Raw genomic sequence first — 72,089 nt, forward strand, 5'->3', positions numbered from 1 at the left:
GGGTTTGCATTCTGGTCCAGTGCAAAGAAACCCTAGAACTTGCTTCATGATTTCTGCGTGCCCCTCATTGCTCACACCATGCCACAGGCCTACCTTTAACTCCAAAACAGACAGGGCAGCATTTAATCACTTTGGCCATCTGACACATTCTACTTCTTTAGCTAACCAATGTGCTGGTATGTGGGTGTGCAGTGTCCCCTGTAGGTTCATGTGTTTGCATAGCTGGGTCCCAGTTAGGTGGCGCTGTCTTGGAAGTTGTAGAGCCTTCTGGAGACAGAGCCTCTTGGGACGAAGTGAGTTGCTGGAAGCTGGCCTTCAGATTTTAGAGGCCAGCCCAGCTTCCTGTCAGTGCTCTGTCTTTTGTTCCACCAAGATGTGAGGAGGTTTAGATTCCAAGCCACACACTCCTGCCACATGAAGCTGCCTGCTGCCGTGCCTTCTTCCTCGTAGTGCCCTGTGTCACTTCAAACTGCGAGCCAAAATAGAAGTTCTGCTCTTAAATTGCTTCTTAATTGGGTATCTTTTTGGTCACAACGACAGGGAAACTAACTAGTACGTACTAATTTTATATAGGTTGAGCCCATCACCATGAAGATCATCCTCAAATTGCCTCAGAACACAGAAACCCATTGCAAGCCTTTTTCTGTAGTAAATCAAAACCTTAGTTCTTCTTTCCCAGTATAGACTATCTGGTATTCTTAATCTCTTGGATATGCAAATTCAGACTGAGAGTCTTGTCTGTTAAATATTAATGAGACTCTGCCTTCTCTCAGGCAAAGCCCGTGTTCCTGATGCGTGAAGGGGAAGCGCAGCTCTCACAATGTGTTCTGTTCAAACCTTCTACAGCTTCCTTAGAAATAGATCATTTAGTCCCATGTGTTTCTTTTTTCTAATTTGATGACGAAAATAAGACATAAGTAAAATGAATATTTTTACAGTGAAGAATGATTCCTCAAGAGTAGCGAGAAATGAAAAGAATCTTGTGTTCTCTATAAGGAATTGTGGTAATAAAATAATCAGCATTATAATGTGGCAGCCATTAGGAGCAGAAAGAATGCTTGAGGTCTCTAAAAGGGCCAGGTGTGGTGGTACCTGCCAGCGCTCTTAGCACTCGTCAGGTAAAGGCAGGAGAATTACCATACACATGAGTCCAGCCTGGCCTACACAGCGAATTTTTGGCCAGCTAGAGCTACATAGTGAGACCCTGGCTCAGAAAGAAAAGAAAGAAGGGGAGGGAAGGGAAGGGAAGGGAAGCAAAGGGAAGGGAAGCGAAGGGAAGGGAAGAGAAACTTCAAACACGACTCTCCTCTGTCTCTGTAAGGCCTAATCTGATGGTTGTACATATGCATGTCATGGGGATGTTAATTATCATGTAGATAAGCTGGTTGTAAATGTCTAGGCACGGGCTGGATTTGCCTTTTATAAGCAGGATTTGCAGGTAATTACAGTGGCTGATCAAACATCTCCACAACAGAGCAGCTATGTTTTTACCCGGGGGCCAAGCTCTACTCCTCATTTCCTAAAACTGGTACTGGCCACTTTAGGACACAGAGTCAAACAATAATATTGTCTATAGTGACAACAATAACAGGCCATTGTGTGTGTCCCTTATAGTAATCATGAGTCCGAGTGTTCTTAGCCTATTGCCCACATCAGCTAATTGCAATCTGAGGAACAGTTTCAGGACTGAGGGGTGCCAGCCTGATCTGCTGCCATGTCACCTGGACTCAGGTCCCCCATCACTAAAGATGTGTATAGAGGAGATGAGGCATAGAAGGAAGTGATTGGAAATAACTAAAATGACCGTGAGTAATCCCTGCATCTCCCTCTTCCTCTTTCTCCCAGCCTTCCCTTTTATTACTGCAGCTGTATACACCCCATCGGTAAGTACAATAAAACTTTTGACACCCAAGCTAGAAGCTACAAAAAAAAAAAAAAAAAGGAATTTGAGAGTTGATACTTTGATTAAATAGCATGGCAGAGGTGCGTGGCAGAGTGTCTAAAAGAGGGCATTGCTTCTCCTGCTTGCTCCAGATGGCTTCTTATGAGAAAATAAATTTAGGCCCAGGAACAAGAAGAATTTATTAGAAAACACTTGGAAACACACAGCGATTACACTGGTGGAGAAGATACTTGTCTCCACACACGCAGATAATTCATATTCATCTGGTATTCAGGTGCATCTCCAAGTGGGCCTCCTGGAAGTATTTATATTTGCATAATAATGTTTACAGAAATGATTTCTACTCTATTCTGTGCTCTGTCGAAGAGGAGTGGGTGTCTGAAGGAGGCGAGACATTAAACACGAGGACAACAGGAAGAACGCAAGTGATGTAAAATATTGCACAACTTGCTGTGTAGGGCTCAGAAAAATACAGCGGGACTTGAAAATTTGTTAGCCTTTGTTCACCAATAAATCATAATCTGAACTCAGCCATTAATAAAGGAATGTCAACTCTGAGAAAACCATGCTGGCAAGGCATTCCAAATAACTCGCAACAGAGAAAGAGATGGGGAAAGACACTCAAAACATAACATCATGATTTCTGAATGAAAATAAAAATAAATAACTAAGTAAGACAGTAGTCTGGGAAGACAGCATGTGTGATAAGAGGCTGGTAGGGCATGCACTTGTAAGTCTGGCCCTGGGGATGTGGAGAGAGGCCAGTGTCTGAGGCTTGGCCGGCCTAGTACATGAGAGATCCTCAAAGAAGGGATAGGATGTTCCTGGAGGTTAGCACTCAAGATTGTCTGTCTTCTGCCTCCATTTCCTTATCATGATAGCTCCATAGAGTGAGGTCCAAGGGGGCAATGGGTCTGCAGGAGTTAGCTACACAGTCCCCCAGGCTCTACCTCTTCTGCCATCCAGACCTCAAGCCTGACCTTCTCAGGGGAAAAGTCCTTATTTCCAGTAAAGCAGACACACACAAAAAAATTGTATTAATAATTCTGTCAGTATAAGACGTATAAAATTAGTTATCATTAGCGATTCTCCTAAAAGGCCTCAGGAGAAAACTGGGGGGAAAAAAGTAATTATCACACAGAATGTAGTTGTTGCAGTCTCTGTTTCGGCAGGTCCTCACAAGGCCCAAGTTGGCATTCATGGCGACCTTGCTTCATGAAACATTCTCTCACTGTTTTCCAATGTCTTCTCCACAAGACATTGGAAGAGTGACGGAAGACTTATTCTCGCAGGATCTGAGTCCTCAGTGTTCCTGTCTTTGTGAGGTTGCTCCGATGTTCCATTGCCAGGGACTAACAGATGTAGGGTGTTAAAAGGCATGCCAACGAGCCTGCCAGGCTCTGCTCAGATCGGGTGGCAGCGACTTAATGTCCCTTTAGGAACCAATATCAATGACTCAAGGAAGGTCAGTGATCTTCTTTTGACCAGTCTAATGGCATGTGGAGCCTTAAATGACCATGGTGGACTGTCAGCTTTCCACTTTCAAAAACATTATTCTGTTCCCTGGAAAAAACACTCTTCTATCCAATGTTAGGATAATCATGCCCACTGAGCCCGACTTTGTAGAGGTGGAAAGCCAAAATAATACATCGTCGATGTGATGAACCTTTACTGCAAAGAGTTCTAAAGGAATGCTGTCACAAAGAAAGAAAACAAGGGTGGCAAGTTTGAAAGTAGAGACAGGAAGGGTCTGGTGGGTGTGGAATGACCTCCAAAAGCCAAAGACCTACTTCCTCCAACAAAGCCTCACTTCTGAATAGTGCATTCTGCTGCAAACCTCTAGATTCATTATTCCCCTGGTGAAATTATAGCACCCTTATGATGCTACAGTTTAGTTCCTTTACCGCTGCTACGTTAGCACCAAGCCTTCCCTTCATGAGCCTCTTGAATGGGTGGATATTGGAGAGCTTTAATATACCCACTGCGATAGGCTTGTCAACTTGACTGGGTTAAGAATCCCTTTTGGACATGGTTATGGGGGCATTTCTAGAGAGAGCTTTGACTGAGGAAGAGAAACCCACCCTGACTCTGAGCTGTGGTACCAGATCAGATAAAAATTGGCAGACAATAACCTGAGTACTGGCATCCATCTCTCTCTGCTTCTTGACTACAGATGTTGCCTCATGCTATGTCTTCTTCCTCACTCTGGGCTACATCTCCTCAGACCGTGAGCCAAAGCCACCTTTCATTTGATCTGTGGCTTTCATTGGATATTTTGCCACAGCAACAGCAAAAGGAACTAATGCAGTTATTATCCATCCATTAAATATTTGTAGATTGAGATACGAGGTCCCTGAGCCTGCCTCCTTGGATAAATCTTGGTGGGATTTCTGGAGGAACTGATGAACCAACAGCAACATGGCTGCAATCCATGATGTGGGAGGCACAGTATTATTAACCCCCAAAACCCCGGTTGCCTGGCATAAGGGAAAATAAAGTCTAGAACTGTTTGAGACTGCAGGAGCCATAAGGGCTACCAAGGGCTGTTAACCTCATCCAAGAACAGGGATATATTAGTAAGGCTGGCAATCAGAATATCCTGCAGGAGGGAGCACAACTCAAAGAAAAAGTTATGATTCCTGCTTGAGGAAGGACACCATGGACAACATAAAGAGCACTACTGACCAGGCCGTGAGTTTTGCAAGTTGTAGTCCATCTGTTTCAGCACTGTGTCGATGGACTGAGATACAAACCACTGTCTGTCTCTGAGAGGGCAGCCCTCAGATACTGACTGAATCAAGCCCTGCCAACAATAGGAGGAAAGGTGAGTGATTACAGCTAAAGTTTCTAAGCACTGGGCGCTCCAGCACTGTGCTAAGAGTCGGGTACTCTTCCCTCTTCAGAACCTCACAGTGTCTGTGAGAAACCATTGCATTTATATAGAAGAAGTAAGTGAAGCCTAAAGGTGATGGACGACCTGACCTCAGACACAAACAATGGGCCTGAATCTGCGGCCACTTGAAGTTTAAGCCCTTCATGCTTACACTCCAGCCACAGGACCAGGTCCCGGTCAAGGGTTGTTAACTGCAGATATCATTTGTTCTGACACTGTGACAGTTATATGGAAAAGTGAAGGCCAGTGCGGCAGATGTGTTGTGACCATGAGTGCATGGCAGGCTCAAGTTCATCATGACACCTGGGAAGAACAATGTAGGCGTGCGCTTGAACTCTCCACTAAAGAGACAGGTACAAGCTTCCAGATAAATCCAAAGCAAGATGAGCTTTGTCAGGAATCACTGCGGTGAGCCTCATCAGAGGCGTGCATCACTGGTGGGCACAGGTAAATAATGGTGAGCGCTGCTAGGCCAGCCAGAAGTCGGAAAATAAAACGTGGCTAGCATTCATATCAGGTTTTACACTGAATGCACATTGCATTAAGGCTACAGTTTTGGGGTAACTGTTGGCTAGGTCACAGCGCTGACAGAACACACTACAAACCTGTCTGAAGAGTTAGCTTACTGATCATTAAGCAAAATGAATTAGACCAACAAAGTATTCTGTCTGTGTGTGTATCTCTGTCTCTGTGTCTCTTTCTCTCTTTCATATGTGCATGCGTGCATGTATTTGTATGTGTGTGTGTTTGTATGTATGCACATGCATGGGTAGGTCAAGGTCAACTTTGGACATCATTCCAAGAATATTATCCAACTCCTTTTTTCTTTTTTTGCGACAGAAGCTCTTGCTGTCCTGGAATTCAGCAAGTAGCTAGACTAGCCGGCTAACAGCAACAAGGACAAAGTAAACACATCAATGCCTGCCTTTTTTCTTTTCTTTTTTTTTTTATTTAACATGATTCAGGTTAACATGTATTAGATGCAGTCCATGTGATTGCAATGCAAACATTTTGCTAACTGAGCTCTCTCTCCAGGCCCCGCTAAAACATTATTGAGCACAGAACACCTGGAAGGAAAAAGCACGCTTCCGGTTGTCACAGATCAGTAATAGCTATTAGGATCAGGATTGATCAAAAGACACACCTGTGCGCCCCTCTTGTTCATCAAAGGACTTGACGGGATCACCAAACTCCCACACCAGAGCTGGCCCGGACGAAGAACAGCTAACACAGCATATGTTGAGTTTGTTTTGGGCCCTAAAAAAAGGCAACAGAAACACACAAGCATGCTTCCTCTGCTTCCTGGAGACTGACCCAGAGCACTGAGTTTTCTTCTTCCCGCTGCCTTAGTGACCCTAATATCTGTGTCTCAGAGCTCATCAGTAGCAGCTTTACACTAAGAATGGCAAAAATATGCAAAACACAGCCCTCTGCATGGTAAGTTCTTAGTAGCTTTTCTGAAACATAAGTAAGTGGCATGAAATGGGGACCAAAAGGTGTGTAATAATGAATGTTATGGGCATTGTATGGAGGAGAAAGCACCAGGGGCTGCTGTCACTAGTGAGTATTTGACCAAAAGGTTGGCCCCTAAAGTGATCGTAAGCCCATCCAATGACTTTTTTAGTGCCTTGGAGTTGACAGTTTTAAAAACTGAAGGCAAGGCTATAAAGATGGCTCGACAGTTACGAGCACTTGCTTGCTCTTGCAGAGGACCCAGATTCAGCTCCTAACCCCCACATGCTGCCTCACAAGCATCTATAACTCCAGTTTCAGGGCATCCAATGTCCTCTATTACGGAGGGCACCAGGCATGAAGACGGCACACATTCGTGCATGAGAAACACTCACACACATAAAATAGAATCTAAAAAAAAAAAAAAAAAAAAGATAAAATAAACAAAGATGGAAGGTAACATTTGTCATGTCTGAGCATTAGCAAGTTGGAGCTGAGGTTCCAGAATACACAGAAACATGAAGGGCCTCATCTTGTCAATCAGATTAAAAGGCAGGAAAAATGAGGGCTTGGGCATTAAAACCTGAACAATTAATTCTCTCCCTTGACATAACTTGGACTTGTCTGGTGGCAGAATACCTAGCATTTCATGCATGTGGTTTCTCTAGCATTTTGCCAGCCCAAACTGACACAGCTCCTCCAGCTCTTAGTCTTTGGCAAACTTGAGAGTCTTTAACAGTAGCAAGACTTTGCATAGTGTTTGTTATGAAGCGAGAACGATTGCAAGAACCTTAATCCTCTTGAAGTAATCGCATGCGGTGGGTGTTATTACTCTCACTCCACTCACTGATAAGGAAACTGAATCAAAGAGAAGTAGTGACGGAGACTAAAAGTGTGTATTCCCACAAATGCATGTATTAGACTCCCCAGCAGCCAATCCTGTGTGTTATTTGGAGCTGGGATAACAGAGAATCAATCAAATCATAAGGTGGAGGCCCATATTAAAGGTACTAGTGCCTTTAATAAGAAGAGACATGAAATATGTAATATTCTTTACCTATCATCTATCTATAAATCTATCTACCTACCATCTTACCTGCCTATCTCTACCTATCTGTCTTTCTCTGCATCTTTCTCTCATTGAGAAGAGAGCTGTCTACCAAGTCAGGAAGACAACCCTTATCAGGAACAGAATGAATGAACACCTTCAGTTTGGGCTTTGAGCTTCTGTTCAAATTGTCTGGTACAAGATATGCTGATATAGAAGCCTTGCCTTGCCTAACACAATCAACTTGTCCATAGTGGCATACTCAGTAAACAGAAATAGTGATTTAATCAACAACACCCCTTACCTCCCATACAACACCACAGCTTTGTAACTACCTGGTCTTGCCAAGCAAAGGATGAGCCAGCACCTAGCTCTTCCAGGTGATGGGGAAGGAGATACTATGCAGAAATCATCCACAGATCACGGCTTCCCCATAGCACGGGTGATGAAGAAATCACCTTGGCCACCTAGATGCCCCACTAGACTTTCTAGAACCTTGTATAGAGGCTGTGACTAGAGGGAGAGTCTAATGACAGCAAAATGAAAAATGATGATGGAACAAGAAAGGCAGAGGCGAGGTGATAAGAATGGAAGAAAAGGAACATTCTAGAAAGGTTGGAAAGCAGAACAGTGTTTTTCCATAACCCAAGTTCATCCTGTTTCATTGAAGTGATATTCCCTGGCAACAAACTAGCTCAGTATCTCGGGCTATTTATGAAATGTTAATCCAGTGGATCAAAATTAATGTGACTTCAATGGGCAAGCTACCAGCGCAAGCTGGGAGATCTTTTGCTTGTTTAAATTAGTGTAATGAGATTTGAACATAATGAAATAGATTTCTCAAAGGCAACATGTGAGAGGTTTTTTTCCTTCTAAATACTCTTTATTCAATTATCAGATATTAACATTATAGCCACTTCCAGAAAGATGCTGATGAGAGTTAATTTCCATTGTCAACTTCACTGGGATGAGAAACTAGGTCTTTAGTGAGGCTCTCCTTTAGACCTATCCACGAGGCTGTTTCCAAAGAGGAGTAGCTGGAGGGGAAGGGCTTCCATAAATGTGGGTGGGATCACTCCATGGGCTGTGGTCTGGGACTGAATAAAAAGAGAAAAGGGAAAGGGCAGAGCTCAGCGCAGGTCCCCCTCTCTGCTTCCTGGCTGGCAGAGACAAAAGCAAGTGCCCTCATGCCATCACAGACAGGACTCACTCGGTCCCTCAACCAGAGTGGACTGCTTCTGCTGACAAGGCTCTCCTCTGTTAAGTTGCATCTGCCAGCCATTTCATCAAGCAATGGAAGAAGTAAAAATGTGTCCCGTAGATGCTAAAGGAACAGGTGCAAAAGTACGTCCCTGCTCTCAAGCTTCTCACACTCCGGGCAGGCTATGTGAATGGTGTGCAGGAAATCTCCACAGAGAAGCAGCCCAGATGTTCATGAAAGCTTCTGAGGGAAGCAGCCATCTCCAACCACCAAAAACAAAACAAAACAAAAAAAACAAACAACAACAACAACAACAAAAAAAAACCAGGAGCCCTCTCCTCAGAACCCTAAAACCTTCCCATCCTATTGCAATTACAACCAATCAGCACTGAGACAAAACCTGATTCATCTCTTAGGCTGCCTTTAGGCACAGAGGGCTGTCTGACCCTCATGTTTGTGAGCAGGTGTGGGAAGACAAGCATTTACAAATACAAAGCTGGTGGTGGGCATAGAAATGACAACACCAAGATCCTGCTAGCACTTAGTTCTCTGTCAGGACAGCAATCAACAATAGAAAATGCAGATGCATCTTCACACAAGGTGAAGGAAGGTCACCCCAACACCATCCCCACCCCTTCACTTCCCCATCTTCCTGCCCTCCCAATCCCCTACCTCCCCCCATCTCTCTGCCCTCAGTGGATAAGGAAGGAAGAAAGATGTTTCTGAGAGATGGGACAGCCTAACAAAGGTACCAAAGTCTGAGCGATCATTCTGGATTCACTCAATTGGAGGGCATGCTGAGGACCCTTGTCAATCTATCATTTTCCATTTATTCTCACTTAGCAATAGTTAGTGACAAGTCAGAGGTGAGGTTGGTGACCTTGTCCCATATGCCCTGCATGTGTACAAAGCCTCTTCTCCAATGAAATATCACAGTGGGCAGAGGCTGAGGAGACAGCTCAGGGTGTACAATGCACGTGGACCTCAATTTGTATCTCCAGAAGCCACATAAAATGACAGGTGTGGAGGTGTGTGTGTCTGTAGCCCCATGAACATGAAGTAGAGAAATCCAAATACCTGGCACTCACTGGCCAGCCAAAATACAACAGGCATGTTGCTCCATGAGAGACCCTGTCTCAAAAAATAAGATGGAGAAAGAATTAACAAAGACATCCAGATGTCAACATCAGGCCTTCATACATGCCTACAGGGGTAAGCACACCCAAATACATTGGTATGAGTACACCACACACACACACACACACACACACACACACACACACACACTGCTCACCGAAGATCATGTGTCTTACACTCATGACAGCCAGTGGCACCTCTCCCAGTCTGCCATTTCCTGTCTTCTGTCTAATCTGATTATTATTTTATCATTAGACTCTTTTTTACAATTTTTAGCACACAAAATGGGGTTTTTCAGGAGGTTTAGTCTAAAGACTTAAATTAACCATTGCTGCGCTAACCAGCAGTTAAATGCCCCTCCGGTCCCTCTCAGAGGCCATCACGTTGAGGACGAGCAGGTTTTGACACACTGCTGAAAGTGTTAATTTCACACATCTCATAGTATTTCCTCCCTTAGACTTTGGGGTCACACCTCATACTTGCTCCAGTCTCCAGGGCTGTGCTATGTAACCGGCCCACGCACACACCTGCCGCCATCACCCAAGGAGCCTAGCGTGCGAGAGATCCTGGGAAAGCAAGCGGCAAGTTTCCTGACAGATCAGAGTATTTTAGAAACAAAGAAGAATTTCTTTTCTTCCCTTCCCCTCCCCTCTCTCTGATCATGATAACCAGAAATAGGAAAGAACACCGAACCAAAAATAGTAATGCCATTTACTCCGACGGGGTAGGAAGCAAGATAGCTCCACTTGCGGGTTTAGGTTCTGGAGCAAGCAACACCACCATGACTCCTTTCCAGTCATTTGCCAAACTGAAAGGATGAGTAGCTATGAATGCATTTTTCTGAGCAAGGCCAGAATCAACGCAATCTTGAGTCCCATTGTACAGCTCCGAATTTCACCCGGAGAATAACTGAGTGGAGCAGTCCACCAGGAAGGCAGCAGACAGACATCACCGCGGGTTTTATATAAAGTCCTGTTGATAGTCAGGACTCTGAAGCCGTTTCCTAATTCTGCTGGATCAAACAAACACATTCTTAATGCAGCACCGCTCCGAGCACAGCCACATAGAAGATTCTAGCACCCAAATGATCTAGATGAGAGTTTGAGAGTTAGATGCCGTGTGGGAAGGTAGGAAATGTGCGTGCTTCCGAGTCCCAAAATATGGTTCCTATTCTCTGCGTTGGCTTCTGTGTGACTCTCACACCCACTGAAGCCTCAGGCATTAGCTCACAAATTCTTCACACAGTATCCCTGTCTGTAAAGAGAAGCGAGGACTCTCACGCCCAGGAACTTGAGGGGCATCTCGGAGCTACATCTCGTAACTGTACCATCTCTTTTTAAACACATTGCAAAAATCAAACAGAACTTGGTGTTTGGGTCCTCTTCCTGTGTTCTTCATGTTGAAACGGAAGTATTTCCTATTCGTTGTTGTCATATGCAATTTATTCTCTAGAACCCAACCCATGTTCCCATTCCGGGGTTTTTTGAGTAGCCAACGGGACATTCTATGTATCTCCAGGTTAGGGAAGTGGGTGTGTATGAACCCTAAGTTCAATTCAAGGTTGACCTGAGGCCTACACACACACACACACACACACACACACACACAGTGGCATATATGCAAACCTGCTCGCATACACACACTCTATACAAACATAACACTATACTCCCTCAGTAAAAACTGCACTGCACTTCGTGAATTTTGATTTTCCCCTTCCTTGAGCTAAAGATAGGTGTTTCAAGAAACTCTTGTCAAGTGTTGGGCAGAAGCAGTGAGTCACAGCTCCCCCTCAACCCATGGTGACAGCGGGGAAAAAGAGGCTAGCGAGCAAGGTCGCCTGTTGCTCTAAGCCATTCGGTGCGCACTAAATGCGGGCTCCATCACCAGAATTCTCAATGTACGGTGGATTGGCTGAGACACAGTCCCACCGTGCAGTGAGAAGCAACTGTGTCCTAATTTTAAAAGTTCTGGCCTAAGTAAGTACATGGGTAAGAAAATTGAAACCAAATGTATTTTTGATCTTTTCACCTCAAACAAACAAACAAAAAAAAATGGTTGGAAATAAATTTCCCTCTTGGGTCCTGTTACCCTTTTCAGTTCACTAACCTTTGCACATTTTCCATCAGAAAGAAAACCACTAACTGCCAGCCCTCATGTAAGCTCTGCTTTCTCTCTCTCCACTCCCCCCCCCCCCCCGCGCCGCTATGTGTGTGTGTGTGTGTGTGTGTGTGTGTGTGTGTGTGTGTAGGCCGGATGACAATCTCAAACATTGGTCCTCAGGTGCTGTCCGCTTCTTTTGAGGGGTGGGGACAGGTCTCTCACTGGCCTTAGACCTTACCAAAAGGCTGGCCGGCCAGTGAGATACCTCTAGGGGTCAGTCTGTCTTCACCTCCATAGTCCGGGGATTACAAGCCCACGACACAAGGCCAGCCTTTTAACAAGGACTCTAGGGATCCCAGTCAGCTGCTCCTGCTTGCGAGTCCAGTGCTTCACCCACTGAGTCGACTCTCCAGCTCACTTAAGATTCTTTCAACACTAAAAAAAGATACATGGCTAGTTTGCTGGCTGCTGTGCTGGTTAAACAAGCACAGCTTGCTCTCTGGAAGCCTAGTTCCCCCTCCCTGCTCTCGGAGCCCCAGTCGGCTGACCATGGACAGACACTTTTGATTGATTTTAGCTGTTTCCCTGGAGAGTCACACTCATATTTCAAAACAGCACTCTCGAACTTTCTGTGACTGGACACACAGCAACACAATCTAATGCCCACTGACATTTTTGTTCCACATTATGGGTGTCAGGCAGTGGCACTGCTTACTCCCGTCCATTACAGGTTGTGTCATGTGGCTTTGGTTTCGGCAAATGTGCCACAGTTTCTTTATCATTTATCTTGAGACCATTGTCTGAGCTGTTCAGGTTCTCCCCGTCATAAACACAGATGTTATGCCCATCCCAAGACTCTGGGTGGACAGGCAAGAGTTTCCTCAACATCCCTGGATGTCACATTAGAGATAGAGTCAAACCATTTTATTTTTGTGACTGTGTGTGTGTGTGAGCATATGTGTGTGTGCATATGGGTGCCACAGAGGTCAGAAAAGGGTGCTGGATCCCCTTGGGTTGGAGTTCCAGGCAGTTCTAGGCCGCCTGACATGGGTTCTGAACATCTAACTCTGGTCCTGTGAAACAGTTCTTAACTTTAAGCACTAAATGTTGTATATATCATCCTTCTCCTTTACAGTTCTTCTCTATTTATGTTCTTTAAAAAAAAATGTGTTCAGTGTTCTAAAATCCTGAAAATGTCCTTTCAAGTCTTTAATTTTTACCTCTCACATCCAAATCCATAACCCATCTGTTATGGTTCCATATAAAATGTCCCCCCACACGTGCATGTGTGAAAGCACAGCTGGAGTCAGTATTTGAGGAATTTCTGAAAACCTTGGGAGGTTGGGCCTAGCTACAGGAAGTAGGTCACCAGACACCAGCCCTTTGAGGCTTCTTTTTCCTGACCTCTTCCTGTCTGTCTCCTTGTACTTCCTGTCAGCAATGCAATTAAGTTTCAGAGCCCTGTGCTTCTGCCCAAACCAATGAAGTCAAGTGACCACAGAGAAAATCTTTTTAGACAGCGAGCCAAAATCAACCCTTTGCCTTTATGGTTGTATATGACAGGCATTTGGGTACAACTATGGAAATCCAATACAACATCCATGAATTACTTCAGACTGTTGTGTGCCTGTTTCAGACGCTAAGCTGAACTCTGTGTCCTTTGATTAACTGATAATGTTCTCTGGTCCCTGAGGGGCTCCACAGTGTACTATGTCAATTCCCTGGACAGGATTGATTCCATCTGTCTGAAAAGATCTTCCCTCCATTTCTATGAGCCCCCGTTCTCAGCAGGAAGAGAAAGGAACCTTTTCTCTGGAAGCTTTTCATAGCCACGATTGCATGTTTGCATGACTGACCGACAAGCGTTGGTGTCCTCCTGCACCTTCCTCCTGTTCTGTCCTGTCCCTAAGGATGATGTCATCTATTTATGGGACTTTTCACTGCTGACTCCTAAAGCTGATTCTCTACGGCATCTCCTTCAGCTCCCCACTTGAATCCCTCTTGGCATCCCAAAATGACTGTGTTTAAAACTGAGCCCTGGATTTTCTTTTGCTCATTTCCCTGCCTTCCCCGATTCAGTAAATGTCACCTCCTTCCTCCATGTCCTATGTTAGATGCTAAGGGGTCACCCTTGACACCTCGCTCCTGTCTTACCTGCTTGGCTCAGCAAGTGTCGCCATCCTAACTGTGAAGCATTTGTCACGTGTTGCCTGGTTACAGGACTGTCTCCTCTTCATTCCGCTCTGATTTCACTCCAGTTCCCTTCCAATCATCTTCCCAAACAGAGGCCAGACCAACCTTAGAAAACCATTAATGGATTAACATTTAATTTTCTGAATTAAAAAAAAAAATCTCAAACTCGTAACATTATCTGGAGAGTGCCCTGTCTTTAAATGACATCACCTCTCTTAGACAGTTCAGGCTTCTTTGGGGTCACCCTAGAACAGCGTTTCCTGAGTTGCCCCTTTGTCCCTCAGATATACGTTTCTGACCATTCCCTCCCATGTTACACCATCTTTGCATCATATACTGTCCTTCATATCATCCTTGGGATTTCTGAGTTAGAGGTTTGTTAATTAATCCACTATCTTCATCCTCACCAGACCCTGGGACCCTGGGGCAGGGAGCACACTTGTACCATTGCTCTTCTCTCCGCAGGACCCTGCGCCTCGCCTACGTTAGGAGCGTAGTTAGCCTATGTTCAATGTGGCAGGCTCATGGAGGAACTAAGGCCAGTCTGTCAGCAGCCTTAGGAGGTGGGACTCCGAACCTCCAACCCCAGTCCTGCTTCTCTGCAAATGATGCTGGAAGGATCACCCTGTGGCTGGTCTCGTGTTGGCTGATAAAATTGCCTCTGCCCTGGTCCTAAGCATCTCTGTCTGCTGCCCAGTCAGCCATTCCTCCCTCTCTCAGGAAGAGCCCCCTGTAAAGGGGAAACGGGGGAAGGGAGTAAACATTCCCGGCTCAGAAGTCTGCAGGGCTGTACGGGCTGCTTGGCACTGATTATTGCTGTTACTTTTCGAGGAGACGTAATTAGTAGATTAGCACTTAATTGTAGAGGAGAAAGTAGTGGCAGACCATTCACCTAAGTTTACTCCTTGGACACCATAAAGCAACAGACTCACTAACCTAGCATTGCTGTGGTGCTATCGCCCCCCGGTGGCTCTTAATGGCTCAGTCCCGAGCATCTCAGAAGATGCCGAAGTCCCTCAGCTTCCCCCAGCAGGCTGGGAGAATGTTACGGCTTTCACTCTCAGAGTAAAACCAGAAATGGAAGTGGGAGCATTTTCTAGGTCACCATAGCCAGCACCTTTTCCTTAAAGGAGATCCGAAGACATTCTTTTCCCTTCTCCGGCACTGTCCCAATAAATAATGGCTGAGAAGCCTTTCAGTCTTTAGAAAGAGCAGGAGCCTGTGTGTCCACGCTTAGACTTTCAGGCAGCAAAAAATTATCCACAGGATCACAGGCCACTGCCAATCCTGAGGCGAGAAGTCACGCGCAATCATTGGTTCATGCCCTTCAGACATGTCACTGTTCAAGTGGTCTCATGCTTCTACGACAAGTTTCATTAAGTAGCCCAGTCTGACTTAGAATTCCTTATGTGCCCCAGGCTGGCTTAAACTCACATCTATTCTCCTGCCTCAGCCTCCAAGTGCTGAGACTGCAGGCATGAGCTAGCTACCACACACAACTAACCTGTCAGTTACTCAGAAGAACTTCTTGGGGGACACTGTTTGTTTTTGTTTGTTTGAGGCTGGTTTTTAAATCTTTGGAAACTTATCCAAAGATGTTATCCGGCTTTCTTTCTTCAACTGTGTTTCCACTCCTCCCCTGCTGATCTTGTGCTATCATTTCACTGTATTTTCCAGTTGCATGTCTTTGGGATGTGTGAAATTGTCCTTCAGTTCACAATACTGGCCCTTTCAGGTTTCAATCTTTTCCTTTATAGGTTTTATTTGGGATAATTTTCATTGTATGTCTTCTAGGTCACTCATCTTTTCTCCAGTAATGCTTAATAGGTTAGTAATCCCATTCAATGTATTTCTTGATAATCTCACACATGAAAATTTCAGGTTGAAAATGTCACTTGGGCCAGGCAGTTGTGGTGCAAGCCTTTAATCCCATTGCTTAGGAGGCAGAGGCAGGTGGATCTCTATGACTTTGAAGTCAGCCTGGTCTATGCACTGAGTTCTAGGACAGCCAAGGCTATACCAAAAACAAAACAAAAACAAAAGAACTTTGTCTCAAAAGAAAAAAGAAAGAAAGAAAGAAAGAAAGAAAGAAAGAAAGAAAGAAAGAAAGAAAGAAAGGGAAAGTATTTGGTCTTTTTAATGTCTCTCATGCTCCTATTTAACATGTTCATTCTCTTTAATTCTGTGAGTATATGTGATACAATAATAACAATACAAGGGTTCTATTAACTGTCAATTTGACACAGCCTAGAGCCACCTGAGAAGGAAGTTGAGAGAATAGTCAAATCTGATTGGCTTGTAGGTATGCCTGGGGGAGGGGGAGATTGATTATATATAATTGATTATTAATGGATGGAGGAGGGCCCAGCCTACATAGGAAGCACCATTCCCCAGGCAAGTGAAGAATGCCCAGGGCAAGCCAGAAATCAGTGTTCCCCCTTGACTTCTGCTTTAAGATCGTGCTTGAGTTCCAGCCCTGACTTCTCTCACTGACAGACGGTGAGAACATAGAAGTCCAAGCCAAATAAATCCTTCCTGAGTTGCTTTGGTCATGGTGCTTGTCACAGCAACAGAAAGGAAACTAGAACAACATGTTAGTGGCTTTGTCTGTAATTCAAATATCCTTGTTATTCCTGGAGAAGGTCTGACAGATGTTCTCTTCTCATTGTGGTTCTACTCTTTCCTGCTTCTTTGTTCTCCTGGCAAGGTGTCCGGTAGATGTCAGATATAATCAGTTTTCACTTTGGGGATCACAGGGTTGTTTTGTGTTTGGTGTTTCTGAACTGGGTTTTAGTTTGCCATTTCATTGCTTTGGCTCAGTTTCAGGTCTTGCTTCTTTCTCTCTTATTTGGCACTAGGTACTGAGCTCAGCGCATTTTGCATGCACACATGCACGCAAGGCAACCGCTCAACCACTACACAGCATGTCAAGGCTGGGCCTTTCTTTTACAGCATGTCAGATAAGCTCTCACAGTCCTGAGTGGAAAGCTAACTTTTCCCCACTGAGTCCGTCTTCCATTCTGACTGGTGTGAATAGACACCAGCGACTCTGTGCTCCCTTCTCTCTGCTTCCTTTTAGTAATTACCTCTTTGCTTTGGGTAACTTTCCTCTGTGCTAATGTAAATGGGTCTCCTGATCTCTACTTGAGCCTCTTTAACTCTTCACAATCCTCTCTCTGCCTAAACTGAGTTACTATGCTCTTAGGAATCTCTGGCCACCCTCTTCCTCCCTGGCCTCTCTTCTCTGCTGAATCCCTTGCCCATTCTTTGGTTCTGCTCAGGATTTCTCCCCCTGCACTATGTATGTCCTAGGTCTCTAGGAGGACATTTGGGTGTAAAGCTCACCCAATCTGTGTCCATTTCACAGGATCCCTGTCCTGTGCTGTGTGAAGTTCAAGGACTTAACAGCCAGCTTGTATATGTTGTCACTTGTTTCCAAGGACAGAAAATACCTCTCTGTGTGACTGAGCAAGGATAAGAAGGTGAACTCTCTGGACCATGATGTATCAGGAGAAAAGGTGCTAAAGGAAGTTATCAAGGTGTCTTGATATATGGTAATTGTGCAGTTGAGGCAATTTTCCTCTTACTCTTTGTTTTTTTGTTTCATTGCCTTTCCTTATTTTGTTGGTTGCTTTGTTTCATGTAAGTTGTATGCATGTGTTTACGTACTGTTTTTGAGACGGGGTCTCACTTAGCCCAGACTCATTATATAGCCCAGGCTGGCCTTGAATTATTGATTCTTCAATCTCTACCTCCCTGGTGCTAGAATTACAGTCATGGACTACCACCCCATGAATCCCATGAATTGTGTTTGTTGTTTGCTGGGTTGGATTCTGTAGACTATTATCCCTATGCTACGTAGCCCAGGCTGACCTCAGCTTTCCAGGGTGGGATAATAGGCTTTCACTCTCTATGTTTTACAAATCAGATTGAGAGGAAGAGGAAGGGAAGAACCATGGGCTTCTTTTATTTTTTTTTTCTCTTCCCTGTGTTACAAGAAGAATTTTTTTTTTACATTTTTTTTCTTGATGGAGTGAGAAATAAAAGTATCTTAAAATTGTTGCTGAATTTCATTCAACCAAAGCTAATAGCAAAAGAGACTAGCAATCTGAATGCTTCCCTGCTGCATTGGACGTACTATCTATCTCTCCACCTATCTGCTCAGAACAATAGAAAGCACAATTTCCCCACATTGTTCTGAGCCCTTTGCAATTAAGATCCTCCCTGCTAGGCGAAGATCTTTGCTAATATCACGGCAAATAACTGTCACTCTTGCCCTTTTAGCACTTATCTGGTAAATTTTCTGTCTAATTGCAAGTCCACTGGGATTAACTCTGGAGGGGACAAGAATAAACTCAGCAGGAAAGTTTTAGGCCTGCCTACTCCAGATATTTCTTCAATTACTCCTCTCAAGTCTTTGGGGGTTCTGTGTTGCAGGACATCAGTGGGGGCTGATGGCTCCAAAACCTGCCAGAGAAAGGGATGTTCCCCACCACAGTGCTTTCTGGGAAGGAACAGCCTCTGAACACAGTCTCATTCGCAGCAGCAGCTCTTGCTTGTATTCAGCATCCTCCTCTATTCAGTGCTAAATAAGCTAGATTCCAGGATTCACAGTCAAGGTAGACTTAAGGCCACTGGGATCTATCACCGCTGGGTTTGTAGTATGGTCTATCTCAGAGCTTTATTGACTGGGTGCTAACACTTGAACCTGTGGTGACAGGCAGCTAACTGCATGCCAGACCTCACCACCTGCAGCCACTTGGGCCGTGTGCAAAACCAACCCGGGGTCTTAGATTAGCAGAATCCGCTTCCAGACTAGCACTGACTTGTGGTTTTGGTTTTGAGACAAGGAATGACGGACATTTTTCTCATTCTTGGTACCCGCCCCCATGTCTGCAGGTCCCCACTACTCTGTTAGTGGTGGTCACTAGAGGAATCCTGCTTGGTAAGCAGAGCTGCAGCTTAGCTGGTGGTGGGTGGGGAAGACCCTTGTTTGGCACATAGAGCCAAGCTCTGGCGTCACACACAACTATATAAACAACATCCCCTGCTGCTGCTGATGATGATGCACAGTTGGAAAGGTTGTACTAAGTGGCTGTGGACCAGAGTGTGGCACAAAAGACTATTAAGCAGATGCTCAATAAATATTTGAGGAATAAAATCCAGGACAGCCATTTCTGTGATCAGTGATGGTGTTGTCACCTGGTGTGTGGATACAGCCTGATCAGCAACAGGAGGCTGAAAAACTGAATTATTTTTCTCCAGTGGAAGCGGATCAGGGCGCACCTATAATAACCACGTGCCCTTGCCTGTTTGGGAAAGGTGCCTCAATGCTCACCCTCATAAACAACCTTAGTATTTTAATACCTAAGTCTCTCTCTCTCCTTATATATCTACCTGTTAGCTAGCTATTCTATCATATCTATCTAACCACTTATTTGCCATCTAATTATTATCTGCCTGCCTGTCCTTCTATCTATCCCTACAGCTATTTGTCCATAAACTTTTCTAACTCCTATAGTCATGTCTAATTTTGTATCAGTCTATGATCTCTCTCTCTCTCCCTCTCTCTCTCTCTCTCTTTCTCACTGTGCCCCTCTCTTAATGCATGTCTCTGTATGTGTGTCTCACTGTCTCTCACTCCCCTCCTCTCTCCTCCACAGGAAATCACATTTGTCCCTGAGTTTCTCAGCCCTCAGTGAGAAAGAAATCAGTCAAAGCCCCCATGTGAGGCTCAGCTGGCTTTCTTGAAGATCCCTAATTTCCCTCCAGGCCATTTTGGCTCTCAGGCCTTTGCTGCAGCTGTTTTGTAGGAGAACAGAGAACAGGCAGCTCTCCCTAGCTGCTGAAACCATGCAGCTGGGAGGAAGAGAAAATGGGAAGGATCCTGTGAAGAGCAGTGGAGGATTCTGAAATTATAGGAAGCCATCCCTACTGGTGGAACTCCCCAGAAGGAAGAAAGGCAGGGCTAGAGTCCATGGAGATGAGAGGACACAATGCTGGCTCCATGTTTGGTCTTCTTAAAGCTTTTAGCTGACACAAGAAGCAGGCCAGAGAATGGCTGGGAGGCAGGTCTGAGAGGAGTTGAGGGATATGATCTAAATATAATGTGTCCATCTCTGAAATTACCAAGAACTGTATTTTAAAGTGGGACGGAATTAAGCCTCGTGGGTTTAAAAGAAACAACTAACTCTAACTACAAACCCAGTTTGTTTTACTTGCAAGAAACTGAACTTGATCCTTTATGGACATTCAGCCAGAATTTACTATTTTAGTGGTTTTTCCCAGGGTAGAAACAGAAGCCCTTGAGGTCTAAGCCCAGTGCCTAACTTTGCATAATTATAGTGAAGGAAGGTAATTTACAGGCATCCCTCCACCTTTAACGTAAGGAGTCAACAACACTAGGAAGCAGGTTCTGTTGCTCTAGTGTGTGGTGTATTTAACTGTGTGTGTGTGTGTGTGTGCTATTGTACATTTGCATGAGGGAGAGTGCAAGCACACTTGTGTCAATGTTGGATGCCTCTCTCAATGGCTCTCTACCATGATTTGTTTCTGACAAGACAGCTCAGTGACCCTGGAGCTCACCGATTGGCTATGAGTGCTTGGCCAGGGAGCTCCAGGGAACTGCCCATCTGACCACCCCCAAGCACTGGGGGTGCACGCTGCCATGCCACCATACTCAGCTTTTACCAGGGTTCGGGAGACCCAAACTCAAGTCCTTGTGCTTGCAAAGTGATTGCTTTACCAGCCTGCTACCTCTTATCTTAAAGAGTGACTGAAATGAATTCGTTTCCCATGGTCAAGGGTTAAAGCAGATCTCTCTTTCTGAAGGCCGAGTTCTTTTCTCCCTGAGATGTGCCAGACATCCGTTTGTATCAGAACATGTGTTAGAAATGCCAGTTCTGGTGCTATGGGTGTATCTGAAGGGTTGGTGACACCTGGGTATAATTGCCAGCAGAGAGGAATTACAAGCACAGGCTTAACGTGTCCATTGGTGATGCCGAGAAGCCCATGATTTCAGGACAGGTGTACTAGGTCTAGCTTCCAGAAACAGAGCTCCAAGAACTGGTGACTCCCCAGCCTCAGGGCCAGCCCCATCATCTGAAGAGGGAGGGGCTGATCCCCAAGGTGAGATGAGTCCCCAGAGGCTAGTCTACAAGCCAGAGCAGGGCTGAGACCAGAATCTGACCAGCTGGTCCACCATTCTTTCAGCCACATTCCAGCACAGGAAAGGGAAAGAAAAAAAAAAAAGCAATCAAGAGAACGTTCTTCTTTCATTTCCCCCCAGTTCCTTAAGCAGCCGAACTCCCCTGGAGCATTAAACAATATGTGGAAGGCCAGCATGGAAAAATCACACCACTAATCCAAAAAATCTCAGCACTTTGTGCCCACGTACTGCCAAAATTGGAAGAAAAAAAAAAAAAAAAGAAAGAAAGAAAGAAAGAAAAAGAAAAGAAAGAAAGAAACCCAGTCACTTAAATATTACTTTTCTTTCATTGTGAGGGTATCAGTATGTGAAATTGCCATGAGGAACCTGAAGGAGTTGGTACTGGTTTCTGAAAGGCAAGCTCAACTTCCTAGATGCCTTTTAGCAAACACGGTGCCTCACCCACACACACCCCCATCAAGCTCTCTGCATATTTCAGTGTCTAAGTGGGGTTCACGCCAGTCACAAGGGCCAATATCAATGGAAGTCTGATATTTCCTGGGGCCTCTTTCAGCAACATTTCCTACTATGCTGTCGTTCTCTGATTGGTCTCTCAGGATTGGTGCTTTCTCTCTGCTTACCCCAGTTTGCACTGAATGGGCAAGCATCAAGATCCTTGGCCTAATGCTGGGGAGGCTCAGCAAACAACTGTTCCCCTGTTTATATATGGCCTTGTTTGTTTCTGGTTGCTCTGTGCTTGTCACACTGAGTCCCTTAAAGGGACAATGCAAACACGCCTGCATTATGCATTGAGGGTGACTCTATTTAAATCCTTGGCTGGGACTACTGTGAGGGCCAGCCTGGGTTTTGTGCTGTCATTTTGTGTGAGGTGCTCTGGTGCTAGTTTGCCTTGGTGGATAATGGCTTCGTGGACTGTTTTGAGAGAGGGTTAAGGAGACAGAGAGTTCACAGTGAATGGATGCAATAAGGGCTATTTCCCAGAACCTCAGCGATGAGGCTGAAATGATGCTAAGAGGGATCTGAAGATCCGGAACACGCAACTTTAACATAAGATCTTTGATGTTAAGGTGGCCCTTGAACTGCTACCCCTGTCGGACAGTCTGCTGCTTCCTTTGCTTGTGTTCCAGAAACTGCAGTGTGCCCCCACTCCAGCTCCGACACGAATCATCAAATCAACCCAGCAAGGTTTTCTTCAGGACTGTACAGTCCTCCTGTGGGGCAGGGCACTCCAGCAAACGGGAGGGGGATCGGCTGAATGGAGCCACATTCAGTGTCTTAGAGGCTGGGAGTTCTGCTGTTTCGTGAGTACCCGCTCACCTTCCTATGGCTACCCCTACCCTCAACACATAGGCACACACATGCCCACATGTCCATATATATATATAAGTATGAAAGTACAATAAAGTCAAGATCAAGCCAGGCACTGTGGTGTATGTCTATCAGCACAGCACAGAGGAAGTTGAGGCTGGAGAATGGCGAGTTACGCAGCAAGACCCTGTTTCAGGAAACCAAAATATAAACAAACAAATAAAAGCAGGAACCCAGAGTATCCTCTGCAAAGTCTGAATCCTAACTCTCTCAGGCTCTGCAGGCTGTATGTTCCCTGCCGCAGCTACTTAGTTCTGCTTGTAGCAACGCAACCCACCATGGATGAAATATAAACAAGCCAGATGGGCCAGATTCTGGTAAAAACTTATTAGAGACACTAGATTTTGAATTTTGCATCATTTTTAAATCGCTAAATCATGGTTGCCTTTTGGTCTCTTTCACCCATTTATAAACGTAGAATCTCATGAAGGCCAAAACTGGGTTTGGGCCTTCGCTTTCCAACCCTTACTGAACCAATAATAGATTGATGAAATAGAAATGACAGTCATCAGCTTTGTTTTTTGACCTCATCCCTAGCAAACACTCCCAGTGTTAGCTATTACTGCAAAAATGAGGTTTGGGGTGAAAGTCAGCGAGGTATATTTCTATGCATGAAAAGAATGCTTAAAAAGTGGCGCCCACTTTCTGCAAATGCCTAGAGTTGGAATTTAAACTGGAAGGCTTTCAACGCGGAGTGAGACTAACCTGGCCGTGTCCTGTGTGGCTGGAATGCTGTGCTGCAGGCTAAGGGCCCTTCCCTGGCAGGAAAACTTCCGAGTGAGTGGAGCACAAAAGCGCACACCTCTATTCCTAGCATTCCTTGGAGCCTGAGCAGGATAGGCCAGACTGAGAGAGAAAGAGAGAGAGAGAGAGAGAGAGAGAGAGAGAGAGAGAGAGAGAGAGAGAGATTGCGAGAGGGAGGAAAGAGTGAGGGTATTCTGTTTTTTCCATGCCAACTGACAGAGACCCCTTCCCTCCACCAGGAAGGAGAGACAAGGGAAAGAAGGTAGAGGACCATAGCAGATCCTACTTGTAATTTGGGTGTAGAGATCTTCCCAGACAGAAAATAACTTCATAAGATAAGGCCAGTGTTTCTCTTCCTCTAGTAGACTGGATGTTAATTATTCCCATCATTTTTCCTCTTTATTCCTTCTTCCCTTCCATTTATTCCCTTTCCTTGTTATTTTTTGATGTAATAAAAGATAGTCTATACCATTGCTACTCATCGTGTCGATTTTTATCATTGTTTTCAACATAATTCATTATAAGGTTATGAGATTTAATTTTGATGCTAACTGTGTTTAGCAGCTGGGACACAGCAGTGCTAGTGATGAGCTCTTAAGGCAGCAGGAGCTAGTCCAGCACGCTCATAGGTAAGGGGTGTTTTCCTAATTTTGGACCGCAGTCTCAGGATGCTGCAGAAAATGCCCACATGCCACATTTTGGTACCTCTCCATTCATTCCCCGAAATCTTCCGTCTGCACATCGACTCAGGGAAAATCATTTACCCTCCAGCTTTATCAACACCCACTGAATTTTCCTGAGAACATTTTGTAAGTGCCGTTTGTACTGAACTGTCCCAGGTGAGACTTTTCCAAAGTCACTTAGTTCGCCCGTGAGCCCATGCTTCCAGAGATGGTCCACAAACACCCACCACCAGCCATATTTCCACTCTTCATTCAGACGTCTTCAGTGTCTGCAGGTAATAACTGTAAGACTCAGGTTTGGTTCATCTTTCTCAATGTTAGTAAAACTTGGTAAACAGTGTCATCAAAACTTGAACAGCAAGAGGGCAACAGAGCAGAATGAATTTAAGTGCTGGAAAATAAACCCCAGAATGGTGATTCACACCTGAAATCCCAGAACGTGAGAGACTGAGGCAGGGGGATTTCTGTGAGTCAGAGACAGGCCTGGGTTCTATACAGAGGACCAGGCTACATAGGAAGACCCCGTCTCCAAAAGGCCAAAAATAAAAATAAATAAAAATTAAAAGATAATTACGCACTCTGTAAACCCAACACTTGTGAGGCAGAGGCACAAAGATCAAGAGTTCAAGGCTATCCTGAGCTATATAGTGAGGCTAAGCCAGCCTGAACTTCAATAAACGAATAAGTATTTGTTTAAAAGCGGCTACATGATGTAGCTACTCAGAAGCCACCTGGGTTGCATTTCACGGTTGGGAGAGACCCTGAGGGACTGAGCAGGCCCCCAGGGTCCTTGTCACAGCTTCCTCAGTAACTAGCTTCCTGGAGATCTTGAGGGTGTCACTTGGCTACTTCGAGTGTAAATTTACAGCCTTGAAAACCAAGGGTTATGACATCTCAAATATCTCCTCCTTCTCAGTCCTCGAAAAGGAAAACTGGTTGAAAACAGGATGAAAGAGTTGGGAAGTCCAGGATTAGAAATGCTGTGCTGTTCACGCAAGCCGTCCGCAGTTCCCAGCTCTGCCTTTCTTGACTCAGTCTGCACAGTGTGCCTGTACCACTCCCTACTCCAGCACAACCACCCCTAAAGCGAACTCTGCAAGGTAAAAATGATTTCAAGGCCCGCTGGCCGCCTCACAGTTATTTGTGGCGCTGTGTGGGGTTATTTCTGTGTGACCATCCTTTCTGAGGTCGCACACATTGTGGCCTTGCCTTCTGCTTGCTGCCTGCATTGCCTGCCACACTCTGCTGCTGCTGCTGATGTGAAGCCTGAACCAGGAAATCGGCGTGGGGGCGTGTCCCGCGGTCCAGCCAGAGGCTTCGACTCAGCCCTTCTTTCCCCTCTCCCCTGCAGAGACACGGATTCCAGTCCTAAAAGGGATTTGAATGGCTTCTCAGCTCTTCTAGCTTTCCCTTGCTGAAGTCCCATCCCTGCTCAGATCCCAGGTCTGCGTGACGCGGTTTATTGTGGCAACAGTTTCCAGCAACTGCCCAGATGCTTGCTGAACACCTCCTGCCCAGCCTGGAGGTGTGGGAGGAGGGAGCGTTGGGCCTGACTGGGGAACAAGGACTCCAGGAGAAGATAGGAGCTCCTGGGGTCACAGTCTAGAGAGGAGGAGCGATGGGCTGCGGACCTTCCCAGCAAGCAGAGGACCAGAGCCAGAGCAGATTACCCTCTCCCAGGAAGGGCTGGGAAGAGGGATCCAAGGTAACAGACAACCTCAGACCTTGTGGGAGCTCATGCCTGTAACCCCAGCACGCAATTTGAGGCCTGCTTGGACTACATAGTGAACACTGGGGCTGCTTGGCAAGACACTGTCAGAGAGAGCAGAAGGGAGGGAAGGAGGGAAGAAGGGAGAGAAGAAGGAAGGGAGAAAAGAGACAGAAACAGACAGACAGGCAGAGACAGACAGACATGCAGAAAGGCAGAGAGAATAGGGAGAGAAAGAGAGACAGGGATAGACAAAAAACAGACACGGAGAGGGGGGATTTTCCATACTTCCACACTTAGGAACCTTTGCACTGCCCTCTTAGAGTGTATGTGAGTGAAGATATAAACAAAGAGACAGAAAGTTTATTCTGTCACTGTTGGCTAATGTCTCTAAATCAAAAGACATTATCTATGTGTCTCTGTGCATCTATGTCCACAGACACGTGCATACGCAGGTTAACAGGACAGGTTGTGGTTTCTGCCATCATCCTGATTTCTCTGGGGAAGGTGGGAGTTCCTGAGAGCCGCCAGCTAGTGTCGACCCTGGAACTCTCTTCTCTGTATTTATTTACAGCACAGAGAGCCCTGTCCACTGTCTAGCTACATTATCTGAGCTGTACAGCTTGGGGGGGGGGGGGGCAGGGCTAAAAGGGTTTTTAAGCTTCTCCTTGCAATCTCTTCACTGTGCCTCAAGCTTGTATCATTTACCTGGAGGTATTAGGGGGAAATTCTCACAGTGTAATGGACGCAGAGTGGCTGAGCTGTTTATCACTGTTCCCCACTCCATAAGGACCATGGACCCCGCTAGGCTGGGCCACCTATACTCCATCAGCCAATTAAAAGACAAGAGTGAAAAGCAAAGGAGAATTTTTAAATATTTTTCAATGTGGCCACACTGGGACAAAAAAAAGAGGTTCAGTGACACCCCAAGTCCATTTTGGGGGTCCTGCCATGAGGTGTAGGTCTAAACAGAGGAAGGGTGTCTGAGTGGGTAGAGCTGTTTATACCATGGCTGAAGACCTGAGTTCAATGCTCTGACTCCCGGTGGTAGAAGGAGAGACCTGACTCCTGAGAACCGTTATCTTTTTATGTACACACATACACATTTGTGCGTGCGTATGTGCACACACATATATACAGATATAATTTGATTTTTTTAGGGCAGTCCTGACCCCGGAGTGGTCTTGCCCATCCCCCATCATGGTCTCAGCTCCAGAATCTCCACCAAAAGCGTCTCTTTCCATCTGGGTGAACGAGACAAAGCCTGTGCCTGCCTCTGACTGGCACCAGCTCAGCTGTTCTGTCTCCTAGCCTGAGACTCAGGGAGAAATTCTAACTTCTTGGGGGCCATTGTCTCAACAGTCTGATAGCCAGAGGGAAGGCCACAGGAGTCCCTTTAGAATCCCTTCTCTTATGTCAGGGAAGTTGTCATTGTCACCAGCAGAATGAACATCTCATCGACAGCAAGACCCCAGCTCTCTGGGGTAACCCACCATATACCTCACCATCAAAATCTCCCTTTTGTGACAGGGAGCCTGTAAGCCCCTTTCCCAGGCTGGCAGGAACGGCACGTGGCCACTCAGGGCAACCTTTCCCACGCGGCACTCTCAGGGCTGCTGTGTGAAAAGCGCACATTGTCTTCTCCACAGACACAGTGTGAGCATGGTCAGGGGTGGCAGCACCCAGCTCATGTATAGCATATCTGAGCTCCTGGAATGGATGTAAAAAGCAGCCCTGAGGAGCTCAGTGGGCAGAGTGCTGGCCTAGCATGCACAAAGCCCTGGCTTTCACCCCAACGACGAAGAACTCAGATCAGATGCGGGAGAGCGCACCTGTAATCCCAGTGCTCAGGAAGTGGGCTCAAGGGTCACGGATTCAAGGTTACACTTGGGTTCATAGTGAGTTCAAGGCAAGCCTGGGACACATGAGAGCCTATCTTTAGATAGACGGATAGCCAGCCAAGTGGGGTATAATACAGTGCTGAGACTCCAGACCTAGTCCCTGATGCTCTTGGAGAAGTCTGTGTCCCGATGCCACCCACACAAACGCAGAGTTCTGCTTTCTGTTCTCAAACAGCGACTGTCCGAGTTTATGGCAAGTTTATCAATCTTTTTATTCTAATTTTAATTTTTTTTTAGGCAGAACTTTACATAGCCAAGGATAATGTTGGGATCAGGGTCTTTTGCCTTTCCTGTCACTGCCTAACAGCTCTACTGGTGCATTGCCACCATCGTCTCCAGAAACGTCTCCTCATTACATCATACCCCTCTCTCTTCCCTTTGCTAATGTCATGTTCTCTGTACTACCCTTCCTTTCTCAGACTCTTGCTCCATCAGGCCAAATGACCTACAGTGCTTGCTTCTAGGCCTACCCAAACCTCCCTGCCTTTCTCACGCTGTTCTCTGGCCCTATGGAAGGTCATTCCTAGACCTGTTCCTCAGCAGGATGGATGAGCTTCCAATCCATCCATCAGTGCAGCGCTCCACCCCGGCTGAAGTGACCAACCCTTGCTACCAGCATCAGTCCACTTTGAAGACTCTTCTCTGCAGGTTCCCAAGCTCCACAGAAGCTCTCGGGCCATCCCTGGTTATTGTTGCTTTGAATTAACATGCAGGCATGCATTTGCTCTCTCTTTTTCCAAAAATACACTTATGTAATTTAGAATTACTATGCTAAGACTCCTTATCTTTCTAATTTCTTTCTCAGGCATGATTATACTTAAGAAAGTTTTCACTATTCCTATTTCTTTTATGTCCACTTCTACTTCTTCATTCATATGATTATCACCAAATATAGCTTTAGTACATAGACCGGGGGGTCAGGGCACAAGTCAGGTCCTTCCAAGTGTCAAACAGCCTGTTCAGAAGGACTCCTGTATTTGTCAAGCCACCACAGAGACTTGACAGGGGTCCTGAATGTCGGTCCAGTTTCCTTTCCTAGCACATGGACAAAAATAACTTTTGGGGGCCCGGGATGTTATTTAGCTCCCACTTCCAGGTCACAGGAACTTAAGGAGGAAGTTGAAGTAGAAACCGGGGAAAAGCACTGCTTGCTGGTTCATCCATAGGCCTCCCTAGCCTTCTTACACAGCCCAGGACCATCTGCCCAGGAGACGGTACTGCCCACAGCAGGCTGGGTCCTTCTACACCGATTGACAGTCAAGATAATGTACCCCCAGACGTCCTACAGGCCAGTCTTTTAACCTCTGCATTGCCAATTTCCTTGTCTATAAAGTAACAGAGATGGTAATATCTATCTCGGTCAAGCTCTTGTGAGGACTGAGTGAATTTAATCCATGTAGAGCACCCACACCTCAATTTTACCCAGAACAAGAGCAGAAAGGAAGTTATGATAATCTTATTTTTTTTTATCCTGACATAAAATCCTTAGCGTCCTTAGCTTAGCCATCCATGTTCATCCTTGAGCCGACTCTGACACCTTCCCCAGCTTCCTCCTTCTCCACAGCCTTGTTTCAAGCAAACCTTCCCAATGTTCGGCAAGTACTCTCTCTTCCACCCGCAAGGAATCATTGCACCTGCTGTCTTTCTCCTACCAGGATTTCCCTTCTCCATATACAGGTCCCACACAGCCATCTTTTAGACAGCTCCTAGTCACTCCTCTCTTGCTTCTTCTGGAGAGGCCCTGTTCCTGCCCAGCATGCTGGCAAAATTGATATACCTTCTCCTGTTGCACTGAAGGAAGTTGTTCAGATATTGTATCCATTCTACTTCCCATCATGCTGTACCTACAGACAGAAACAGTCTTTGTCATTCTATCGATAGCAAGCTGATTCAGACAAACCAGCCACTAATAAATCCTTCCCGAGTGACCCCATGCTTTCCCCTCCTGCTCCCCAGATTCCTTACTGTGTTCTTGTCTCCCAGCAGCATAATGAGATTAATGATGATGGCAAGGAGGAAGCTCAACACTAAAATTAGTGGAAAATAGACTCATTTGACTCCTGCATACATCTTCTCTTTCTGTGCATTTGACTTTGGAAATCTGAACTGGGAAGCGTATAATTATTAATTAAACGCCCAGTGACCATCAGAATATTAATGCCTCCAGTACTTTCCCAAATGTAGAGGACCTGAAGTTTAGGAGATGCCTTTTAAAAATACGAGATGAACATGCTTGCTTGTATGAAGCATCTACATTTCTTAGCATTTTTTAAGCTTTAAAATATATTCTAAATTAAAATTCTTGGGAGTTGTCTATAGACTTCCTGCTCACTTTTACCTTAGACTAAAGAGGTGTGAAAGCACTGCAGAAAACTAAGGCATCTTAATACAAAAAACATGGGCATTTTTTCTCAGTAGGAGAAATGTTCTTTTTCTGTCTGAGTAACTCAAAGTCCCTGGCCTAGGATTAAGAGAAAGAGCTGAGAATTTGGTGAGTGATCAAGAAGAATCCTTTGTAGGCTTTTCTCTAACAGCTGATAAAAGTCTTGCTTTTTGACTGCAAAAGGGGCTAATTTACGTCTTAAAATGTTGTGTATATGTGTGTGTGTATGTGTGCAAGCATGTCCGTGTGTGTGCACATGTGTGTGAGAGGGTGCATGCATGCATGCTTTTGTGGAAGCCAGAGGTTGGTGATGTATCTTCCTCTATTGCTCACTACAATGTTTGCATTGCATTTTATATATTGTGTGTACACACCAGCGGAGGGTCACCAAGCAACCTGTGGAAATCACTTCTTTCCTTCCGTCATGTGGATTCCAGGAATCGAACTTGGGTCATCGGACTTAGCAACAAGTGCTTTTTCCACTGAACCAGCTTATTGGCCTGTGCCTTATTTTTTAAGAGAGCATCTCTCACTCTCCCTGGCACTCATTCATTGGCTAGCTGGCTGACCAACAGCTGCTAAAATGCCCCTGTCCCTGTTTTCCATCACTGGGAATGCAGACACATCCCACCACACTCAGATGTATGTGTGTGTGTGTGTGTGTGTGTGTGTGTGTGTGTGCGAGCGCGCGCGTGCGTGTGTATTGGAGATCCAAACTCACATCCCCCTGTTTGCACAGAAAGAGCTTTACCTGCTGGGCCATTTCTCACCCTCTTAAATCTTGCTAAGTAGTCATTCCTGAGTGGTTTTTGAGGTGTTGCTATTGGTAATTAAATTACTAAAAGTAAATTAGCAAAAATTCTAGTTCTGAAGAACAAAGTCTTCCCATAGGTCCACAGGCAAATGTATTTATACATCCTTCTGCTTATGATGTGATTGAAGATTTCCGCTCAGGGAGCACCAGCAAGTAATTCCTGCCAAGATGTTTAGAAAATATATTTTCCCAAAAGAAGTTACAGAAGTACATACAGCACTTACACTACTTAAGCACACACACACACACACACACACACACTCCATTAAAACCAAGCAGACACCTGTCTTTAGTGAAGCCGGTATCTTCTATTTTTTTTTTTTAAATTGGTCCCTTTTTTTAGAATGCTCGTGACTCTCACAGCTGTCAGCTTAGGACTTACAAGTTTTTAATACTAAACTTGATTTTAAAAAAAAGTGTTATCTTCATAGACATTGAAATATACAAAACGTCAAAACACATTGAGCCTATACTTTGACAACTTCATCTTGAGGATAAGGGAGAACCTTCCACCCTCCTTCCATCAGCCCACCCAGCACCCTTTCTTATGCACTACAGATAGGCTAATACAATATATCATAGACATTGGTGTAAAAATATAAACCTTGCATGCACAGTCGACCTGAGCATTGTTGGCCACATCCCCAATGAGCACAGATTCAATCATTTGTCAATATTGCTGGTGTCTTTGACTTAGAGCTGTCTCAATCTAGATTGAAGATTGTGTGGAAGAAAGCCAACTCTCCCGGTCTAGTAACACTTGAGTTTCCACTCATTTCCTAATCGGTGTTTTGTCATCATCTTGGTGGCTGCTGTTGCTGTTGCTAAGCCTCTTAGAAGTGTTAAATGGCAAAATCATTCTGTACGTGTCATGTGGTGCATTGCTACTTTAAAAAAATGACTCTGCAAAATGCAAAGAGCCTGTAAAAATACTCCTCTTGCTACCACTGGCTTTAAATATCTGAAAACTAGGAGAAGAACCTACAATAGAACTTACACGTCTTTAATCTCAGCAGGAACAGTGAGCCCGCTGAAAGGAAAACATCACGGAGTGTCTTGAGCACATTCTAGAGAAGCCTCAACTGAGGAATGGCCCGGATCAGACTGGCTCTGGAGCATGTCTATGGAGAGATTTATTGATTGACAGTTGATGTAGATATAAGATGTCGCATTCCACTGTGGGAGGCACTATTCCTAGGCAAGCGTCCTGTACTGTATAGGAAAGCTAGCTAAACATGGGCCTTCAAGCAAGCCAGAAAGTGAGCCATGAGCAGCATTACCCCATGGTCTCTGCTTCAAGTTCCTGTCCTGAGTTCCTGCCCAGACTTCCCTCAGTGATAAACTTCAGCCTGGAAGTATAAACAAGATAAATCCTTTCCTCCCCTAAGTTGCGTTTGGTCTTTTCTGTTTTTGTCACAACAGAAAAGAAACTAGAGCAATCTTGCTTTTCTTTGCTAGACATGTCAAATACACGTATATGTGCATGTTATATATCATATGTGGTGTAAGTATGTTGTATGTAAATGTTCTTGTGCTGGTTAGCTTTATGTCAAGTTGATACAAGCCACAATCATCAAAGAAGAGGGAACCCCCAATTAAGAAAATGCCTCCATAAGATTGGGCTGCAGGCATGATTATAAAGCATTCTTTTGTCAGTGATTGATGGGGGAGAACCCAGTCCATTGTAGGTCAGGCTATCCCTGGGTTGGTGGTCCTGGGTTCTATAAGAAAGCAGGCCAAACAAGCCATGGAGAGCAAGCCAGTAAGCCGCACCCCAAAGTGGCCTCTGCATCAGCTCCTGCCTCCTGGTTCCTTTCCTGACTTCCTTTTATGAGGAACAGTGATGTGGACGTGTGAGCCAAATGGCCGGTGGTGTTTCATCACAGCAATGGTAACGCCAACCAAGACAGCTCTTCTCAGAAGTCTGTTTTCTCAGTGTTGATGATGATGCCTCTGACAATGGAGGGATGGAAGGAAAACCCACTACATTTTTATTCCTTTGCTATGAGACCATGAAAAGTTTCCCGGGGAGCAGTTTCTGTATCGGTGGCTTGCAGACTATATAAGCAACAGAGCAGGGACTTACAAATTGGTGCTGTCCTTAGGGAGAACCCACTGGAAAGAGGGAGAGTACTGAAAGTGGATTGCCTTTCAGCTGGGATATAGACAGCTGGTAACCGTAATAAAATAATTAAACCAATTAACATGTGTATATGAACAAGCATAATTCTCTCCTGGTTTAGACGTTCCAGGAATGGGCTAAATAAATTATGGTACAGTTACATGGTGAACTATATGATAAACTAACACCATTGTCCATTAGCAAATCCTCTTAGCCATGCAATAGAATGAGGTCAAATCAGGTAAAAGTCTCCAATATATTTCAGTAGGAAAAATGTGTTACATAAACACATGACTTCACAAAGAATCTGATCCATTTCATTTTTAATAACAGTTTAATTGTAGTATAATTCATACACTATACAGTTCACCCTCAACATACCCAGGTGGCAGCCATCTGTGTCATCTACTTTCAGGACATTCCTCCTCAAAGAAGTGGCTACCTATGAGCAGCCGGGCCTCTTCCCCTCACTGACCCCATCCCCTTGCACTACAGTGTCTCTGAACCGACTTACTACCCCTGAGTTCACCTGGCCTGAGAATGTACAGTCTTTGTGACTGGATCCTCTCATTTAAGAAAGTTTTTAAATGTCTATGTTATGGTATGTGTCCTATTTAATCTTTTACTGTTAAGTAATATTTTGCATTACGACAGGACATTTTCCTTTCCCTAGCCTTTGGTTGATAGACATTTTAATTGAGTTGCTTCCACTTCATGAACATTATGAAGAGTAATTATACTGCACTGTGTGCAAGTTTTCAGCTGAATACTATTTCCATTTTTCTAGGACAGAAGCCAGGGAGTAGAGTTTCCATGTCTTGAAGTTACTCCATGACTAACTTTCTGCAGGAACTCTTAAATTTTACTTTGTGGTTCCCCAATATCTGCATGACTCTGAACGCCTTTTCATTGGTTGTGGACAATTCTAATTTACTTTTGTAAAGAGCAGATACACTTAGGGGGTGATAATACCAACATCTTGATAATGTCTTCCCAGGAGGTGGTACTTAGCGTTTCCCACTGAGTCTCTGTGTCAGTCAGAGTTCTACCAGAGAAACAGACCTTGTAGGATGAATGAATGAATGAATGAATGAATGAATGAATGGGTAGAAGCGTGGGTTTATGGGTGGAAAGATGAATGTATGACAGAGGAATGCCTACATGAGACTGGTCAGTCGCACCCAAAACCTACAGGATGGGACAAAAAAGGGCAGACTAGAGGTGAAACTCCAGTCCATAGGCACAATTTCCTTTCCCTCAAAGAGACATGAGGTCACCTCCATCAGCCTTTTAACTGATTAGTAGAGACCCACCCAGATTGTCTAAAGAATCTCTTCTACTTTAAGTCAAATAATTGTAGACACAATTACATACACAAAATCCCTTCACCATAATGCTTAAGTTACAGTTTGACTGAAAAACTGGCTACTAAAGCCTACTCCAATTCATACAAATGACAATCACCATCCTCTTCTATATTAATTGATTATTTTAATGGGTTTCATTACATTTTAAACTACAAAGCCAGTATTTTAAAAAATACCCTGTTTTATGCAGTGCTATCTCTAGTTTCACACCGGATTAATGACTGTGAACTTGTGAATCTTGGTGTCCACAGTAAGGCTCCGAATGCTGGCTTGTACCTAGCAATCCTTCCATATGGGTTAGGCTAAGACTTGTATCAAGCTCTTAGCTGTGAGTCCACATAAAAATTACAAAAGCTGGGGATACAGCTCAGCGACAGTACATCTGCCTACAATCAACGTAGAAGGCTCCAAACTTGATCTCTAACCATGACAAAAAGCGTAAGAGAAAATTATGACATTCTATACTTCAAAAATGCCATCACACAGACTGAGCATTCCTGCCAAGAAAGAGACCAAACCGGACTGGAACTCAGCAGGACAAACAACGAATCCTGTTCTTCATGTTGGGCATCAGACACATGTGGTGGCAAGATGCGGACCTCAAGGTTTTGGTGAGCCCCGCCTCCCAACGGCCTTGTTGGCCGAAGCCTATACCGCCTCTGCAGCTGGCTCTCGCTGGCAGAAATGTCTTCAGCAGATGCTCCTTGTCCCTGTTTGCCATGACATTCCAGTGTCTCTGCTGCAGCTTACATTTCGCCCTTACAGCTTTTCACGGTGCCCTTTGAGGGGCACACTTGCAAGCATGGCAACCCTGTCATGCAATTTTCTGGCTCCCTAGAGTTTCCTTGGCAATCATGGTGGAAGCCTCCCTTACCCCATAACTTTTACATTCTCGATGCCTGAAAAAGCAGCATCGTGTGAATGATGCCAAGGACCGTTCCAAGGGGGAAGCAACCAGGTCTCCTTGAAAATTACTCTCATATGTCTGTGTACATACATGACCAAACAGAGAAAAATGCTTTCCAGGTAGCCCTGTATAGGCAGGGTCTCCAGAGCTTTCGTCAAAGCAAAGTCTTGCCAGTGAATTATAATGAGCCATTGATAGATGCCAGCAGGCCAATTCCTGATGTTTCTTTCAGGTGCTTTATCTGTCATCTCAAATCCAAGTACTTGGCTTCCTTTTGATGATAATTTCCTTAACGGCCATAAACATAGTCCCTTTCTGTCCATGTGGCAAGGTTTTTTTTTTGTTTTTTTTCTATTCCTTTTGCCCTGAGTTTTACTAAATTTGGCTTGAAGAAGCCAGCAATCTCCATGCCACAGTGTGAATGATTTATTCTCTTGAAAGTTCTCTAGTAGATTAGTTTGTCAAGTTGAAATTTAGCCTTACACAAACTCTCAGGGCATGGGTAGAATGTAGAGTCCTTTGCCAGAATTTACATTCATGGCCCCTTGTCCCCAGTAGAGTCCCCATTTCCATGTGAAACATCATGAGAACATTTTTACTATCAGCATTTTTATTGGTATTTTGGACTTCTGTGCTCTCTTCATAATTTCTCACTGAGCTCTGCTTACAGAATCCTAGGGTTTCTCTAGCCTGTATCTCCAAACTTTTCCAAGTTTCTCCCATGATTCAGTTCCATAAGGTTCTGACCAAGACAATCAGGAGTAGTCACAGTAATGGGCCTACTTCCTAGTAGCAACCATTTTCTGTTAGTAAGTTATTTGTTGCTATGACAAAGTGCTTAAGACAAACAACTGAAGTGGGAAGGATTTATTTTTGATAGAAGTTTCAGAGGCTTCCATCCATAGACAATTGTTCCTGTCAATGTGAGGCAAAGGATAATGGCAGAGAGCTTCATAGGGCAAAGAGGCTCATCTTATTGCAAATGGGAGGTATGGAAGAGCAGAGAACAAGGGTCTGGAGACAAGATACACCCCTCAATGACCTATTTCCTCTTATTATGTACCACAACCTAAGCCCATTCATCTATAATTCACCAAGTAGCCATCCCATTGATTAGATCATCATTCTCATGATATCATCAGACCATCACCTCTCAACAAGGCTACCAGCTGGGGACCAAGCCTTCACATGAATCTTCTGGGACATTTTATAGTCAAACCATAGCTCCCTCTGTGATTACCTCTTACAAGAACAACTGTGGTTGCATATGGGGTTCCCATGAACAATTTCAACAGCCTGATCATCTTTAGAGCTTCACTTAACCATATGCTGGCTCACTTTGCTGTATAACAAAGCATCCTTAAGCTGTAGCTATTAATCAGACCACTGCGCACACTAACTGGTAAATGCCCACAAAGTAGTCCCTGCTATTTTGTTTTTCTTTTCCTAAGAAATCTCAACTCTCACCAAGCTGTTCTATTTTCACAGGCTGATGTCAGAGTGACTTCTTCCAAAGAGATTTGCAGCCCCCAAACTGAAGCTGCATGGCCCAGGGACACTGTAGACAATGCCGAATGTCTGGACCAACAAATCCAGATGGGAAGCTTGCCTGGGACTATTCCAGAAAGTTCTCCAAATGGGAGAGTAAATTCAGGTAACCTCTGCCTCTGTTCTTGTAGAAATTCTCTAGACATCTGGTAGACCTCTAAATATATGATGTGTGTATCTGATGGCTCCTTGATCCTTTCCTTTGGGTCATAGTGTATTTTAAGTGACAAGATTCTTATCTCCATGACATTAGAATTTAGTGTTAGGCCTTTATCGTGTGAGTAAATAATGCTAGCCATTAATCTTGCAAATGAAGTAATTACAGCCATCTTAAAAAAAAAACAAAGCAAGATCCCTTGTTAAGAATTAAAAACACATTTTAGGAGTAGAAATCACAGGGCTTAAGGGATTGTAAATCCCACCATGTTGTCATCTTCTTAAGGGAAAGGTTTGCATTCGTAAAAATAAATAAAAGCTTCATTAAACTGTCCCCCTACCTCTCCCCATCCACAACATCAGCAGATACACAGTAAAAACATAAAAGGAGTAATTATGATCGAGTGTGCTATTTAAAAGCTATTTGTGTTCCTTCTGATGCAATGCTGTGGTTTCCCCTCCTTTGAGCTCTTCCTTGCTGTTGAGTGAGGACATCTTATTTATAGCTGGTTAGCTGTAGGAACGACACAGCACAAATCTGGAGGGAAAGAATATTGTTTTAGTTTAGAGAAAAGCTTATGGTCCACATCCCTGTTGTTTCTCCTCTCACTACAAGGTTGAATTATATACTAGCTGGGATAGGGAACAGAGTAATGGCTGAGTAGTGAGGAACACTTATTACTGGTACAGAGGACCTGGATCTGGTTCCCAGTGCCAAATCAGGTAGCTCACACCCACTTGTAACTCCAGTTCTAAGAGATCTGATAAAATAATGCTTGCATGTATATGCAATATATGTGTGGTTACTGGTACGTGTGTGTGTGTGTGTGTGTGTGTGTGTGTGTGTGTGTGTGTGTGTGCAGAGGCCTAAGGTTGACATCAGGTATCTTTTTCAGTTGATGCCTGCCTCATAGAGGCAGGGTGTCTTGGGAAAGCCAAAGCTTACTGTTCTAGCTAGCCAGCTGGCTCTGGGGAGTCCCTGTCTCTGCTTCCTGCATGCTGGGATTCCAGGTGGAATATCACACTCACCCAACTTGTATCCAGCTTCTTGAGATACGAAGTCCAGTCCTTACGCTTACACAGCAATTGCTACCCTGCCACGCCGTCTTCCCAGCCCATTTTCTCTTTTAAGACCCTGATATAGTCAGGCCAATAATTTCCTCCATTTTGGCTGTTTTTACACTCCCTGAATTTACAGTTGTAACTGAGCACCCGCTTTATATGATGGTTAATCTCAACTGTCAGGTTGATTGGATTAAGGAAAACCTAAAACAAGCCTGAGACAGACACATCTCAGCTGTGTCTATGAAGATGACTTCAGAGTGGGTAAACTGAGGAAAGAAGGCCCACAATGGATGTGGGTGGCACCGTCCCGTGAGCTGGGGCCCTAGACTGAGCAAAAGAGAGAAAGGGGAGGAAGCCACCCAAGCACAGGCCAAGCTTCTTGTTCAGTGCCACAGAGCAAGCTGCTCCCAGTGTCATGCCTGCATCTCCACTAAGACTGTACTTCTCCCAACTGCGAGCCAAAACAAGACCTTCCTTCCTCACTTAAGTTGCTTTTTGTCAGCTAGTTGGTCACAGCAACGAGAGAAGTCATGATAAAACAGAGACACAAGCTTATTTTTAACCCCTACCTCCAATATGCTCCAGCATTTCAAGAAAACAGAAAAACGAGTTGAAGTGATTGGCATTTCTTAAGAATCTCCGTCTAGGTTAGTTACTGTGCTTGTTAAGACAAATACTTTAGTAGACTCACAGACATTGGGTTAGGATGGTTACCTTCATTTCTTTATGTTATGAAATCCTTTTGGAAACACCTGGGAGAGAGATGGTTCAACTACTCATATATCAAATTTAGGTTAAAAAAAAAATAGTGAGCTTGATAACTTGGTGTTGAAATTGGATTCAGTCCTAGTAACCACTATAACTAGTCTCATCCTCTTGGGCAATTAACCTCTATCATATCAAAGCACTTATGGGTAAAGTGTGGATAATAACGCCTCTCTCACAGATTGGTACTTGAAGTGGGTGCTATACAGATTATAAAGCACTTAGCACAGTGCAGGTGAATAAACAATAAATAGCAGTTGTTACTTTGTTAACCCTTCCTGGTAGTTCCACTTTTTTTTTTTCATTTGTTTTGGTTTTGATGTGGGGTCTCAAATATCCAGAAGTAACATGAACCTCCTGATTGTCCTGCCTTCACCTCACAAGTTCTAGGATTATAGGCATGTTCCCCACTCTAGGCAAGTCAACCTTTCAACAATTATGACAACAATAAAATCACTCTGATTCCATGGAAGCATTTACCTCTAACCTTTACGGTGAATTGTCCTCTGTGTTACCACATTCTCAGTCTGCTTACATGTTTGAGCACTTCCTATAAGACTCAGTGCAGAATGCTTTGCAGTGAGAATGGTCTCTATTTCACACCCTATGAGGCTGAAGAGCAAGCACCAGAAAGTTCTGAGCTGGCTGGCCCTTTACTGAGACCATGTGATGGTCAGTCAGAGCACTCTCTCATGACAGGCAGATTAATGCTCTGAAGTGAAAAACAGCTGGCCAGCGTTTGCATCCATCTCTGCCTATGTTTTCAAACCACAAAAACTCATGAAAGTTGTTTTGGCAACCACAAAGGTTCGGAACATCTGCGGAGGCCTCCATCCACTGAACACAGTGGAATTTTGAAGAGTGCTCCCTTCAGCTGGCCCTGCACAGTGTCATTTCTGACTTGAATTGCAGAACCATCTTTGGGACAACAAGCCTTCACCCTTTGTTTTATGATCTGATGGTGCAGAGGTGGCCGTTTCTTTGCATGGATGATTTATAATGAGGAGGCCTCTCTCAAGAGTGCAGTTCATAAATCCTCTCTGTGACTGGCTCCAGGGCTCATCTTTAAAATCATTAATAAGATCTTAGCTGATAGTACCCTAGCTCCAGTTCTGGTTCTTTCCAAAAAGGCGTGCTCTCTCTCTGTGGACTTAGCAGATGGTGAAACCGTACACCAGGGTTGCAGACACTGACAGCCCTTGGCAACTTCATGCTGTTTACCTTTTGTATACAAAGCATAGAAACCAAACTTCTGCTCACAAGAGTCCCCAGAAGAATGTCTCAGTCTTAGCTGTTGTTGAGCTTTGTAATTAGTGGAGCAAATCAGTGACATCTGGCCTGAGTGTGGGAAGGTTGTTACAACAAAAAGGCCGAACGTAGCAGCATAGGGACAAGACGTGTTTCTCTTCACATAAGACACCCTACATAAAGAATAGATGTTGCTGGTGCGTTTCCTCTGTAAAGATAGCAAAAACTTGAACTTCAAAGAATTACAGAGCTTTATAATGGAAACCAGATACTGGAGTCAGAGATGGGCACTGCCAACCTGAGTTCAATCCTTGGAACACCCATGGTGGAAGGAGACCAACTCCCTCAAACACACTTACACACACACACACACACACACACACACACACACACAACTAATAAAAAGTGGTAAAACCATTTTAAAAGAAGGCAGATACCTAGGGAAAAGTGTTGATACAAGATTTGGTTCAGTGACTTGTGTAAGGCATCCATTTGACATTTTAAAATTATTTACTTTGCATGTGTGTGCACGTATGTGCTGTGTATGGTAAAGAGTGTGTGGGTGCCCATGCCTGAGAGCACAGAGGCTAGAAAGGAAGGTTCCAGTGTCCTGAGCTCTTGCTTGCCATCTTGTTCCCTGGAGACAGGGTTTCTTGCTGGACTGGAACTAGACTGATGACAAGTAAGTCCCAGTGATCCTTTTGTCTCTATCCCTCCTCCCCTACAAATAGGCAAATGACTATGCTGAACATTTTACATGGGTGCTAAGGGCTAGAACTTGGGTCCTGACATCTTCACAACAAGTTCTCTTACTCACAGAGCTCTCCCCAGACCCCATTGAGCATTTGAGTGATAAGCTCTTTATCCTTAAATTTCTCTCTCTTTATGCTTTTCCTTTTGGAAGACCCAGTGGCCAATGAACTAATCAATAAACCCCAACTCCTGGAGAGTCAGGAGCGACCAAAGTCATCAGACATCCTGGAAGAGCTAATTGTCCAAGGAATCATACAGAGCCGAAGCAAAGTGTTTAGAAATGGAGAATCGTATGACGTCACGGCAAGTGATCTTGTGATTAACATTTGCTTATACTTAAATTTAGCAATAAAATATGATGGAGCACAACTCATTATTTCCAGTATATAGGACCTACAGTATGAATGATAGCATTTATTTAAGCCAGATTTTTTTCCTCCATAAATTTCCTTATTTCTCTGCAAGCTGTGATTCTCAGTGGATTCAGAGTCACCCTGATCATTAATGATTAATGAAGCCAATAAAACATTCTTAAGGCTTTACTAAATTTGGACATAATAAGTCCTAGCAAATAACAAGCTTTCATGCTATCAGCAGTTTTATTACCCATTGCCTTTTAGCATATGAAACTTAACTGCAGTTTATCCAAAAAAAAAAAAAAATGCTCAAACTCCAGCAGACATGCCTGCATGGGCACAGGTGGAACCCTAAGGGAACAAGAAGGTTCTGGAAATTGCTGTGCTGTTACTTCTTTGTTGGTTCATCTCGATTCAAGGGGTGGGTGATGGTTTTTTAAAATTTATTTTTATTTATATATTCATATCCTGATCATAGTCCCCTCTCTCCTCTCCTCCCGGTCCCTCCCTCCCACACTCTTCACCCTATCTGCCCTCCCCTCGTCTTCAGAAAAAAGAAGCCCATCCCCCAACCCACCTCAGCACATCAAGTTGCATCAGGCCTGAGCACCCCTTTGTCCACTAAGGCCAGGCAAAGCCGCCTGACTAGGGCAGGCAAAGGAGTCCATGTCATAGACAGCACCTACTCAGCTTACTAGAGGACCCACATGAAGATCAAAATGCTTGTTGGTTACGTATGGTAGGGGGTCCAGGTCAAGTCAGTGCATGCTCTTTGGTTGGTGCTTACGTATCTGTAAGCTGCCATTGGTCTAGTTTAGTTGACTCTGTTGGTCTTGCAGTGCTCTTGTCCCCTCCAGGTCCTTCTAACCTTCCCTCCCACTGTTCCACAGGACTCCCCATGCTCCCGATGCTTGGCTGTGGGTCTCAGCAACTGATCTGATCAGCTGCTGGGAACGGGGTGGGGGTGGGGCTCTCAGAGAATGGTTAAGTTAGGCTCCTGCCTGTAGACATAGCAGAGGATTGTTAATAGCGGGCAGGGATTGGCTCTCTCCCATGGGGTGGGTGTCAGGTTGGGCCAGATATTGGTTGGTCTTCCCTGTCTTAGCTCTCCAGCTTGTCTCAGTGATGCTCTGTCTCTGGTTTCAGTTTTCTCTCTAGAACCAGGCCTCCCCTCCCCTCCCTTCCCCTCCTCACCTCTCCCCTTCCCAGATCTGATCCCTCACTTGTTTCCCTCCCCGCACCCGCACCCTCTCTGCTTCCTCTTTCACTTCCATTCTATTTCCCTATCTGAGTGAGACTCAAGGAGGGTCTCCCTTGGGCCCTTCTTGTCTTTGGGTCTGGGATTAGTAGTATGGTTATCCTGTAATACGTGGCTAATATCCACTTCTAAGTGAGTACATACCATGTGTGTCTTTCTAGGTCTGGGTTACCTCACTCAGGATGATCCTTTCTAATTCCATCCAGTTGCCTGCAGATTTCATGATTTCTCTGTTTTTAATAGCTGCAGTATTCCATTGTGTAAATGCACCATATTTTCTTTATCCATTCTTCAGTTTTGAGGGACATGTAGGTTGTTTCCTACAGTTTCTGGCTATGATGAATAAAGCTGCTATGAACATGGTTGAACAAATGTCCTTGTTGTATGATGGAGCATCTTTTGGATATATGCCCAGAAGTGGTGTAGCTGGGCCTTAAGGTAGCACTATTCCCAACTTTCTGAGAGACACTAGAATGAATTCCAAAGTGGTTGTGCAAGTTTGCACTCTCTCCAGCAATAGAGGGTTCCCTTTTCTCCACATCCTCATCAGCATGTGTTGTCACTTTTGAGTTTTTGATCTTAGCCATTCTGACAGGTGTAAGATGGAATCTCAGAGTTGTGATTTGCACTTCCCTGATGACTAATGACATTTAGCATTTCTTTAAGTGTTTCTCTGCCATTCGATATTCCTCTGTTGAGAATTCTCTGTTTAGTTCTGTACCCCATTTTTAGTTGGGTTACTTGATTTGTTGCTTTTTAACTTCTTGAGTTCTTTATAAATTTTGGATATTAGACCGTTGTCAATGTAGGGTTGGTGAAGATCTTTTCCCAGTATGTAGGCTGTCATTTTGTTCTATTGACAGTGTTCTTTGCCTTACAGAAGATTTTCAGTTTCATGATGTCCCATTTATTGATTGTTGATCTTAGAACCTGTGCTGGTGGTGTTCTCTTCAGGAAGTTGTCTCCTATGCCAATGATTTCAAGGGTGGCTCCCACTTTACCTTCTAATAGATTTAGTGTCTCTGGTTTTATGTTGAGCTCTTTGATCCACTTGGATTTGAGTTTTGTAAAGGGTCATAAATATGGACTTATTTGCATTTTCTACATGTAGACATCCAGTTGGACCATTTGTTGAAGATGTTTTCTTTCTTCCATTGTATGGTTTTGGCTTCTTTGTCAAAAATCAAGTGTCCATAGGTGTATGGGTTTATTTCTGGATCTTCAATTTGATTCCATTGGTCAATCATTCTATTTCCATACCAATACCATGGTGTTTTCATTACTATTACTCAATAGTACAGCTTGAAGTCAGGGATGGAGATAACCTCCAGAAGTTCTTTTATTGTATAGGGTTGTTTTAGCTATTCTGTTTTTGTTTGTTTGTTTGCTTGCTTGCTTTTCCATAGGAAGTTAAGAATTGTTCTTTCAATGTCTGTGAAGAATTTTGTTGGTATTTTGATGAGAATTGCACTGAATCTGTGGATTACTTTTGGTAAGACAACAATTTTTACTATGCTAATCCTACAGATCCATGAGGATGGAAGATCTTTCCATCTTCTGATATCTTCAGTTTTTTTTCTTCAGAGACTTGAAATCCTTGTCATACAGGTCTTTCACTTGCTTGGTTAGAGTTACACCAAGATACTTTACATTATTTGTGGCTCTTGTGAAGGGTGTTATTTCCCTAATTTCTTTCTCAGCCCATTTTTTTGTTTGTATACAGGAGGGCTACTGAGTTTTTTGAGCTAACTTTGTATCCAGCCACTTTGCTGAAGGCGTTTATCAGCTGTAGGAATTCTCCAGTAGAATTTTTGGGGTCAGTTAAGTATACTATCATATCATCTGCAAATAGCATTTTGGGTTTCACAGAACAATTGCTCGCTCAATTTGTAATCACCATGGTCCTGCCACTCAGAAACTGTGCGCACTCAGTGCAGCCATCTTGGATCCTCCATCTTGGATTCATCTTGTTTTCTTTGTCATTGTTTGACATTAATGTGAAAAATATTTTCCTTTGATTTTAACTGATTTGATGAAAGTCTCAAGCTCTAAATTCTTATTTAAGTGAATGTGTGTGTGTATAAATTCATGTAGGGGATGCAGAGTGTGTGTATGTGTGTGTGTGCACGTGTGTGCACATGCACGTGACATACATGTAGAGATCAGAGAAGAACCTCAGATGCCTGTCCTTGGATACTTTCCACCTTTTATTTGAGCTAGGGTCCCACAGTAGCCTGGAACTTTGCCACCTAGGCAGACCCACTAGTTTTCAAGGATCCACCTGTTTGCTACACCCATTCCATCACTGGTATTACAGGTATGTCCCACTGTGCCCAGCTTTTTATAGGGATTTGGAGGATCAAAAAAAAAAAATTCTTAGGTCTCCACACAGCCCTAAGATTTTTAGAAAGTTCTATATAAAACTTTGAAGAGAAGTAAATGTTTTGTTTGATTGTTCACATATCTGATATTTGTCCCCTAAAAGGGTTGTAACCCACAGGTTGAGAATTGCTGGGCTAGAAGAAAAGATGGAAAGAAGCCTGAGGAAAAATAAATGAAAAGGAAAAGAAACAGAAAGGTGGAATTAGATAGAGACCAGAAGCTCAACCCAAAATTGTACAGAAAACAGTGGCAGGAATTACATAAATCATCTGTAGGTCAGGTCACTAACTGCTTAAGCTAATGCCCTACTCTGTGTAGGGAAAACTCAAGGACTAAATCCCAGGTGACAGTCTCTTTATTAGAAAACAAAGTAGGGCCTGTAGAATGTAGGTGTAGAAGGGAAAAGAGACCACCAACATTAAGACAGCCAACAATAAGAAGTAGGAAAAGGAGAGGGTGATAAAAGGAATCCTGTAAAACCACTGATGGTTAGTCTTCATTGTCAACATGATGAGATCTAGAATCCCCTGAGAAGCTAAGCTTTGAGGATGTCTGGGAAAGAGCATCTTAATGAGGTTGTTAGAGGTGGGAAGAACTGTGGGTGGCACCATTCCCTGGGTTGGGATCCTAAACTATAAGAAAAAGAGGAAGTGAGCACTCTTTGCTTTTTGGCTATGGGTGGGATGTGACCAACTGCCTCCCATCCCTGCAGCTGGGACTAAAGGTGACTCCATCCCACACCCAAATACCTGTTTCCACAGAGAGATCCTTTATGAATCGGGGAAGAAAAGTTAAAGTGACTGCTTTCTGACTTTGGGCAGAAAAACAGCATCCAATGACCTTTACAGGTGTAATTCTTAAGAAGAGTGGAAAAAAAGAGATTTTATTAGAATGAGCTAAGATTTGGTGCTATGTTCTAGTTGTTTAGATGAGCCAAAAAAGACTTCTGATTGCTGGACTTGAATGCTTTGATAGCTGGACCTTGGTAGTCAGCCTCAGGAGGAGGAAGTGGCCAATAAGGGAATAGACCTCAGTGGCCAGCTTTAGGAATGTAATCTAATGGTTTTTAGCAAGGTAGAGGGAATTGGAGAGGAGAGCAAGGCCCGCCAGAGCCGTGTTTATCACACTCAAGCAGGCCAGAGTCCCTTCAGAGACTTTCTGGCTTGGTGGTCTGTATGTGGAATTGTGATATAAAACAAACTTCCTTCCTGAAGTTGCTTCCATCAGGGTATCTTTATGACAGCAATGGAAAAGCAAAATGTCATTTGATATTTCCACAATATTGCCACAATTCACTACGGTTTGAATGATGATAAATGTCTGATTGTATTTGAAAATACTAGAAAAACAGCTCTCATAAAGAAGAGGAAAGGCTATTTTTCCAGCTATAAGTGAGTCTCTGGGGAACAGAAAAAAAAAAAGATGTCAAAAGATGGGAGAGCAATTCAAGTGGAGGAGGACATATGGAAACAGTCTGTTGCTAAGTGATGCTTCCTTAAGGGAAATGCTGTAACTCCTTGATGCTAACACCAGTGGGAATAAAATTACAGCTTACCTTAGTGAGCCAGTTAGCAGAGGTGAATGAGTTCTGACTTGTATCTAACAAGGGAGTGCAGGATGATTAGCATAAGATATTGTGGAAGAAATCTATCTATTCATGAAATTGATGGGCTTGACTTTTTATATCATTAAGTGAACTAAAGTTAAATTCCGTTATAATATAGTATATGATAAAATTAGAATAGAGAACATGAGTAGGACAGCCTCAAAAGGATTTAATGGCACAGGCCACAAATATACCACAATTTTCATTTTCTCCCAATGGTATTAGACCTACATGTGACAGGCCAGAGAGGCAACGCACAGGCCTAGTTGCTTTATAACCCAATCAGAGTAGGTCACTTAGGAAGATTTTCAAACTCCCTAGACCCAGATCCCACCTTGGACTAGTGTCTGAGCATAGGGCTTGGATTTTATGCTTTCAAAATCTTCTAAAAGCCTTGGGAGTGAGGACGAAATGTGGGTACTGGAGTCAAAGATGAAGCCTTGTCCAGCTCACATGAGTGTGAGTGTGTAACACATCACATGCCTTAGATATTTGGGGAAAGTTAAGGACTGATATTTAAAAAAAAATCATGGTTAAAATTGAAGGCTGGATGGGGGTCATATAAAGTCTGAGAAGTTACACTGTTCATACTTTGAAGCAGTTAGTATTTTTAGAAAGTGTCAAAATTGACTAAAAATTGAACCAAGGAGCCAAGGGAAATACAGAGAAAATTATTTTAACATGGATACAAATGCCAGCAGCTATCACGATGCGATGGATGAATCCAGTCAAACGTTCAAGTAGTGTTTCCTCCCTGCTCTCAGAAGTTTCAGCTTAGTTTGTTTTCATTTTCTGAGGCAGGATCTTGCTGTACAGCCTAACTGCTTTCAAGCACATAATCTTTCTGGGTCAGCTGACCAAGTGCTAGGATTACAGGTGTGTGCCACCATGCCTAGATAGGGAAAAAATGAATAAATGTTATGGGCAGCTAGAATAAGTGTGAGAATACTTTAAATATAAGACTTATGGTATGGGGCACTGGCATTCACAAACATAGGGGAACTCTGTCCTCTCCCCGGCCATCTTCTCACCCTTCACCATAGTTTCTTTTCAAGTATAATTGAATAAGGATGCTGAACATGAGGCGCCTTCAAACATCTAATTAGGGAGCATCTTAAGAAACCAGTCTCTTCACATTTGTCCATGGAATACTGTGCCCTTCACAGCACTCTCTTCCATCTCTCCCCCTCCTCTTTTATCACTTATGTAGTTCTCACTGGATAAAGAGTTTGCAAGCATGTATGTACTTTTAACTGAAGTCCTTTGAGAAGGCCACACCTATTTAGGTTGAAGATTCTGCATTTTGACTGACCATGGTCATTGCAGAGAGTTGGAGCGCTGCAATGGAAAGCCTGTCTCTAGAGCTCTTCATAACCACTGGCCGCTGCTCCTCTGCCTCTGACCTGACACCCCTTCACTTTTAGGTAAAACCCTTGGAATGCATCACTAAGCTTCACATACCTAGCCTCCACCAGCCCAGAAGTTCAGAGTGATAGCAGATAGCATCTAAACTGACAGTACAGATTTCCCTGCTTTCCTGAGCAATGTGCTTGGTAAATGCATTGATTCATACCTAACTTTCTTCTGCTGCCATAAGAGTTGGTGTAAGCATTTCCATGAGAGAATGCATCGTCCAGAGAACCCTGAATCCATGTACCCAGGCCATGGTCATTCATATTTTGCTCAGAATAAATGAGCCCTCATTCCCATCAGAAAAAAAGCTGTGTTTCCTGATGACAGCAATACTAGGTTCTGTGCTGAAGAATTAAAGTTGTATGAAATAAATATTAAGAAGGAGCTGGGGAGATGCCTCCGCAGGGAAAGTGCTTGCTGTGAGAGCATGAAGAGCTGAGGTCAGATCCCTAACACTCAAGTCAAAAGTTATGGAGGCTTACGGCTGCGATCCAGTCCTTAGGAGACAGAAACAAGCAGACCTGGTAAGCTCCAGCTTCAGGGAGAGGGCCTGTGTGCCAGCTAGTTCCATGTCAACTTGACACAAGCTAATGTCATCTGAGGGGAGGAAACTTCAATAAAGAGAATGCTTCTGTAAAATCAGGCTGTAGGCAATCCTGTAGTGCATTTTCTCAACTAGTGACTGATGGAGATGAGCCCAGCTCATTGTGCCTGGGGACACCCCGTAATGGTGGTCCTGGGTTCTAAAAGAAAGCAAGCTGAACAACAAGAGGAGCAAGCCAAAAAATAGCCCTTTGGCTTGGCCTCTGCATCGAGAACTTTGAGGTTCCTGCCCTGCCTGAGTTCCTCTCCTGACTTCCTTCAGGACGAACAATGCTGTGGAGTGTAATCAAAATGAACCCTTTCCTCCCCAAGTAGTCTCTGGTTGTAACCTTTCCTCACAGCACTAACAGCCCTAACAAACACACCCTCTTTCAATAAAGACTGAGAGCAATGGAGGAAGATACTCAACATCAACCTCGGGCCTCCACATGTGCACATGTACATATACATACATACATACATACGTGCATTCCTGCACACACACATCCATATAGACATGGAGAGAGAACCATGAAGAAGCTGAATATCAGCTCAGAAAAGGAGTCTCACAAGTATTTTAAAGCATCATAATGAAACTTGAAGTGATCACACTGTAAGTGTGCATAGGTTTTATGTGACTGTGCTAATGTATGTGTGGTAGAGATCAACCTTTGTGTCTGGCTTTCATGCTTTCACACAGGTGTTATTGCCTTCAGGTGGCTTTGATCCCAAACTCACTTACTGCATCGCTTGGCATACCCTAGCTTCTTTATACAAACTCGGTGAATTATTTACTAATTCCTTCTGTCTGGTCAAAGTTTATTGTCATCTCTGTTTCTGACTGGGTCACCTTTGTTGTAGTTGAGAAATTCACACTGCAGCAGAATCTCTAATAGCATTTGCTGAGCCTCATGGAGAGGTAAAGAGGAGGCTGACTGAGTTAGGAATCAGTATGCGTCAGTGGACAGAATGACCTCCCTCACTGAGGTCTGGAGGCCAAACAACAGGAATGACCATACCTGCTGCAGGAAGCCTTGGCCTCTTCTGTGCATAAGGCTCCTTTAGAAAGCATAATGAAGGAGGGTTCATTTGTAGGCCACGAGCTCATTAGGAAAGCTTTAAGGAACATTCACGGATGTAAGGTAGGCCTGTACACATTAGCTTGGCCAAAACTGCAGTTCGGATCTTAGTGCCTAAAGGTTGTGCTCAGGGTTCTCACTCTTCAGATACTATTCCCGAAGAAAACAATTTAACTGACAGCTTTTCTAGACTTCAAGGAATTTGAGGCTCGGAATCTGGACATGTTTGTGCATCATCAGAGCCTCGTTATCACCTGTAAGCACCACTGTTTCATAGTTCTGCCTACTTGAACTCCATTTCTAAAGAATACAGATCTGTTTGTAGGGGTCTTTTTATTTGGCCTTCTTTGTCTGTTCTGAAGCAAGGTTTCATGTCACCCAGGCTGGCCCTGAACTCACTATGTAGCCAAGGATGATTTCAATGTTTCCACCTTCTGGGATCACATCCAGGCACCACCAGGCCAGCTTTATGAAGAACTGGAGATTAAAGTGAGTTCTTCCTTCAGTCTAGGCAAGCGCTCTACAACGTGAGCTACACCCAAAGCCAAATCGTTACAGTGGTGGTTTTAGCAGAAAATACCAAACTCAAGAGAGAACAGGGGCCTCGGAGACAAAGAGTTCACATCTTAAAGGGAGGCAGAAGGTGAATCACAGGCATTATTTGGGGATATTCATCGTCTTCTCCAATCAGAAAATCCAAACTGCTCTCAGAGCTCCTAATTGGCTCACATTTTCTGTCAAGATTCGGACTGCGTTGAGATGTCTGTCCCTCATTGGCTCTTGGGTTGCCTTTTATTTATTTACTTATTTATTTTTTTCTTTCTGTGAGTCAATATCCCTACAAAGTTTTTTTTTTTTTTTGTTAACATAAAAATATTTTTAGTCGAGCCTTCATAGCAAGTATGTCTCTCTCTCCAGCAAGTGGTTTTTGCCAGCAGGAAGCTTAAGAATCAGATGTCATAAGCATAATACAAAATGCGGGCTGAGACAACTTGCTTTAACAAATATCTCAGTTCCCATCTAGTGAAAAACTTCATACCACATAAAATCATCCAACGGTCATAAAGAGGCACAAGTTCAGTGAGGGTTCTCCTTTTCAGGAGCTCTCTGAGGCCAGAAGGATGGCCGAGAGCACTGGCTGGTCTTCCAGAAGTCCTGGGTTCAATTCTCAGCACCAGTGGTTAAGACACTTGTGACGCTAATTCCAGGACACCCGCCGCCCTCTTCTAGTCTCTTTGGGTGCTACGTGCACCTGGTACACAGACGTACACGAAGACAGAACACCCATTATAAAACAAAAAAGGCTGTAAAGACTTTCTGAGGATCCTAGATCGTAAAGATAGGAATGTAGTCATCCTCTGTCCCGCTGTGGCTGCGTCTTTAAGAGAACTGTCTCCCAAAAGAAGACGAGCTCTCCTCAGACACACAGAGGCTATTAGTAATACACCCTACTGCTCCAGCACTTCCTGTTCCAGTAATACACCCTACTGCTCCAGCACTTCCTGTTCCGGTTGGGCATCCTCCTTGTCTGCACACGTCGTCGCGATCATCTGCTGGTGATTGTGGTGTTCCGTGTTGCCCCTGGAAAGCAGGCACCGGTCTGACCTAAAAGTAGTGGCCTCTACTGAGCGGACATTGCAGGCTTTCTCCTCCCTTGGCAACAAACAAGAACAAAACCAGATCCCGTGCAGCAGGATTGTTCAGTCCGTGTTGCTGATGAGGACATCAAGCTGACAGAATGTACTAACCACTCAGGAAAAGTCACTTCTGGGCTCCAAAGGCAGGTCTGAGCCCCATCCTTGGACTTCCTCCAGTGTGTTAGGTGTCCTGTCTTTGTTTGCCTGATTTATTTTCCTTATTCTGAAGAGTCAGTCTTTAGGAATTATACTAATATTAATAGTTCTGTTGTCTTTAAGGAGAAATCTCCATAGAGATTACCCAGAACGAAATATTGGTTCATTTTATAGTGAAGACTTGGAGTTCACTAAAAGCATCCCTGGTCATAATACATCAACATGCACTCACCTAGAAAGATGGCCATGTTAAATGAAGGAAGCAAAGATGGGCAGTGTGCATGGCACAATCGTATTTAGATTTTACTTAGTATGACAGATGGCATCCATAGATCTGTAATGCATATGGACAGGCATGACAGAATATCCAGAAAGACACAATAAACTCTTTATAAGGTTCATGCTGAGGCGCTAGAGAGATAGCTTACCAGAAAAGCAATCCCTGGGGACCTGTGTTTGGCTCCGTAGCCCACATAAAAGCCAGATGTGGCCATCCATGTCTATATAACATCCCAGCTCTTGTCCAGTTAAACAGAAGGTGGAGACAAGCAATGCCCTCAATCTCTTGGGCCATCTACCATGCAAATGCAGTAGTCAACAAGGAACCCTGTCTCAAGCAAGGTGAAAGGCAAGGCTAGCCACCTGAGGTCATCCTCAGACCTTCATCTATACCTATACCATAGTATGTGCATGTCTGCACTCACATACATGAACACACACACAAGAGCGGGGTGGAGAAAGGGTGAGAGGGAGATAGAGCAGTTGAAAACTAGGTTTCTATGGAAGAATAGGGCTGGAGTGATATTGTTTTAATTTCCCACTGCAAATGCCTGCAATTGAACTGTGGTGCTTTGGAAACAAATGCATGTTAAAAACTCTGCAGCCCTTTACCATAATCTTAATTTTTGTAACTAGAAAGTCCTTATCACTTCCTTGAACTCCTGAAAGGGTAGTTGCTCGTGGAAAATGGAAAATTTTACTGTTGTCATGGAAATATTTGTCAAATATCAATAGCAAAGCCCAGCACAGAGCTGTTGCTCAATAACAACAAATGATCTCTCTTCATCATAAGATCAAAAAGTGATAAAAGTTGATCTCCAGCTACATGAAAGTCCTTGGTAACAGAGGACGTTATGAACTCAGTTGCTGTCACTGATGGTTATAGATCAACCAACCAATGTAAAAATCCGAATTTCTTACATTCAGGTAGACTTTCACACACACACACACACACACACACACACACCCCTCCATATTTTTGTTCACTTTTAACCTTAGGATCTTTCTCATGAGTCCTCCTCTATCTGGCTTCAGGGAACATGTTCTCAGCCTTTGTGTTACTAGCCTGGCGCTTTTAAGGCAGCAAATGCATTTTACCACTGACATGTCTGTGCTTGAGCCACCAAGGTGTCTCGGCAGGTGGAAGGAGAAAAGCAACTTTACACCATTATCCTCTGACCTCCAGCCACATGCGGTGACACATTCATGCCCTTGTATACACATACACACACACACACACACACACACAAACACACACACACCAGCACCACCACCACCACCAACAACAACAATGGAAATAATAATAACATAATTCTGCTCTAAACAGATTTCAGGTTTTTGTTGCATTCATCTTCCAGTGGAAAGTTTAGATTTTGAAATTTGCATTTCAGACTGTTTCTCGCTCCTGTTCATCTCCCAGGCTGTGGTAATAATCACTTCTCCATTAAAAAAACAAAATTATCTTCCTCCAGGTGGACACTACTGAAAAGCCACTGAGAAAGCCACCAGCCAGACTGAAAAAACTTAAGGTGAAAAGGGAGGTAAAGGATTTTACAATCCAAGACCTAGAAGAGAAGATGCAGGCGGCAGAGGAGCGCAGAAAGGTATGAGCTGTGCCTGCTGGTTCTGGAGAGCCGACTGCCTGCTCAAAGGAGCATTTGGCAGACTTTGCTATCAGCGGCCTAAGACAAAATGCATTCACCGACCCCGCTGCATCTCAATGACCTGAATGCTCTTGCGCTGTACACTTTGCATTTTTCAATCTCTCAGAAATTACTTTTTGTGTTGTACAGGAATGAAGCAGCACCATGAACTAGGTTAGAGATTGGTTGTTTCATCTAGATGGCCTAAATAAATACTATTCAGTATTTTGAAGTAATTTCCCATTGGGGTTAGAGGGAGGAGGACAACCAGGGCAGGGGTGGGCATTGAGAGAAGAGCAGATTCTTAAGGCCATCAGATCAGCTCCTGCACCTTTAAGCACCTGAGCTCACAACACGAAGCACACCATTCTTCAGGGATGCATCTTTAGTCCAACGTCCTCCCCACTTGGCGAGCAAGGACGAGACTATAAGGTCTGAGAGGGTAAGCCCTATGTTTGTCTTTCAACATGGATTCCCCCAACAAACGTCTGTCTCAGGACTGAGAAGTCAAATAGGGAACGAGAAAGGGATCACGACAAGCAATATGGATGAGAACTAGCACAAAATAAAGTCACCGGGGGTTCTTTTTTTCTTCCTCTAATGTCGCTTTTCAGATGAAAAAAGAAGAAATAAGAAAAAGGCAGCGGAGTGACCGACCTCTACCTGCTGCCAATCCCTCAGATGATGCTGAGCTGGGCGGGGTGGAGCTTCCATTTGCAAAAGGCCTTCCAGCTGTGAGCAGCCCTGCTCTGGAGAAGTCTTACCTGGCCCCGGAAGGAGAGCCACTCAAGAGGAAGAAGAGCGAAAGCCACATGGCCCAGATGAGCCAGAGCTACACCTGTGCAGGTTTGGGGCTTGTGGAGTCAGACGTGTATTACAACCAAGAGGACAACATATTCTAACACGACATTTTAAAAATAGATTTCACAAAATGGTCCATGATCTCCTGTAGCAACGTATGACTGTGTCTCTACCTGTAGAGGCTTCTGCCCTGGGTTTCGGAATGGTTGTGTGAGCCGCAGGGAATTAATTGTAGTTGAGTGAATTAGAGGATGGATTTACCAAGGAGGGGGTGGCGTAGCAAGGCTGGTGTTCCCCTTCAGAATGGCTGCAGCACTAGGTCTGAGACAGGAAGTCCTTGCCAGCTCACGTGAATATGTCTGTGCCAAAAGAAATTCTCCATGTTCGTCTCTTACCTTGGTCGAGCCCGCTGATGAGTCTGTCCCTCACTACAAGTTGCGTAGATGTACATTATGTATTTTAATGTTCTGTGTGTTTCTTGTGTTTCAATTCTCTGCTGTTAAAGAATAAAGCAGTATCTCGAAGCTGGTTTAATTATAGTTTTGTCTATATAATTTATGCGATCTGTATCTAGTGGGAAAGGTCATGTCAAGGATGAGGTGTGGAGACAATGCTCTGCAGAGGAGTGCTCATCCATCGTGTGAGCTGCCCTGGGTCACCCTGACCACAGAAAACAAGCAAAAACAAAACAACAGAATTGTGTCAAGTGCTGTGTGTTCTTTCTGTTGAAGAATAAGGGGGAAAGAAGGAGGAGCCAGGGGAACAGGGATGACCCTGTGGTTCCACTCTTCCCCACAGGCTCTCTGAGCTCAGAGCTTGCTACACTCATCCTGCTTAAATTTTTTCTCGGTAGTCCCCTCCCCTAACCACCTAGTGGAGAAACGGGTCCTCCAAATTTACATTCTGAAGTTCTCATGCATTTGTTTTCACACTTTGCTCCTGTTCCTCCCTTATCCATCACCATTCAACAGTTTTCTCAACCTCTACACTGTTTAAGACTTTCACTCCACCACGTCTGGCTCCTACACCTTAACCGTCACAATAAAAACACATACTGCTGTCTGTGAGTCAGTTGGCTACTGAGGCCCATGGCTAAGTGGAAGATCAATGGCTGGCTTCAACTCTTGGGCTGGGATTGTAACTCAGTCTGGAGACTGCCTCTCCTGTGTGCACAGACCCAGGGCCGTGTCCCCAGCACTACATAAACTGAGCATGGTAACACATGCCATAGTCTGAGCACCTGGGCAGTGGAAGGAAAAAGGGGGATCAGAAGTTTGTGGTCAACTTCGGCTACATAATAAACTCAAGGCCAACTCTGACTACATGAGAGTCTGTCAGACAAACAGACTCTGAATGGCTGGTAAGGAACTTAGATTTTACAGTTCACCCAAACTGTACTTCTAATAGTTTCTTAGAATCAGAGAATGTGTGTGCATGAGCACATACCTATGTGCACATGTACACACACACACACACACACACACACACACACAGTAGCTCGTTGATATTTGCATATGTCATGCCCTGTGCTCCTATTGGTGAGTGCCTTCCAGTTTCTCTCGTGTCAGCTCAGAGGTCACTTCTTTGGTCCCCACTCCCGTTCTGACCTTCTCTCTCTGTCTCTCACTTTTATGCTTATCACTCTGGGCAGAAATGCCTGACACATGTCTACCTTTGACAGTAGATTATTTCCAGCTCCTGTAGGGCAGAGCAGTGGTTGTTCTGTGACAGTGGTCCTGTCTTGTGTATCTTGGAGAGTCATTTGTACAGAGTGAGTAAGGTGTAAACAGAGTTTAGTGTCAGCACATCTTCTGGAAGCAGGAGTGGCCCATCCCACTGGGACCCGGCAGCTGGGAACAGTCCTGGTTTGACCTGGTGACTACTCAGCACCTCATGTTTGCCTTCCTTTTGGGATTTTTTTTTTTTTCTGAAGAGCACTTTGGCCTTCTGTTTGTTTGAGAACTTAGATGTCCTCAGGCCAGTGAGGTAGCAGACACGGAAGTCATTGTAGAATCAATGCCGTTCAGGTCAGTGTCTACTGTTAGTAAGACTTTGGAAAGGCAAAGTAGACTCTGTGTCTTTAGCTTGTCAGCCCATTGCATAGAATCTCCATTAGAGAGATGTACCAAAGGAAATGGTGTATTTAGAAATACAATGTAAACTAGAATGTCCCCAGTACAAAGCCACACGAGAGCAACACAATGTTTTATTACCATCCTGTCAATCACACAAAATGGTAGAGTAGCTGAAACAATTACACAAGGAGACAGAACAAACTGAGTATGGCTCTAGTGTCCATGAATAATGTCTAAATCACCAGAAAATGCATTCAGTCAATCACGTAGTACCTGAAAAGTATATTCAAAGATCCCTGAATAATAATAGTTTTTTCCTGAAATCTGGTTTACAATTCTTAAAGTGGCTTGAATGATATATTTGTTGAATTAAAGTATGACAGTGATTCTCCTGTACCTATAGATGATTCATCTAAGGACTCAACTAACTGAGGAGTTATTATTCAGAGGCTGAGGAGAAACTATTCAGAAAACAAATAGCATCTATGCTACGCACATGCAGACATTTTTCTTGCCATCATTCCCTAAACCATACAATAGAATAGAGGTTTATGTGTCATCTACATGAAGTTAGTGTAGTAAGTACTGTAGAGAATATTTAAAGCATGCAGGGCATGTTTACCAAGCACACGCCATCTTACACAAGAGAAAAACCATCTCAAGATTTCAAGACCCATGGGTGGCTCTGGAGACAGCATTCCCATGGATTGGAGGGGTGACAATGTAGTATAGACATGAGCATTATCATTGTCACCCTGGCTTGAAAAGCTCTTGACATGTGAAGCTTAACATGCAAGAGAGTAGCAGAAGTAAGACCTTTCTGGTCAAACCACTTCTTAGTGGGAACTTGGCGAGGCCTGTGGACTCTGCGTCTTGGTGAAGTGTCTTGAAGAACTGCTATGTTCTTAATGGTGTCATTCACATCAGCAGGGAGGGAAGAGAGGCGACTGGGACACCCTGCAGCAAAGTCTTTTTAATAAAGCTATCTGTAAATGTTTTAGTTAAGTATACTATTTGGGGTATAGATGCACCATTTTTAAGACTCTCAAGCTGACCATTATTTGACAAAAAAAAAAAAAAAAAACAGGTTTTTCTTCTTTTCCTTTTCACCTGTTCATTAAAGCTTGTGTTTAAATCAGTGACTCTTGAGGCATTCCCTGGGAACCCAGAGAAGTGGGTAAGCTGACTGTGGATCTTTGCTTCTTCCTCAGCTCCTCTAAGTCCAATCAGTTCCCTAGTCCCATCCCTTGCTCTGTAGAAGACCACCCGCTGGGACTTCCCTTTCCACTCTGTGTCCATCTCCAGTCCATCACAGTTTTCCTCCTCTTACTCAGTGCCTTATGCCAGCTCCAACCCCAGCAGCCAATGTAGAACCCACAGGGCGCTCTGGCCAGGGAAGCAGGTAGGCTGGCTGCAGATCGTGCCTCTCCCCCGGCTCCTCCATGTCTAATCCCCCAGTCTCACCCCCAGCTCTGTATCAGACCACCTGCTGAACCTAGCCTCTCTGTGCCCACTTCCAGGGGACTCAGCAGATCCTGAACACCCTGCTTTCCTCCCTCCTGGGGACCCTCCCAGTGCCCCCTCCTAGCTCATCTCCATTTTTGCCTGTGAGCTCCCAACCTAGAAAAACATCTTACCTGGAAGCTCCAGTGGCCACACCAATGACGATTCCAGAAGAATTTCCCACACAGCTACCACACTCTCTTAAAAACCAGAGAGGGTAACAGAAACCAAGAAACAAAATACCCACCCAACAAAGAAAAGACGAGATATCAGCACCTAGAAGTACAATCTCCCCAATCCCAGATGCCTAGATGCCAGTTTAAAAACCTAATACACAAGAGCCACAATAATATGTTTGCACTAGAGCCCAGCAACCTCACTACAGCTGGCCCTGAGTATTGCAGCATAGCTGGAGCACAAGACAAAGACCTTAAAATAGCTTGTATGAATATAAATCCTTAGAGAAGAAACTAATAAATCCCTTAAAGAAATCTATGAAAATAGAAACAACAGTAGGAGATGGATAAAACACTTCAAGATCTGAAAGTAAAAATACAGTCAATAAAGATAACCCAAACTGAGAGAAGTTTGCAAAGGAAAACTTTAGGAATTCAAATAAGAACCTCAGAGGCAAGCAGCAGAATACAAGAGATGAAAGAAAAGAATCTCAGGGACTGAAGACATGATTGAAGTAATACCTTGGTCTGAGAAAATGTTGAATCTTTAAAAATCTTCGCACAAAACATCAAGGACCTCTGGAACACTATGAAAGGAACAAATCTAAGAATAATAGAAATAGAAGAAAGAAAAGAAACCCAGGTCACTATCACACACAAAAATATTTTTTCCAACAATATCATAGAAGAAAATTTTCCTAACCTAAAGAAATGTCTATCAGATGCAAGAAGCATACAGAACACCATACACAAATACACTGGCCCAGAAAAGAAAGTCCCTTCAGCAAATAATAATTAAAACACTAAGTGTACAGAACAAAGAAAGAATATTATAAGCTGCAAGGGAAAAAAGACCAAGTAACATATAAAGGCAGATCTATTAGAATTATACCTGACTCTAAAGTCCAGAAGGGCCTGGACAGATGTTCTACAAAATCTAAGAGACCACAGATGCTAGCCGAAACTATACCCAGCAAAACTTTCAATCATGATAAATAGAGAAAGAAAAATATTCTATGATAAAACCAAATTTAAGCAGTATTTATTTGCAAATCCAGCCCTAAAAAAGGTACTAGAAGGAAAACCCCAAACTAAAGTGGTTAACCACACCCAAGAAAACACAAGAAATAAATAATCCCAGACCAGCAAATCAAGAGGGGACACACACACACACACACACACACACAGCCCAAAATAATGGCATTCAACAAACACTATTTATTGATATCTCTCAACATCAATGGTCTCAATGCCCCAATAGCAAAGTCAGACTAGCAGAACAGATGTGAAAACAGAATCCATCTGTCTGTTGAATTCAAGAAATACAGCTTAATATCAAAGATAGCATCCCTTCAAGTTAAAAAAATAAAAAGTGGAAAAAATATATTTCAAGCAAATGGACCTAAGAAGCAAGCTGGTGGAGCCATTTTAATGTCTGAAAAAAATAGACTCTAAACCAACACGGATTAGAAGAGATAGGGAAGGGCACTAAGTCCTTATTAAAGGCAAAATCCAACAAGAGCACATTATAATTATTAACGGTCATGTATCAAACACAAGGGTACTCAAAGCTCATAAAAGAAACACTAACAGCCTAAATCACATATAGGCCTTCAAACACTGATATTGGGTGACTTTAGTACCCCACTCTCACCAATAGACAGGTCATTGAGACAAAAACTAAGCAGAGACATGCTGGAGCTAAGTGACATTATAAACCGCATTGGTAATTAAGAGATATTTAGAAAACATTTCATTCAAACACAAAAGAATAGCCTTTCTTCTAGGTACCTCGTGGAACTTTCTCCAAAGTTGACCACATTCTTGGACACACAGCAAGTCTCAACAGATACAAGAAAATTGAAAGAACACCCTACATCCTATCTGACCACCAAGGATTAAAGTTGGATATCAACAACAGAAACAACAGAAAGCTTACAAACTCATGGAAACCAACAGCTCACTACTGAATGAAAAATGAGTCAAGACAAAAATTCAGAAAGTAAGAACTTCATAAAATTGAATGAAAATGAATACACAACAAATCCAAACTTATGGGACCCAGTGAAGATGATTCTAAGAGTCAAGTTCATAGCATTAAATGTCCACATTTTTTAAAAATGGAGAGATTTTATACTAGTAACTTAACAGCACAAGCTAAGAAAATTAAGGGTGTACAAGTGACCCTAAAACTCTCACCAGGAAACTCCAACTGATAAATACTTTCAGCAAAGTAGCTAAATGCAAAATTAACTCACAAGAATCATTAATTCTACTATGTACAAATGACAAATGGTTGGAGAAAGAAATCAGGGAAACAACACTTTCATAATAGTCTCAAATAATATAAAATAGCTTGGGGTGACTCTAACCAAGAAAGTTAAAGATTTATATGACAAAAACTTTAAGACTTTGAAGAAATAAATCAAAGAAGATATCAGAAGATAAAAAGATCTCCCATGCTCATGGATTGGTAGGATTAACACAGTAAAAATGGCCATCCTACCAAAAGCAACCTAAAGAGTCAATGCAATCCCCTATCAAAATTCCAACACAATTCTTCACAGATCTTGAAAGGACAATTTTCGGTGAAACACACACACACACACACACACACAGAAGAGCATAGCTAACACAATCCTGAACAATAAAAGAACCATGGAAGTTCTCTCCATCCACAGTTTCAGGTTATACTAAAGGTTTCAGGTTATCATAATTAAAACAGCATGGCATCGAAACAAAAACAGACACTTTGATCAATGGAAACAAACTGAAGATCCACACATCTTTGGACACCTAAATTTTTATAAAGAAGACACAAATACACATTAGAAAAAAAAGACAACATCTTCAACAGATGATGCTGATCAAACTGGATGTCTTCATGTAAGAAGAATGCACAAAGATCTACAATTATCACCCTGCACAAAAAACAACTCCAAATGGATCAAAAATCTCAACATAAAACCATATACACTGAACTTGACAGAAGAGAAAGTGAGGAATAACCTTGAACTCATTGGCACCAGAAGAGACTTTCTGAATAGAACATCATTCGCACAGTCACTAAGTGTAACAGTTAATGAGAACTCATGAAATGAAAAGCTACACAGGAAAGGACACTGTCCATAAGACAAGATGGCAACATACAGAATGAAAAAAAGTTTAGGGTTTTTTTGGGGGGGAGGGGAGTTGTTTTGTTTTGTTTTACCAACTACATATCTGATAGAGGACTGGTATCCAAAATATATAAAGATCTCAAGAAACTAGATACCATTAAAATAAATAACCTGACTTAAAAGTGGGATACAGATCTAGACAGAAAATTCTCAAGAGGGGAAACTCAAATGGCTGAGAAACACCTATGTTCAGTGCCCTTAGTCATCAGGGAAATACAAATCAACACTACTTTAGATTCATCTTACACCTATCAGAATGGCGAAGCTCAATAAAACAAGTGACATTTCATGCTGGTGAGGACGTGGAGTAAGGGGAATGTTCATCCAAACTGCTACCACCGCAATGGAAACCAATGTGGAGTCTCCTCGGGAAGATGGCAATCAATCTGCCTCAAGATCCAGCTATACCCCTCTTAGGCATATAGACCCAGAGGACACTCCAGCCTACCACGGAGATGTTTGCTCAACCATTTCATTGCTGCTCTATTCACAACAGCCAGAAGTTGGAAGCAACCTGGATGTACCTCAGCAGATGAATGGATAAAGAAAATGCAGTACACACAATGGGTTATTACTAGGGTGTTTAATAAAAATCAAATCATGAAATTCATAGGTACATGGATAGAACTAGAAAAAAAATCATTCTGAGTGAGGTATTCCAAACCCAGAGAGTGAAATATAGTATGTATTCACTTACATGTAGATATTAGCTGCTAAGTCAATGGTATCCAAGCTACAATGTATAGAACCACAGAGGTTAGGAAAGAGTAAGGGACTGGCAAAGACAGATCTTGTTAGGAAAGGGAAACAGAATACGTAGTTATGGATGGTGTGGGAGGTTAAAAAAAAGTAGCATCAAGTGGGGAGAGAGAAAAACAAGGGGATGAGGGAATACAGGGTGAAGAGCTAAAATTAAGGGGTATTTGAGGGATAAAATGGAAACCTAATAGAGTAGAAGCTTTCTAAAATATGTATATATGCAGGCTTTAAAACTGAAATTGCCAAATAATGGGGGAGACAGAACCCCAGTTGGGCATCTCTTTTCACCAAATGAAGCAACCAGTACTAGGACTGAGTTACATCTAATTGAGTTGTTGGCCAAATGGGTTCCATGGGAACCCCGAAACAACTCAGGCTGTTATCAAGACTGTAGTTTGTTTTTCACACACTGACAGCAAGGCCCCATTGCTGAAGACAACACCTACACAACTCACTGAACATGGAGAAGTCAAGCTGGTGCCTGCACAGAGCCTTCACCCAGGTGTTCTACTGTCTTCGATGCAGGAAGGTACTCTGTATGCTTTCGTACGAGAAATATCAACACCAAGCCAGCCACAAACCCTTAGATCCACAGTGGTGTCTTGCCCACAACATATGCTAGTGCAATGGTGCCACAAAACTTGTAGGAGTATCCGACCAATATCTGATTTGACTTAAGGCCCACTGCATGAAATGGAATCCGTACCCAACACTGCATGGGTGATGGAGAACCTAAAACTAAATAGCACAGAGACCTGAATGAAGTTTGAAGAAGAAGAAGAAGAAGAAGAAGAAGAAGAAGAAGAAGAAGAAGAAGAAGAAGAAGAAGCAGCAGCAGCAGCTGGGAGTTGTGGCACACACATTTAAAACCAGCACTCGAGAGGCAGAGGCAGGAATATCTCTGAGTTGGAGGCCTCCCTGGTCTACAGAGCAGAGAGAGCCAGGGCTGCACATTCTGCTATAATCATAGATCAGTGCCATGCTCAGCCATCATCAGAGAAGCTTCCTTCTACCGCAGATGGCAACAAACACAGAGACCCACAGCCAGACATTATGCAGAAAACAAGAGACATTGGAACACTCATCCCTTTTTAAAGGGATTTTTCTGTAAAATTCCTCCCCTCAGGGCTCAGGGAACCCTATGGAAGAGGAGGTGGAAAGATTATAAAAGCCAAAGAGGATAAAGAACACTAAGAAAGGGGGCTGGAGAGACGGCTCAGAGGTTAAGACCACTGGCTGCTCTTCCAGAGGTCATGAGTTCAATTCCCAGCAACCACATGGTAGCTCACAACCATCTATGGTGAGATCTGTAAACCTAATAAATAAATCTTAAAAAAAACAACACTAAGAAAATAAGTTTCTCTAATTCAACATGAGCAGAGCTCATGTGAACTCACAGAGACTCGGCAGCATGCACAGGGCCTGCACAGGTCTGCACTAGGGTGTCTTCATGTATGTTAGGCTTTCTAGTTTAGTGTGTTTATGAGATTCCTGAGTGTGGGAACAAGTGGGTCTCTGTTTCTTGTGCCTTCTCTTGGGCTCTTTTCCGTTTGTTTGTTTGTTTGTTTGTTTGTTTGTTTTGCCCAATTCTAATATACTCTTTGTTTTATCTTATTTTTAAAAATTGACTCTTCTTTCTGAGTTCTGGGATTAAGATGCATGCCACCATGCTCGGCTCTGTCTTGTTGGATGTCTTAGAGAGTTTGTTTGTGGTTTGGTTATGATATATCCTTTAGCAAATCCCTCCTTTAGTATCATCCATGAAATCTTGTATTCTCTCACATTACTTTCTTTGTACATGAGCTTGGATAAGTTGGCTCGGTATAAAACTGTGGCCTATAGTTCTTTTTTTCAGAAGTATATAGCTCTATTTCTCTCAGCTTCTATCATCAGATATGTGAATTCCCATGCCAGTCTGTGTCTTTTTCTTTAAGAAATAATGCCTGAAGATTTTCTGAATCTTCCGTATGCTGGAAGATTTTTTTTTTTTTTTTTTTTTTTTTTTTTTTTTTTTTTTTTTTTTTACTCATTTTCTTATTAGCATTCAAGAATTGTATTGAGATTTGCTGAGATCTTTTCTCACCAACATAGTATGGAATTCAGTATATGCTTTCAGCCAACAGGCCACCGTTTTAAAACTTAAATTGTACTATTTTTAAGTATTGTTTCTGACCTCCTGAAGTTTGATTGTTGGATTTTATTTTTAGCCTATTATCCAAGTTGTTGTTATAAAGAATAAAAATCCCAACTGTTTAATTTCACCAATAAAGACACAGGAGTCAGATGCTGGAATGAAAACCTCCTAGCTGAGAGAGGCAGAGAAAGCACCCAGATGATCTTCCTTCTCAGCTGACGTCCCAGAAGGGAAAAGTCTTTCTACTCAGCACATGTCCCAGAAGGAAAAAGACAAAAGCTTGCTAGCACACCTGACAGCCCAGGAGGAAAAAGACAAAAAGCAGCTTCTTCTCCAACCTGTCTTAAATACCCTTCTTTCAAAGTCCCTCCTTTCTACTTAATTCCTATCAGCTGGTTTCTTTCTCTGCCTTTTGACCTAGGATTAACCTCATTAGATACAGTGTACAAAAAACTCTTAGATTAAAGGTGTGTGCTTGGGGGGAAAAAAAGGTGTGTGCTTGGGTTTAGGCATTCCATAATCGCTTGTTTACAATAAACAGAAAGTTCTTGGATTAAGGGTGTGTGTTAGGGCTGAACTATACCAAACAAAAAACAGGTTTTTATAGTTTACAATCTGGGGTTCACAATGGGATCAAAGATCCTGCAACATACAATCTTTTGTCTTCATATGTTGTTATGCTGTCTTTTCCTCTAATCATTGTGGTTTTTCAATTGTATTTGTTTCATTTTATGTGTGTGAGTGTTTTGCATATATATATATACATATATGTGTGTGTGTGTGTGTGTGTGTGTGTGTGTGTGTGTGTGTGTATGCATTACACAAGTACCTGGTGCCACAGATATTGAAGAAGGCATCAGACCCTCTGGAATTGGAGTTAGGGCTGCATGTGGGTATTGGGAACTGAACCCCAGTCCTGTGCAAAAGCAACAAATGTTTTTATTTGTTTGTTTTTTGCAACATATGTTCTTAATCGTTGTGCCACATCTCCAGTTCCTGAAGTTACTGTTTTAAATCTCATCTTCCAGTCTTGAACTTTTTTTTCTGCTTTTTCTTCCAGGTTTGTCCTAAACTTGGTATGAACAGCTAACCCTCTTGTCTCCACCTTCCAAGTGTTGAAACTGCAGGCACATGCCATGGCTCCTGGCTCTTTGGAGCTGCATTGCTTTTTCAAATTCTTCTCCAGGTGGTAAAGACTCCTTACATTTGATCTTTCTTGCCACTAAACTGTTACTTTCTCTAGCGGTTTCATGGTGGGGGGGCATGTAATTATATTTGCAACAATGTATCCCTTTTGATGGACGAATCTTCTACAGTGTATCTTTTGTTGCTGGATGTTTGACTGGATCACCAGGTAAGGTCATTTAAGTGCCCTAAAATGAAGCTGTCTGAGGATTAAAGAGGCAAAAGATGCTCCCTTTGAAGTGGTTAACATGCAGAATTCAGTCTGCCCCCGCCCCTTTCTCTGGTGAGCCTGGAGGAAGATGCCCTGAGCCTGCTCTCCCTGTCCCTCAACAACCCGCATGCAGTGTGGTACACCTGGCTGGTCTCTTCAGCTTCTAACTGCCTTCACAGAAGCCCGGTAGCCAGTTATGCTTGTCAGAGTGGGCAGTAATTTCCCAGGAGCTCCTTTCTTTCAGTGATGCCCGTCACTGTTAGCCTTTTGGTGCTGTTAGCTCTAAGGTGTTATCACCTGGAAGAGCAGGTTGCTCTGGTCTCACTCCTGGGGTCCAGCTAACCCCAAGACTTTGATTTTATCCACATTCCTGTGGACCCCAAACATTGTTTTTCTAAGAAGAGCTAGAGTGTATTTGGAGATAGAAACAGCTGTGTTCCAATGGACAAAGGCTAGAAATGGCCCTGGGGGCTTAGAAGCATTTTTCTATTTGCTGTTTGATAACAGCATTGTATTTGAGTTTTGCATCTTCAGAGTTTATCAAAGTAAGTATATTACCTATTGTCCTTTTCTTCTTCTTCTTCCTCCCCTTCTTCCTTCTTTTTCTCCCTTCCTTTCTTTTCTGGTCTTTTTCATATTTGAGACAAGATCTTTCTAGAGACCCCAGACTGATCTTAAACTCTGAGATTTGTCTATGTCAGCCTCTTGACCACTGGAATTTCAGGTATGTGTGCTGGCATGTCCAGCCCTTCATGCTTCCACTCTCCCTCTGGCCTATTGATGAAATAAATGATACCAGCATCCCTGGAGGTACAGAACACCACCACCATTCCCGAAAGAAACCTTTAACTCCATCCCTCTCATTTGTATAAATTTCCGCTTTCTTCTCTTTTCCATAGACCATTGAAAACCCCAAGCTGTGTGGAAAGGATCACCTACAGCAAAATTTGCAAGTGACTCTTCTGATAAATCCCAGCCCATAGGGGCTCTGCTTCCTCTCCCCAGGTACTGTGAAAGTTACCGATGAATGACCCGGTGATTAGAAATGTTCTTTGCAGTTAGTTGCCGTGTGCTGTCTCCAGCAGGTGGTGCCAAAGCATAGTTAATAGAAGTCAGTTTTACGGCTCGGACAATACATTAAAAAAAATAAATTGGGTTTTGCAGCATTTTGCATCTTTCTTTTGCTTCTTGCTTGTGTGTGTGTGTGTGTGTGTATACACATGCATGCATGTTAGTGTGTGCATGTGTAAGTGCTTTGTGATGGTCCAAGGACAGTCTCAGACTTTCCCCTTCCATCTTGCTTGAGACTGGATCTCTTCCTCGCTGCCTCAGGCTAGCTAAGAGCTCAGAATGATTCCCTCTTTCTGTCTTCGGTATCACAGGCACACTGCAATTGCACGCCACTCTCTGTGTTTTACGTGAGTGCTGGGGATTTGAATTACGTCTGTTTACTTGCATGTCAAATTCTCTACCCACTGAGCCATTTCTCCAGCCAAGCATTTGGAGGCTTTTGATTTAACTGAGTAATAATCAAAGCTTTGGATAGTCCACCCTTAAATTACTTCAGGTCCTTGACCTGAAGAGTCACCGACATTTCTCTTGTCCCAGTACTTAAGTGACATCCTTGTCCCATGTCATCTCTTTGAATCTCCTGACATTCTCTCCTCCAGTCCACTCTTCAAAGGCTTCCCTGGATGGGCATTAAATGTGGTATCCCTGGACAAATACCACATTAAACTGATTATTGCTAAAGGCCCGTGGGTCCTGGCAGGGCCTGGCTGTTCCCCTGGTCCACTTGTTCAACTCCAGCCACGTCCCTTGCAGGATGGTGCGGACACCAAGGCTGCTGCTGTCCCTACTCCACCGAGACCCACCAGACCTCAAGGTCTGGTCTTGGTCTTGCTTCAGCCTTCATGGAGAAAACAAAAGCAATTGGAAGACGATGTTTACAGTCCCTCTTCCTCACCCGGCACACCCCGCACCCACTCACCTGCCTGTATTTGGGGCCGAATTCTGCTCCTCCTCCCTGCCCCTGCTCCCACTGAAAACACCACCATCACCCCAACTGGTCCCAGGCCATCAGTTCCACAAATTCCCCCTCTTCCCTCTCAGTTCCCATTTTCTTCTGAGCTTTTTCCTCAACCCCAGTTAAGTGTACTGTTTTCTTCTAGACCCTGAACTTGTATGAGCTGCTGCTTCTGTCTTACCCACAGTTTCCTCCAGGTCCCACCCCAAGCCTTTGCTTTACAGCTGAATGCACTAAGAGTACTCCCAGCACACGGCACCAAGTTCTTTCCTGCCAAATGTTTTCCTTCTGGCGCCTTCTGTGGGCGTCACCTCCACGGCTTCCATCGAAGCAGTCCTTGCCCCTGTCAAGGCTTCCTGAAGCAATGGGACAGTTCTAAACGTGCACCGTGCCCGATCACATATCAAGCCCTCTTTCTCAAAGCACCCCATAACCGTGTTCCTATTGTCATTCGGGAAGCTCCCTGGCTGCTCTGTGTCACATCCCACCTGAGAAACCCACATTTCCCACTGAGCATCTCCTCACTTCTGTCTGCGAGCTTTTTCTTGGTGACATGGGAGATACTGTACCCACAAAGGCAGTTCCTCTTGGCTTCCTCAGCATCTCCATAGACTGTGTAGGACAGCACTCTGTTCCTCCTAAAGGCTTTTCTCTCACAACATATAACAATGCAATGCTTCCTGTGGCTCCGGACAAAAACCTTGAAGCTGGCTTTGATCTTCCTCTTATATTTCTCTCCACTGTGTGGGAGGGTATGTATGTGTAGAGGAAAATCTCCAGATGTCATTCCTCAAGTACCATCCACCTTATTTTTTCTGAGATAGTTTCTCGTTGCTCTGGGAATAGCAGAGTGGGCTTGGCTGCTGGACCTGTATGCCCAGGAATCTCTGTCTCTGCTTCTTTCCTGCTGGGATTAGAAGCATTTGTCCCCAGGCCAGACTTCTTGGGCTTGTTTGTTTGTTTACTTGCTTGTTCTTTAATTCTATTTTGCACTGTGCGGATTCTGTGGGATGGAACTCAGGACAAGTCCTTTACCAACTGAGCTAACAGTCCAGCCCTTCTTCTCTCACGTCTATTCAGCTTTAGTAAATCTTGCCAAGGCTTTTTGTTTGTTTTTCATGTGTTGGCACATAATGAGTATTTTAGCCACCTCTGCCCTCTAATCCTTGCCCAGGTCACCACCTTTTCTCTCCTGGACAGTCGTGAGAGTCTTCCCGGTCACCAGCCAGCCCTGCCTTCTTTCTTTCCTTCTGTCTACTCTGCATATGGCAGCCAGAGTGATCTTATTACAATATGGATCTCCGAAACATGAGTTTTCCAGGTCGAGCCAGAATGGTCCCAGTGTCCCATGTGGCCATGCATGACTAGCCCCTGTCCTCTGGGTTTGCTTGGATAGCTTTTGCAGTCACTCACCCCAGCCACCATATTCCTTGCTATTCCTTTCTTGTATCTGGCCTGATGGCTTCTTGGACCATTCTTCTTTCTTCTTTGGAGCAGGGTGCTCTTCACAGACCATCTGGCTTAAAGCCACACTCTCAGCACCGCCACCGTCCTCAAAACTGCTCCCACCATTGCCCCCCAGCTCACTTCTACCACAATCCTGCCAGCCTCACACCTCTCTGTGGTGATTGGTACCACCTCATTGCCCACCTCTCTGACTGGAAAGCAGGATCTGTGCAAACAGTGACTGGTGTCTGTTCTGTTCGTGGCTGCATGCCCAAGCCAACAACAGCACACACACAGCATCGACCCTCCTGCAAACCCTGTAAGTGAATGAATTAATAAGTGGCCATTCCACGCTGAATTAGCAGCTGGATCCCAGGGGTCTTCTCAGCACACACAAACATCACCATCACTCCTGTCACAACGTGCAGCACCTTTCCTCTCCAACGAACAACACAGGCAGGTCTCCAAGTCCTTGATCAATGTTTTATTGAAAGAGAAGATTAAAACTCAGAATAAACCAACTCATATGCTCCTGTAAATCATTTACCAACATACACACTGCCAACGGCTTCCTTCTCTCCAGCCAGTTTCTATCTGAGTGTGCAACCCCTAATGGCTTCAATTCTTCAACACGGAAAATGAAAGATGTGCTTTATAAGATGCCAGCCAGAGACAAAACGAAACTTTTCATGCTCAGAATCATCTGCGGATTTAAGTTCTCCTCGGCCCCGTCCTGATTTCAGACACCTGAAGATGGACGGCTGTAATTTCTGTGTTTAACAATGCTGCATCTCCCTGTGCTTGCGCCTGTGTCTTTAGACCCTAAGATTCTTGCATCCATCTTAATAAAAGGAAATTCTCTGTGTTCTCCATCCTCCGAATCACAGTGCATCTCATATTTCAGTGCTGAAGAGTTTTACTAAGTCTTTGCTCTGTGTTGCTCAGGTGAAACGGCACATCGTTTTCTTTGCTGCATAAGAGTGAGATCACAGCCACATTCTCTCTTGCGGCACACACGTGTACAATGCTTAGCATTGGAGGAGGATGGTATAGGAAATGGGCAAACCATATTAATTCCTGCGTAGGAAGATGGTGGCCTAAGGAAGCTGTTCTGGGACAGAGTCATCCTTTTTCTAGTATCCAGCCTTACAAGTGACCCGCAGGTTCAGCAAAACTGATTTAGGAGTGGATCTGGCTTTTTCAGGAAAAAGCCAGCCAACTCTTTGTTTATGTAGCTTGCTCTTGACAATTCAGTCTTTGATGCAATAAATGTGTGTTTAGCATGTATTTTGTGCTGGCCACTGTGGGGAGTCTTGGAAACGAGGGGAATACCAAGATGAAAACAATATAATTTGGCTTAATTTGTAGGTGCCTGGGATTTATTCAGTCAGGAGAGAGCAAGGCAAACAGGGAGTGAAAAACACATGGGTTTGGAGCCTAGGGAGGAGAGGAAGAAACTGCACTCCTAAAGAGGGCTCTGTGAAGGTTCTGTGGAAAAGGTGACATTTAAGCGGAACCTCGGCTGATAAGTAGGAGTCTACCCAAGAGAGAAACTGGAACAGAAACAACAACAACAAAAAACAAACAAACAAACAAAAACAACCTCCAGGAGACGATTGTGAATACAAAGGCTGGAGATGTGCAGGGAAGTGGAAAGGTGGAGGAACACGGAGTCGTCTGTGAGACTAGACCAGAGCTGCAGGATAGAGGGATGTGTGGCAGAGATGCTGAGGTGCTCGGTGGCCAGGCTTCATCCCGTAAGCAGTCTCGGGTTGGAGGCAGTAGAGGAAGGTGCCCTTATCTAAGGAAAGTCACAGGGCTCTGCCAGCAGCAAAGCATCTGGGAACCTGGTGGTAATTTAGATTCTCAGACCCACCCAGCCTTCGGGGTCAGAATATTCCATGCTCTGGGTGTGGGAATCAATTGGAACGAAGCCCAGGAGGGCCTCTGGTGCTCACCGAGACTGAGAGTCTCTGTACTGATACCAGATGGTGTGAGTTAAGGACCGAGGAAAGCTCTGTGGAGATTTCCAGATATCTCAGACACGGGGATAGAAAGCTGGATCTCCGCTCAGGCAAGCCAGCATGGATTGTGGAGAGGCAGCAGGCAGGCACCTGAGAGGTATTTACACGACTATTGCTAAAGTCAACCGCCAGATGGTCCAAGTGAGTAAAACCCATCTTGCCGCAGCCCCTGGCTTCCCGCAGCCCCTGGCTTCCCGTATGGATCACCTGTGTTATGGCTTTGTCTTTCCTGTAGTTCTTAAGATCCTCCTCAAAGTTTGAGTTTTCTATGCATGGAAACTTCCCCCATGCAAAGTTGTTCAACGCTTTACTCTTCCGGGACTTTCTGGTACCTTCTTCCTTCTTCACTAGGATGTCTGCCTCCCTCAGGATTCGAGCTGTGAGAAGCTATGACTGTCCAGGGGTAGACAGCTCTTTTCTGGCCACTCGTTAAATCCTTCAGGGAGAAAAACAAAGGTATATGTTCAGGCTCACCATCAGGGTAAGCGAATTAGAATTCCTGGGAGTGGAGTATTTCTGGACTGTTCCCTCGGTGATTGTAATATGAAAGTGGCACTGAGCGCTGTAGACCGTATTTCGATTAGGTCAGGAGCAGAGGCTCCAGGGCCTTGAAAGAAAAGCCTCTTGTGTAAGTTGGGTCCCCGCAGGGTAGAGTCAACTGTATTAAAAATGCTGAAGACGTGGAGAGAGTGTGCTGTTGGCCTTTCGGGCCCACGTGCAAGACAAAGGCAGCTCCTTGCGTCCGCTCTCCAGCAGCGAACAGGATGAACGGAATGCGGAGAAAAGCACAAGTGCTAAAAGAAATAATAAGTGCTTATCTTTTCCGTTACAATTAAAGAGAAGAAGAACCGGAAGTGTCACAGGATGCCGAGGCTCATTCTGGAGTCACACAGCAGTATGCTGCTAGACAAGCTACATAGCACGCCCAGAATGATGAGGCCGGTATGTTTGATGTTTCCTTTATCAGTCACAGATATAATAAATACACATATAAACACCCTTACAAAACTGTCTGATCGCTGCACTCTGAGGGGCGGCGCGGGTATGCGGAAAGCAATTCCCGTTCTCTCTGATGGAAAGAAATCCTAAAGCAGCCAGCCCCGCTTTCGTTACAACTGCAGTGCACAGTGTAGAAGAGGACTTTACCAATTAGCTTTCTAAATCACAGCTTTTAATAATAGCTTTTTAAAAGATTTATTGTTTTTATTTATGTGCAGCCAGGTGTAAAATACGTGCCTGCAGTGCCAGAAGCGGCCAGCAGAGGGCGTCGGACCCCCGGAACTAAACTGAGGAGGCTGTGAGCAGCCGAATGTGCCAGGAACTGAACGCAGTTCATCTGCAAAACCATCAAGCGCCCGTAACCACTGGGTCATCTCGCTAGCCCCAACTTTCAGTCATCTTTAATACTAAGCTAATAGCAAACCACAAGTGCTCTGCTACAATGGAAGCTTCATTTCTCTCAGCAAGTGCCGATTTGGCTGTTTGGTTTGGCTGTGGTGGGGTTTGCTGTATGAGCTAACAGTACTGTCCACGTTCTTAGCAGAAGAATGGA

The 72,089-nt window shown here is 43.9% G+C and overlaps 1 protein-coding gene across 1 annotated transcript; it reads left to right on the plus strand.

Moving 5' to 3' along the window:
- The first annotated feature begins 25,385 nt into the window (after positions 1-25,385).
- Positions 25,386-54,343, plus strand: Stmnd1 (stathmin domain containing 1). The gene is made up of 5 exons (XM_021642818.2): positions 25,386-25,595; positions 36,581-36,746; positions 40,779-40,930; positions 52,848-52,979; positions 53,633-54,343. Exons 1-5 carry the CDS (start codon positions 25,509-25,511, stop codon positions 53,918-53,920), a joined length of 825 nt encoding a protein of 274 aa, XP_021498493.1. The 5' UTR covers positions 25,386-25,508; the 3' UTR covers positions 53,921-54,343.
- The last annotated feature ends 17,746 nt before the right edge of the window (positions 54,344-72,089 follow it).

This window comes from Meriones unguiculatus, chromosome 19 (genome assembly GCF_030254825.1).
Source record: "Meriones unguiculatus strain TT.TT164.6M chromosome 19, Bangor_MerUng_6.1, whole genome shotgun sequence".
Classification (NCBI taxonomy): domain Eukaryota; kingdom Metazoa; phylum Chordata; class Mammalia; order Rodentia; family Muridae; genus Meriones; species Meriones unguiculatus.

What these genes read in the sequence shown, in the direction of transcription:
- Stmnd1 (XM_021642818.2), top strand. Translation starts at nt 25,509, where the DNA reads ATGGGCTGCGGACCTTCCCAGCAAGCAGAGGACCAGAGCCAGAGCAGA. An exon ending in GAGAATCGTATGACGTCACG is followed by an intron (nt 40,931 to 52,847) that starts GCAAGTGATCTT and finishes ATCTTCCTCCAG; the next exon opens with GTGGACACTACTGAAAAGCC. An exon ending in CGGCAGAGGAGCGCAGAAAG is followed by an intron (nt 52,980 to 53,632) that starts GTATGAGCTGTG and finishes GTCGCTTTTCAG; the next exon opens with ATGAAAAAAGAAGAAATAAG.